The sequence below is a fragment of the Polyodon spathula genome, chromosome 2 (assembly GCF_017654505.1).
Source record: "Polyodon spathula isolate WHYD16114869_AA chromosome 2, ASM1765450v1, whole genome shotgun sequence".
NCBI classification, from domain to species: domain Eukaryota; kingdom Metazoa; phylum Chordata; class Actinopteri; order Acipenseriformes; family Polyodontidae; genus Polyodon; species Polyodon spathula.
The window spans coordinates 101,319,662-101,386,858 of NC_054535.1; the positions used below are offsets into that span (position 1 = coordinate 101,319,662).

Genomic DNA, 67,197 nt, shown 5'->3' on the forward strand with positions numbered 1-67,197 from the left:
ACACAATCTCCTCTGCATTCTCTTGTCTCCCTTGTCCTGCATTGCTCTTTTGTGGAGGTAATTGGGTCTCTCCTCCGTGCCTTGGCTGGTTGACCATGCTCAAGTACTATACCATTGTTCAGGCTCCCCAGAGAGAGATTAGGTCAAACCTAGTGTGCTGTTATGTGCTAAAGATCAGCCTTTCTCATATAAACCCAGACATCACTTTCATCCTTGCATTTCATGAAGAACTGTAATACACCACTAGCACTTATTCACTGTCACTAGGAACGGTGTTTGTGTTGGTGTGTTAAACTGGACTTTTGGTTGCGGGTCAAACCCGTGGGATTTTTACAAACAAAGTGATACACGCCGCCGTATTCACTTCCATCATTTATTATTTACAGGTGTTTGCCATAAGGCTCTGGACATTGCATTTAACGTCAATAAACACCCTTGCACCTGTTCGTAATTGTCTGTGTGATTCTTACCTGCACTGCACTGCCCTCCCCTGTACCCACTCACCACTTTGCCACCCATGCATATCAATATTGCACTGTATAAGTGAAAACTTCAGGGAGATTAGAAAACTAGAGGAAATAATAGTCTTTTGAGTGAATAAAAGAACCAAGGTTTTTATGCAATTGAGGGAGACTGTTGTCTCCAAGTACACTAGATGTGGCCTGTAGCTAGAGCTACTGTATTGTATGACAGTGAGTGCTTTGGTATTTCTGTTTTTGAAGGTCATGCTTTTTATTCAAAAGGTCAGTTTAAGAGCTACTTCTGCTTTGATTACAAATATCTTTAAAAATACAGAGGGCAGTAAAAAGATGATGACAATGCATTGGAAAGCTTCTCGTTAAGCTAAGAAAGGACAGAAGGTACGTCTTTAATTGTTCATTGCTTCTTACATTCCCTCTCCAGCATTGTACGATCCAGGATGGCCTGTTGAATGGGACTGTCCTGTCAGGCTTGGCTCAGGGATAGACAATGTGATTGCATGAATCAACTTCACCCAGGTATTGGTATGACCCTATTGCAGGGCTCTAAAATGCAAATCTAGCACAGGCTCATCTGTTGTATTGGCTTGGCATCTCAGCCCATTAAATTGAATGGAGAGACAAGAGCTGGATGCGAGCTGCTAACCTCATGGTTTAAAGCAAACAAGCAAACTGTCCAGTCGAGAGGTAAGTACTGCTAACACATCCGTTGCTATGAGGAGATCCATTAAACTATGCAACAGCAAAATCAACGTGCTTTTATATAATGTTATAAAAAATACTTGGTAGTTTTCTAACAGTGGCACTTCATAAAGTACAGAATTGACTCAATGTGCCTCCTTGCACCCCTGTATCAGTATTATAATTATACCTGAACACACAATGTAGAGTGACCCTTTTAACAAGAGCTGCACAAGTACAGTCTTAGCCAGAACTGCAAAACTATGTGTAAACTTCAGAAAACAACACACCTCCCAGTCCCATTCCCACTCCTCCAAAGCCAAATCAACGTGTGTTTCTAAGAGAAATCAAGATGTCTATCTGGAGTTTCCTTATTTTTTCACAGGAAGGCAAAGGCTTGTTGACTTCCTCTCCCCTCCCTTCCTTCCTTCTTTCCGAAGGTACTCATCTGAAAAATGAGAACAAAGTGATTGTTCCTGTTCTCTTTCTTAAGTCGCTTGAAACAGTGTCCGTGCCTGTTGCTTTACTGCACTGAGATCTGAACGAGCAGCAGGCTGACAGAGAAGGGGAGCGCAGACACTGAGCAGGGGTGAGTCACGCTGGCGTGGGCTTCACTATGTACTTACACTAGCCTTCAATACAGACTCTTATCTGTCATAGATATCTCTGGCTTATTGGTATCCTTTTAATTCATATTATTTAACAATATAGCTGGTTTAAAATCTGTCAGACAGGAATGTATTTATAAAAGTTTCTCCCTTGTTAGTACAGTATGTGGACTTGCCTAGAACATGAGATAACAATACAGTAGTGACTATCATGTTGGTTTGGTAGATCATAAGCTTGTTCCCACTAAGATTTACTGGGAACAGACCCTTGTAGAAATGATGTGGTACAGCATTGACATGCACATTAAAAATGACAAACCATGGAAAACTGCAGGACAGCTATGGTCAAAGGTTTTGCATTACCCTTATAGAAGTAACACATTTTGCTTCATAAGGTCAAGTGAAACCTGCTGAATAATGTTACGCTAACATATTGAATTACATACCACTTAGTAGTTTTCCATATACTTAGCAAAAACTGACAATTGAAATATGTGACATTTGAAAATCTACATGAAATATTGTATTGCTATTATGGCTTACAGTAGACTTTTTCGATCCCATTTTATAGTTTCTTTGATTACATGAAAAGACCTAAATTATGTTAATATACATATATATCCTAAAATTCTAGGTGATGCAAACTTTTGGCCATAGCTGTAGAAAAACTGTAAAATTATTCTGCAGTTTTAAAGGCTAAAGGGGAGATTGAAGTTGAAACTGCCAGCATTTGTACTTTACACTATTGTAAAGAAACCTACAGCAACTCCAGACTACATACATGTAGACACAGATACTATAGGATTATTACCCATATGGGCGTATGTCATAGGAATTGCATATATATATATGTTTGTATATATATATGTTTATATATATATAAACACATACACACACCTGGAATTTTAGTTTTGGAGAACTGCTATACCAAGGGTCTTGAAACATGCCAGGGAAATCCTTTAGTTATTGAGTGTACAGCATCATAATCAATGTCTGTCTGTCTGTCTGTCTGTCTACTGTAGGTTGTACTTGCATTGTATCATTTATCTAGCAAACCTCATCAAATTCTGTGGAACCTGCTCAGGACATTCTTCGGCACAAGTTATTGAGCGATAATCTGAGGCAACATGAAATTGTCTCTTGTACAAAAAAAAAAAAAAATCATTATGAAATGATTGATTCTTGAGAGTTTTTGCAGCTATAATTAAATTGACAGACATTCATGTGAAACTGAGAGCTGCACTTTGCTCACTGCTGTCTACCAAGAACATTCTTGGAAATGGTTGATGACATCACAATAGGCTTTAAATAACTAAATAATCACATTCAGTATAGACCTCAGACTGTTTCCATTATCAATGAATAACACAAATGACCTGCTTCTTAAAAGCTGGAACCTTATGAACTCAATCAACTATTAGTTTAGAAGTGATCAGTTCAGTTCCATCTTGCTCTGATAAGTGCTTACTGTGTTATACCTAGTACAAGCATGGAAAACATGTCACAAACCATTGCTCAACACAAAGGCTGTGTGGTCCAAGGGTTAAAGAAAGGGGCTTGTAACTAAGAGGTCCCTGGTTCAAATCCCACCTCACTTACTCTCTCACTGCGTGACCCTGACCAAGTTACTTGTGGTCTGTCTTTTGGGTGAGACGTTGTTGTAAGTGACTCTGCAGCGAAGGACAACAAAGTCTAGAATAAGACATTTCTTTATGTTGAAACAAATATACAGTATAAGATATACAGTATATAATTACTGTATGCATTTACCATAAAACATTTATGTATTGTGATAGTTTGGCTCTGGTGCAGGTGTTTAAATGAGCATTGTGGATGACACATGATTGATCTGAAATGGTTCCCAGACAAAACAAAAAAAAAAAAAACAAGTACATCAAATAATAATAACAAAAATAGCATTTTATGATTTTGTATAGTCATTTCATTTTTATAGAAGAAACCATTTATTCTTTTTCCAGCTTAAAAAAAGGCAAATATTACATGCCCTGTATTATTCCTACCATGCAGAACATGCATGAAACCAATTATTCTCACCTGTGAAGTGTTCATATTCATAGATTTCAATTCAAAACAACTCATTAGCAGAACGCACTTGCTAATTACACTTAAATAACTCATAACTTTTGAGAATCCACTTTTTCAGCAGGTATTATTTATGGGACTATTGGTAATTAGATACCATACATTCTAATAGTTAAAGTACTGGCAAACTTATTATTAAACCACTATCTTTTTGCTGCATTTAATCAGTACCGTGTTTAGGGTTCATAAATGTTATAATCCTGTCAGCTCTTATAAACAAGTACTTTGTGCGGTTATTGAGATATAAACCTCACATCTTTTTTTCAAAGTTGGTCCTTCCACTCCTGGTCTTTGTTCCAGCCCTGTTCTAGTTGTTTAACTGAACCAATTAAACCTCCATCCAGGCCCTGAAGGAGTTCATTATATAATGTTCCCTGTTAAACCTGGAGTGGAATGATCCTCCAGGACTGTGATTGGATAGCCCTACTATAACTGATCGAATGGTTGATGTCTTAATACAGTAATTATTATTAGTTATGGTGGTATGAAGCTGATGGCCCAGTAATTTCCTATCAACAAAGGGTATCTTAGGGCCCAAAGTCAAGGTTACAGTGACCAGACGGTAAGGCAATGCTTGATTGACATGTTAAGATGAAGATGCTCCCATGTTATTGTAAAAATTATGTTTCTGTTCTTAATCTAAAATACCCTTTTATTTCTTAAAGCAGTCTCTCTTCCTGTTCTAACAGATTTGAATCTTTAAAAACACGCGCGCACACATCCACACAGGTGAGGCACACAGTGAGAAATCCATGTCTCACAGCAAGGCAGCATTTTACAGAAGTAAAAACACTTCCCTTTTTCTTTTTAAAATAAAAAAACTACAAATGAAAATGATAATTCAAATTTGGGATGAGTGAAACTGGGCTGGGGTCCAGCAGTGCTGCTTCCCTTTTATCTTTCCTTTCTTCCTCAGTAAGACACATATTTTTTGTGCTGAACTTTTTGCTGCCTTTGACTTTTCATTTTAATTTTCTTAAACCGGTGTGTATGTTCTATTTTATTGCTCAGACCTAGCCCACCAGTTATAATGTAGAAGACCAGGCTAACCAGGTTATAATTCATCCAGACTCAGCACTAGTCCTTCAGGACAGGTTACAGCTGTATTTCATTTGACTCCTCATGTTTCCTTCAATGACATTCCTAGGGCTATATTCTCATATATTATCATTTAAATATCCGAAGCAGAAATGCAGTAGAACTCTGTTAGCTGGCCTGCCGAGCTCACAAATCCAAGTACAACGTTTTATTCAACAATGAGTACGCACTGCTGTCATTGTACAGCATATAGTGTTGGTTTTAAGCTTCTCTAGGTAGTTTCACTTGCAACATTAAATAATGATATGAAAGTCGTTGACGTGGAAAGGAGAAGTGTCCATCCTTCTATCCTAGTGAGAAGAAGAGCAGGGTAGTTTCCCAGAGAGAACTGAGAACATATTGTAAACTGACAAAGTGTCTGCAGGGGAGAGAGGCGAGCTTGGAAGTGCTTACTTCCGCATTTACAACAATACACTCTCATACTTTACTGGCAGTGCAGTCAAACCTGAGGGTCTTTGAGGGCTGGCAAGAAAACCCCAAACCTGGAGGCTGAACATTGACTCGACACATTTCAGGGCACTCGTTAGAAACAATTACAAAGGAAAAGGCATCCTTTCTGAAAGGAGCAATGTAAGTGTAACAACCAGCAAGGAATTGCTCCTAGCTGCACTACCTGCTTTCTTGCTGGTTTTATTCATTTTAAATGATTTTATTCCTTTCATTCTTTGTATTCTTTTCTAAACCAGACTGCCAAGTTAGAATAGGGTGGAGAAAAACTACTGTGACTTTATATATTGAGCAGTACTGAACAACATAGCAAATCTAGCGGACATGGGTTCCAAATGTTTCTGAGCAGATCTACACACTGATGTAGGCAATGTGAAGTGGCTTTATTTACACTGTTCATGTTAAACATATGCACTCCAGTTCATTGTTTAAAATCTAACCATGTAATAGACTTTACTTTCTTTAAAAGGGGGTACCAGTTTTTTTTGGTGTATTTTACAGTCTCAAAATAGGCATTATATTTATAGCAACTATAATTTTTGTTTATTATTATTATTATTATTATTATTATTATTATTATTATTATTATTATTACGTCATCTACCACAGTTAGGGCACACTCAGTATTAGAAAACTATGTTTCACATTATATTCTTCAAGACAGCATTTTAAACCTAGATTTACCTTGAAATTGCAATGATTCATCGGGCACCCTTCCTCCTTGGAGTTTAAACTCAAACTTCTACAGTTAAGAATTATCTACCGATTTACTGGTAAAATACTGTACCATGCCAGTAGCATTTCTTTTTGCAAGAGGTCATTACCAGTAAACTGAATATGTTTTAATACTTCCAACTGGTAATACAAGTGGATTTTTTCTTTTTTTTAATCACATCTTTTTTCATGTTTCCCAAAAAATACACACTCATGAAAAGTATACAGGACACACATATGCACTGTGAGGATATACATTACATGGTATAGATTTCTTCTGGAATAATAATAATAATAATACAAAAAATCTAATTAAAGAAATTGTTTTCATTTTGAAAGGGTAAAGCTGTTCAAAAATGGAGATGGACGCAACGCAGATTCAAGCTGAAGCGAGTCACTTGACTGATGGAAGGAAGACACCACCCATCAATTACCATCAGCCCTTTCCCCTCCTAAAGCCTTCCAGATTCCCACATCTGGGGGACACATTTAGCAGAAGCTTTCTAGACTACAGACCTGAGCACCTCATGGGGTTCGAGAGGTTCCACGTAACCTCGGAAGGTTCTCGGAAACGCAAGAGGACTCCTTTCAAAGTGACACAAGCCCTACGAGACGTGGAATCCTCTGACGAGATGGGTGAGGAGAGCAGTAGCAGAAAGACCATGGACATGCCTCACCTGCCCTATCCTGTCCCCCACCCGCCTCCCCCACCGCAACCAATGTACAACCCCCAAATGATAGACCTGAGTAGGTTTCATTTTTATAGAGCGCTGGATCACTTTGATACCAGGCCGGTGAAGCAGGAGCCCATCCAACACGATGTCATGTGGTCCAGCAGTCCGCTCATGATGTACCCTTCCCCTTCTTATTTTTCCAAAATCCATCCCGGAATGATCCCCTTTCCTTTTCTCATGCCGAACCCGGCCATGCATTTCCCACACAGGTTCTATCCCAACGAAACCCTGGTCAATTACAGGGCTGACGAAAACGAGAAAGGGCAGGATAGTGGCGAAAGGGTGGACGTCAACATCCACATCGATGACAGCTACTACGTGGACATGGGAGGCGGCCAGAAGCGCTGGAAGTGCCGCATGTGCGAGAAGTCCTACACCTCCAAGTACAACCTGATCACCCACATCCTGGGCCACAGCGGCATCAAGCCTCACTCCTGCAATCAGTGTGGGAAGCTCTTCAAACAACTCAGCCACCTGCACACCCACATGCTGACACACCAGGGGACCAGGCCTCACAAGTGCCAGGTGTGCCACAAAGCCTTCACCCAAACCAGCCACCTGAAGAGACACATGATGCAACATAGCGACGTCAAGCCCTACACCTGCAGGATCTGTGGCCGGGGCTTCGCCTACCCCAGTGAGCTCAAAGCCCACGAGGTGAAGCATGAGGGAGGCCAGGATAATATCTGTGTGGAGTGTGGCCTGGACTTCCCTACTCTGACCCAGCTGAAAAGACACCTGAACGCCCACAGGGGCCCCGCCCAGTACACCTGCACAGAGTGCGATAAGACTTTCCAGTACCCCAGCCAGCTGCAGAATCACATGATGAAACACAAAGACATTCGGCCCTACATCTGTACTGAGTGTGGCATGGAGTTCGTTCAGCCCCACCATCTCAAACAACACACCTTAATTCATAAGGTAGGACTTCCGTCTCACACTGTGGGGACCAGCAGGGAGGCGCTGTTTATTTTTCAATACTGTGTAGTAAGTGATAGTCTTAGTGTTCCTAAAACAGCAGCTAGCTTTCAGAAATGTGTTTCATTAATTTAGAATGAATCAGCAGCTGTAATATCGTATAAATGATGTGTATCTTACTTTTCTTTTGTAATTTCCTTCAGTCATTTCTTTATTTTTTCATTTATGATCTCATGATCGTGACTTTATTACAATAACAAAATAATCACTTAATATTTTAAGTCAAAGTATTTATTTTCTTTTAAACGACATATTGGATTTGTTTTAATTAAAATATAACCAATTAAAAAAAAAACCTTTCAATTATAATCCTTTCTTCCCAAGTAACTTTACAGTTTTGTAGCAATTTAATTTCAATGGTGCTCTGGAGTATTAATATAGACGTGCTTCTTAAAAATGGAAATAAAGCTGACTATAGTCTAAAATATACATTTTCAGAACACGTATAAAAAAGGTGTTGAAGCTTTCACTTACAGGGCACATACAGTATTATTTATTAGTAAGTCATAATTAAGAAAATCATTATTGTAGCACTGCTTGATAACTAATTACTATAGTACAGCCATTAATATTTTAATTAATAACACTTAATTTAACAAATAATTACATAGTCAGTTTTATGAAGGTGGCCTGTAATTGAAAGTGTTACCCAAAAGTGAAATGTGGTATTGGATGTTTACTGGTAAGAGAAGTTGCTGATGATAGTAACTTAGGTGTCTTTTTGGTAGGTGACAAAACAAAGATGGCCCTTTGATTTGTGCTATTTACTTTACAGTACAATGTATATAAAATAAACAGAGACATAACTCAAGTTGAAATTGCATATACATTTTTAGACTATTTCATATCTTACTTGTTCGATATCCTATTTGTTTATAATCCTCTCCTGCTTTTTCTGATTAGATCATTATTTACCAGGCTAACAAACAAATGGTCCTTTTAAACCACAGGGCCATCTTCTGAAAAGACTCCTTCAAGCTGAACTACTGTAATGAGCCGGACTGAAAAATGAACACTAGGGCTGTGCAGCAACAATCTCTGCTCCTTCTATAGCTGTCATTTTGCATTAAGATTTCCCATGTTTAACTCGGGCCAGACATTACAGGTGCACATTATTAAAACTAAAAACATTACTCATATTCACATTTAGCAGTCTTTTCCGAAGCAGATCTTCTTTATAGGAAAGGGTTTACGTGTAATTTTACTGAATATGTAACAGCTCAGAGGCGGGGCGTGAACTGGCACATGGCCCACCGCCAGCGAACATCTTAACCACAATGGAAAAGAGATGGGCTCATCTGCATTCGTGGTTATACATGTTGAGTGTTTAACCTCATCTCATCTCACCAACGGGACACAATCTGTAATGTTAGTGTATCACACAACACTGCCCACTGCACATATTTGAAACATACATTCAAATACTAAATCATGAAACCTGAATAAAACTAATGAAACTCCAAGGTTGAATCAAGCTATACCCAATCAGTATAATCCACATCTGGATATTATTATACTTTTAACCTCCTATTTTCAGGGGTCCAAGATGGTTGATGCAATCCAGGGAGATTCCCCAAGGCTTTACAATTTTGATTAAGTTGACCCCAAACATATTGATTTGGAGCGCTTGCCCCATTGACTGTGTCTCCCTTTTCTTGCAGGGTGTGAAAGAACACAAGTGTGGGATCTGTGGGCGGGAGTTCACCCTTCTGGCAAACATGAAGCGTCATGTTCTCATTCACACCAACATCCGAGCCTACCAGTGCCACCTCTGCTTCAAGAGCTTTGTGCAGAAACAGACTCTAAAGGCACACATGATCGTGCATTCAGACGTCAAACCCTACAGATGCAAGGTCAGTAAGCCCTTCAAATCACGCTCATGGAAATAGCTCAGGTGAATTCAGTCCCTTGGTGTTCAATGAATCAATTCTATATGTATGTAATGTTTATTTCTGTTTGGGTTTTAAAACACATTTAAACTACAATACATTCAGCTTCTTGGTAAAATAAAATAAGAAGAATAAGTTATACAATTAGTTTGGGGCTTCCCTTGAAATGCTATAAAATAATCTTCACTTACCTTAAAACCTTCCTCAGAGCCAAGTTTAACAGAGTACAATGTAGTTTAACAGAGTACAATGTAGTTATTTGCTAGCACTGTATTATAGAGCGTGCAAGGAATGCATTTACACTGTAATAATTGAGGTATTACAGCGCGTATAAATGGCTTGGGGAGACTAAGGTCTAACAAACATATTTCTCGTTTTCCTACTGTTCAACCGCCAGACCGCTAGGACAGCTGGGATATCAAAATCAACACTGTAGTGTAGATACAGGATTTAGTTGCATTTCAATGTCACTGGAGGAGACAATGGTTGGCTGGTTTAACGTCAATTCTTCCCGCCGAGCTGAGCCCCCCCATACGGTTTTGCAGGAGGCAGTCGACGAAAACTCTGAATCATTTTCGCTCATTCCCTTGCCTGGAACATCCTTTTCACAATTTCTACATTTATTGGAATTGCTGTTATCTATACAAACAGCTTAATCCGAATCTGATTTTACAGAACTTGTGGCAAAATATTTTCGTAGCATACTGTCTGTTTTCACGCACCACTGTTTTGTGAGAATTTGATAACTGTGACACTACAGTCAGAACCTACCTCATTCAACTGTCTGAACAAACGCCACCTTTCAGAACACTGTTTGTGGTGCCAGATTATGAATGTTTCTGAAGTTTTTTCTTTAGATTTTTCCAGTCCTTCACTCCATTTTCAATGAAAGTGAGGTCTTTTGAACTTCTGAAAAAGTGTCTGCAAGGAAAGCAGAAAACCCCATCTGCCTGCTTACTGTACTCTAAATATGAAAACGTATTTTAATAATCTGATGAAAATGAATGGTTTTGCTTACCAGTTTTCAGATACACAGGTAAACAAGGCTATGGGTCCTGTTGCAGTATCACCAGGGTTCAAAATACAGGATTTAGTTGCATTTCAATGTCATTCGAGGATGCAATGCTTGGCTGGTTTAACGTGCATTCTTCCTGTTGATCTAAGCCCCATATAGATATTCGAAAGTTTATGGTAAGAGTGGAGTTATTTTTTTTTGCAAATATACCTTATGAAATACGTTAAATGCCCCTTGATTATAAATAAAATAGTAAGTGTGTGTTTAGAAGATTAATAGTCAGTACTAATAATTGATTTATATTGGTGTGAAGTGATGGGAATGGTGTTCAAAATTGGTGCAGGTACTGCAGGACTGCAGAACAGGTTAACGGATTTAAAGGTTTTAAAAAACAGTGCAGCTTGTTATCCTTACTGTTTTTCTAATTTGCTTAAATAGGCATAACATGTTTTAAAGTACAAGCTAGTGTTATGTTAAACTTCATTTATTTGGCCGCCTTAAAAAAAAAACCAACACAATGAATGAAACTTAATATTCAGACTCACTAGTTACAGAGTATAAAAAAAATAATGCAGGTCAGCTAATAGCTCCTGCTCTACTGTGAAATTACATGCAACGACTTTGTGAACTACATTTGGTTCCCTGATGTAATAACATAGTTATACCATGACATATGTTGCTATTATATAATAACATGCTTATTCCACCAGTAGTTACTATGTAATAACATAAACCATGGGCAGTAATCTGTTTATTGTCGTGTTATTACACATGTATGTATTCCCTGTAATCAAAAGGGCTATGAGTTTTTTTTAGAATATGAAAAGTCTATTTGCATATTGTGCCTGTAACTGGTTTACTGTTCTTATAAAATGTACAGTCTATTTTCTCAGGGCTAAGATTTAGATAGGGAGTAATAATTTACAGTACTAAATATTGTGACATGGTCGTAATTTAAATTAGAATAATTAAAATGATTACATTAAATTAGTGTTTTTCATTATTACAAATCAATAAAAAATATTTTAAGAACCGTACTTCCCCCCCATTGCTTACTGCGCTTCTTCGATCATATACCATTTCATGACTATGCAGACTCTACACCGATCCACCCTATTAGTTTTGTAATGGGCACATCCCTTTATATAAAGCTGGCTCTGTAAAAACATGCCTAGCAGTGGAGTTGAGATCTGCCTGAATGAAAACATTGCATAATGACCTAAAGGTGCGGGTGATGCAGAGAGCACAGCCCCCACCAGGCCTCAGATGGAGCTCACACTGGCACGCTGGGGGTTAAGGCGATGACCAGATAGCTGTGTTTTGGCCCGAGGCTCCTCCTCACTCGAAGGAAGGATATAGCTGCATAAACTGCTTGCTTGACAATGGCTCTTATGTCCCCTGAGAACTGCCTGCAAATAGATTTCATCTTGCTTTCTCTTGTACTTTTTAAAACTTCCTGTTTTCTCACGGTGCGTTTGGACAGTATACAGTCCTTCTCTCTCTTCTACACCCTTCTAAAAAAGAATACAGAGGAAGGACAGCACGGGATTGCCCTCTCAACCTTTCAGTCCGCTCCAGTTATTGTGGGCTTCCTTTCACATGTAATTCCATGTATTATTATTGCTATTATTATTATTACCTTCAGCATCTACAAAGAGACCCCCCCAACACACACACACACCCCACCACCACTGTGAACAGATTTCAATTGTCAAAGAAAAACATACTCCTGCATTTCTTTGTTCTTCTAAAGCAGCAGGATTGTAGAGGGTGAGGCAGTTGAGCAAACTGTGGGACTGAAATAATTCACAGCAGGACAGGGCTGGTGGGAGGGTAGGACCAGGAGTTGGATGAGGGTGTGTCACTAAAGCATCCAACTTCCTTTCAGATAACACATACAGACCTGTTAATGGTGAGCTGTTGTATTAGTGGTGCTGCTTATAACTAGGTGTGGAAACGCAAGGTTTTCTGGAAAGATTTATTGTACTTATCTAATCTAGTCATGTCCCAGAACATGTGAAAAGTGAAGAGCAACCACCCACACTGCAGTATTACTGTTAGCAGCAACAGCCATGTAACTGCACCACAGCAAACACGTTTAAATAATTTATTTAAAAGAGAAAAAACAGAAGTTCTTATTTTGAGTTCCCTTTCGTAGAATTGTTTGAGATTTTAAATTAATTGTGTTGAGGAAAGAGAAGACATACAGCACTTCTGGGTGGTTATTCAGTAAACCCTGTGAGTGACCTTGAGTCTGCACAGCAGCCTGGACTGTTACCATAAACTCAAAATGTTAGCTTCCACGTCTGGAGAAAGGAGCATTTTCAATTGGAAAAGCTTTCCCTAAATTGCAGTTATGGATTTGTGTTTGTATTTAATGTTTACCTCCCACTTTCTGGGGAAAATGCTGCTTCCAAACCTGAAAATACTCTGTCACACTGTGTATTGGAGCACGACAATGAACCTGCTTCTATACCTGCAAACAGTCTGTCACACAGTGTATTGGAGCACTAGAATGAAATGGAGCACATTTAACACAGAGTCTCTGTCATGTTTGCTGTGCTGCAGAGCGCACATTTAACACAGAGTCTCTGTCATGTTTGCTGTACTGCAGAGCGCACAGTTAACACACAGAGTCTCTGACATGTTTGCTGTGCTGCAGAGCTCAGGTCATGCAAGTTGTTTCTTTTTCTTGGCAGCTGTGTGGAAAGGAGTTCAACCGAATGCACAATTTGATGGGCCACATGCACTTGCACTCAGACAGTAAGCCATTCAAGTGTCTTTATTGCGCGAGCAAATTCACTCTGAAAGGAAACCTCACCAGGCACATGAAGGTCAAGCACGGGGTGATGGGTGGAGGACTCACCTCACAAGGTAACGGGTGCTTTTCAGAGGGTAGGTTTTAGGATGTCTTCATGGGATGTTTCTATGCTTACTGGATAATAAGTTGGGTATGTGAATATACCTTGATGCGTGCTGATCCCTTTTTACCCGATGTGATGATGTCATATCAGTTATTTGAAAGGTGTTATTTATATATATATATATATATATATATATATATATATATATATATATATATATATTTCTGTTTAGCTGTTGTTTGAAATACACATGAATAACAAATAAAACAATGTAGTTAATTAAATGCTATGCAAATAATTAGAAACTGCCAACTTTGTCCAAAATCAATAAATCAAATAACTTAGGGGGATGGAGCACGAGTAACTCCAAGATTACCCTTTCAGTTTTTCTTTGCACTGCACAGTAATCATCTTGAGGGGATGTGCATGCACATTAATGCAGCGGTGGCTGTGTGCAAACTGTGAGTTAAAGAGAGTTGCACCTGATATGAATCTTTAAAGCCAGCAGTCTCAAAACACTACTTGGTCTAGCTTTGGAAATTAATATATGTGTGGGCCACAATTTACAATGGTGGTAGTTCATAAGGTGTTGGGAGAAGGCTGTGTGGAATTACATTTGCCACTTTCCGTAAAGTGCAGCTGATATTTGAGTAACAGATGGACTATAAAGGGAAAATGACCCAGTGTTATTATTCTAATCTGTTAAACTCCCTGACAGGCTTCAGAAGGAGAGGAAGATTCCGACTGCCATCCCAAACAGATGTGGGGGCCAGCTTTGAGCAGCAGGAGCCCTTTGACCTTTCCCAGAAGGGCAGACCTAAGCTGCGGGTGTCTCACTCAGACGGAGAAAGTGCCAAGGGCAGCTCGTGTCAGGAAGAAGAGGAAGACAGCTACAGGATGGGCCAGTACAGCCTTGAAGACTATCACCATGGCAACAGAACATTCCTACCTCAGAATCTGGCTTACAAACAGAAGGGCCTGACTGAGGCCTTTACAGAAGCACAGGGAGCCAAGGAGGATGGAGATGTGATGAAGGAGCAAGTGGGAAAAGAGGAAGAGGAAGAGGAAGAGGAAGAGGAGGAAAAACAAAAGTATTACGTGATGAAGGAAAAGTATCCTCGTATACAGTATTTTCCAAACCAGCTGAGTGATTCTTCAGGTCAATTCTACACTCAAAACTTTAGAAGGAACAGGAGATATAGCATTCAAAGTCGAGCGATGATAGAAAACTGAGAAATACACTGTGTTTCAAAAGCATTCCCTTCCAAAACTAATGTGAAGGTCATTACCATTAGAGAAAACATCTATCCATCCTGTAATCATTGCTTGTTAATAATATGTGTTAGAAATACTGTTTGTTATACCATGATATGTGTTCATGGTGTATTAATGTTCCAACACTCATGAATGTTTGACATGTTTACTGAAGTCCTCAGCATATTTTACCTTTGAGACTGCAAACCTGAGCGGTAGTGGTAAATCTGTAATGAGTCAGTATAAAAACTCTCTGACAAACCTCACACCCCAATACCTGTGAGTGCACAAACAGTAATAGATGGTGATTAAGAACACACATCATTGGATAATAAACTGATAACATTGTTTTTTATAACATGCACATTCAGAGTGTATGCAGTACTCATCTGAACTTGTGTTTCATCACATATGATGCTCAGGTATTTATTGTTTTTTTGACACAACACAATGGATTGCTATTGTAAGGACAGAACTGAAGTAAGGGAGCCTATATACCAGCGGACCTCAAAGTAATCTGGGCACGGGCATAAATTGATCTTACTTGGCTGTTTGCGGGCACGCTGACTATTGCATAGGATCTTATCTTACACATTGCCTTCTCACGACATACACAGTGTGTGTGTGTGTGTGTACATATATATATATATATATATATATATATATATATATATATATATATATATATATATATATATATATATATATATATCCTTTAAGAGTTTTAGTGGGGTTATTATACGCAATGCAAATATTTGTAAATAGCATGTTTACACAGATAACCATGAATAAAAGTGTAGCTAGAGTCTCGCTTTGTTTCAATTTGACAGATTTGTCAACACTACTCTGTTTTAAAGATCGCTCATCTCCAGTACAATTATTCAGAGAAAGAGGATTCGTAACTAAATATACTACGGTGTTCCCCTTGTCTGGTGAAAAAGAAATTGCGATAGAAAATTAAATTCTAAACTGAAATGTATTATTTTTTCTCAATAATAGTCAACGAAATTCAGTGCTTACCAGGCATATTAACACCCGCCTCTGCTCACGAATGATTGGGTAGCTGCGTAAAACTTGGCAGATATTTGACTCTCCTATTGGTTAAACTTACAGTCGGTACCTGCACCTGAAACAGACACAGTTTATGTCCCACCCAGCTAACTTATGATTGGGCTACCGCAGAGACAATTAGATATTCAATTGGTTGATCGTATCGCAAAAGCCATTAAAAAAAAAAAAAAGTCGATTACGTACAAGCACAACATAACAGAGCAAGAGCGTCAACACTGCTGTGGCACTTTTGTTGGAAAACGTGTTTAAAGCTTTCTTTATTTTCCCACGCTACAACTCGACAGAAATGTGTTCACGACCCATAACTTAAAAACAGCTGCCGCGGGCACGATGGCCTGGCTTCGCGGGCACGAATTTGCCCGCTGGTAGGACTTTGAGGACCACTGCTATATACAAAGCTCATGCGTCACTTAATGAATGCTGTTTAATTACTTAAGAGAGTTAAAGCTGTGTGAATATGACACACTGATGCTATAGATCCAGACCTATGCTTCTTGCTTCTTAGCACAACAAAATGTATATACTTTACTAAAGCATGGATCTTTATTCATTACAAACAACCATGTTACTTATTAACTGACATGCTTCCTTTTGAATTTATTTGAAGTTAAACATCAAACATTGAACAGTAATTTATGATGATTTAATATTAGGTTTGAGGTTTATTATAAATAACGATTGCTTCATGTGAATGTAAAGTAAATTCTACAAGAAATCGCTTTAACACCGATTATAAAATGCTACCATGATATCTTTACTGTTAATGCAATGAATGTTCTCCATAAACAAGGGCATTACACTTTCAGTACATATTTCCAATTGTTGGCAAATATTTACATTTTTTAAAAACTATTTGTTTGCTTTTGAGTTTCAATCTTTCATTTGTATTGACAGAAGAGGGGAAGAGTGTATCATTCTTGCTGCTCTATGCCGCCATCTAGAGAAAGTCAAGGGAAGAACATTTCATATCTTTTCTATTGTGTTACACATTGCAGTTCATCATTCGAAAAAATCTAAATATGCCATTGTTTTTACATGGCACATAAAGGGTTAATCTGTGAGAAGGCGTACTATTTACATATGGCAACTTTTATTAACTTATCATTTTATTATAGTCAAGCATGTTTATTGTCTGTTATATTATCTACAAAACTATGAAAAAGCAAGCGAGCGATGAAAAGAGGAGCCTGAGAAATGGCTGCCTGACAGCGGGAGGGAGTGACTCTCGTGGTCCCTGGAGAGCCACTATCAGCCACCCTCAATATTTCCTCTTTCCTAAAATGCACAATATGACAAAGATGATTGTATCCTTTTTGTGAACCCTTTTTTTCTTGAAAACAGAACAAAATTCCCTTGATTCTCTGAACAAAGAAAGAGGAAGTGGAAATGAAAAGCTCTCCTGGTGTCCCTGAGGCCCGGTCCAAAAACCCTTTATCAAGCCCTGCGGGAGGCCCTGCCAAACAAACAGAAATATCTGCTGCACACCATTGGGAATCATAGACACAGTTACACAAGCTTACAACATGGCAAAGACTTTCTTTTGTTGATGAACACTGACTGAAGTGATGAATATTTTTTCAAACTGACCCATTAGGAGAAACGAGTGGAATGTGACCATAGTTGGGGGCCTGATTATGAAATGCAAATATCAGCTGATGTCACAACTACTATAAATATTTTGCTGGTGTTAATAGCCAAAGAAGAGAGTTTGAAGGAGACCCTGTCACAGGTGTTAAGCAGAGCTCTGAGTGAGACGAGGAAGAAGACATTTGATGAAAAAAGAATGGGCCTGGGTTATGGGCAAGCCTTGTTTCTGGAATTGTGCAACAAAGTCAGAAAATATGTTTTTATGTTTGTTTGCCTTAATGTAGTTCTGTAGGCTTTTTCTGGTGCTGTCAAAGACAAGGGTCTTTAAAATGGGAATTGTATTGCAAGTTTTAATTTTGTCATTATTTACTACTTTGCATCATTTTTTAAAAATGTGAGCGCCGTGTGTACATAACCATCTTGGTATAGTTGTGACACCGCAGAGTTGTTTTATACTGCAGATAGTGCTCACATCCTGCGATGGGAACTGAGAACTTACTTTAAACCACATATCATGCTTTGACATTAAAATACATGCTTCATATTAAACCAACAAATTCAACACCCCTGTAGCAAACAGGAGATAAGATTTGTGTCATTATTTTGTCAGCTACAATCACTGGAATTCTCCTTATGGTTACACTTGGTTACACTTGGTAACACTGTTTCTAGACACACAGGGTTGCCAAGTCTGTGAGGGGTGCAGAGGTTCCTTGTAGGAAAAGTTGATGAATACATACATAATTCCTCATTGTTGATTAGGCTGAAGAGCCTCGCACTCTGGGTGGAAAACATACTCTACTGAAGAGCCTCTCACTCTGGGTGGAAAAGATATTCCTTGCCATTCAGAGCGAGCGTGTATTTTGAGATACCAATCTAAAAGAGTCACAAACAGAAACATGTTTCCATTCATAATCATGGTTACGGTCTATGCTATTGCTATACAAAGGTGTACCATAAACTGCATTTCTCAACCAGGAATGTGTAAGCAGATGTTTTGAATAGTGAAATGTTCTGTAATCCTTTTTTACTATTGCATATTGAATACACAGCAGTTTATTCAGTATAGGGAGAGAGATGTAATTTGGAGAGAAAATGTGCACAACAATTGGTTCTTTTCTTTTCCACTCCAAAACCACACCCAATCTGCCTGCTTTGTAGTTCGGCGAACTCTGCGCTACTCTTAAGATGAATGGACTTCGGGGAAGTTTAAGGGAAGAGCGGAAAGCTGCAGGACTATGCTGCTGGGAAGTTAGTTTGATCGACTTGTCTCTCCAGCCTTCTAGCTTGTTTGTTTCTGTAATATTTTTTTATCTCACAGAGACCCCTAATGGTCAAGCGCCACACAAAGCCAGATGCTTTGCAACCTTCACTGCTTAGGTTTGACAAAGGTGATTGACTAAACAGAAAGAACGGAGGTCATTCATTAACACGAAGGGCATGTGTGTTGTAGGTTGCAAGTGACACAGGTATTGTGCATTTCAATTAAGATGAAAACAGGGATAAATAAAACCCTTCATAAGCCTATTGCAGTAATACTTGTGACAGACACACACTCTAACACAAGGTGTTATATGACATTAATACTTGTGACAGACACACACGCTAACACATTTTTAAAAATTTCTTCAACATTACTTTCTCCACAGAAGTGGTGTGTGATTATTGAACTGACTTTCATATTTCACTTTGGCACTCAGTCATTTGTCTCTGCTATCTGTAATGACTCATGCATTTACTGAAACACCTTCAGTTCCAAGAGTGTTGCAGAAATCATACTTTAAATGTTTACTTAGTGCAATTTTTTGTTTTTAATTAGTGATGTAAACCAAAACCAATTAAGTTAAAACTTAAGTAAAAAATATGTATTGCTCCCATTGAGGTTAATGAAAATGGTTCTGAAGGAAGCGTTACTTTTCATGGGAAAGTCTAACTAATTTAAAAGTATGCAGTGGCTCTCAAAAGTATTCACCCCCTTGGACTTTTCCACATTTTATTGTGCTACAACATGGAATCAAAATGGATTTAACTAGGAGTTATTGCTACTGATCAACACAAAAAAAATTCCATAATGTCAAAGTGAAAAATAAAATCTACAAATTGTTCTAAATTAATTACAAATATAAAACAGAAAATAATTGATTGCAAAAGTATTCACCCCCTTTGCTATGACACACCTAAATAAGCTCTGGTGCAACCAATTGTCTTTAGAAGTCACATAATTAGTTGAATGGAGTCCACGGTGTTTCACATGATTTCAGGTTAAATATACCTGTCTCTGGAAGGCCCCACAGTTGTTTAGTACATTAGACTAGATAGGCACTAGTCAGGGAGGCTACCAAGAGGCCTATGGCAACTCTAAAGGAGTTACAGTTTTCCACGGCTGACCTGGGAGACACTGCATACGGCAGCAATAGCCTGGGTCCTTCACAAAACTGGCCTTTATGGGAGAGTGGCAGAAAGAAAGCCATTGTTGAAAAAAAACTCACATCAAATCTCGCCTAGAGTTTGCCAGAAGGCATGCGGGAGACTGAGACCAAGTGGAAGAAGATTCTATTGTCTGATTAGACCAAAATAGAGCTTTTTGGCCTCAACGCTAAGCGCTGTGTTTAGCGCAAGCCTAACACCGCACATCATCCTGAGAACACAATCCCTACCGTGAAGCATGGTGGTGGCATGCTAAGGGGGTGCTTCTCTGTGTCAGGGCCTGGAAAACTCATGAAGATAGAAGGCAAAATGGATGCAGCAAAGTACAGAGAAATCCTGGAGGGAAACCTGCTGAAGTCTGCAAGAGACCTGGGACTTGGGAGAGGTTTCATCTTCCAGCAGGACAATGACCCCAAACATACAGCCAAAGCCACACTGGAGTGGCTTAAAAACAAAAAGGTCCATATCCTGGAGTGGGCCAGTCAAAGCCCTGACCTCAATCCAATTGAGAATATGTGGAAAGAGTTGAAAATTGCTGTTCACCAAAGGTCCCCATCCAACTTAATGGAGCTTGAGCAATTTTGCAAAGAGGAATGGGCAAAAATTGCAGTGTCCAGACGTGCAAAGTCGGTAGAGACTTATCCAAATAGGCTCATGGCTGTAATTGCTGCCAAAGGTGCCTCTACCAAATATTGACTCAAGGGGGTGAATACTTATGCAATCAATTATTTTCTGTTTTGTATTTGTAATTAATTTAGAACAATTTGTAGATTTTATTTTTCACTTTGACATAATTTTTTTGGTGTTGATCAGTGGTAAAACCTCTTAAATAAATCCATTTTGATTCCATGTTGTAACACAATAAAATGTGGAAAAGTCCAAGGGGGGTGAATACTTTTGAGAGCCACTATATGTCTAAAAAAAGAGCCTACACACAAAACTAATTTAGTCATTTGACATTTACCAGTCTTTCAACTGATATCAACTGCATTTAATATCACGTTGAGAATTTAATATTTAATTTAATATAGAATTAATATCACCACCAAATGCATACACGTAGAAGTTTACATGTAAACACATTGCTGTACAGTAACTGAAATGTTGTGACTTGTAAAGCAGCACACAGAACACTACAACATGAATGCTGTAAGGTTGGGTTATTCCTTTAAAATAAGGTAGTCTTTTTCAGGTAACCTTCAATCAAAACAGTTTAATTCAGCTCCATAGCAAATCCAAAAGACAGTACAGAACGCAATCACATGCAGAAGCTGCAGGTACAATCTTGAACAACAAATACCGCAGGTCAAAACCTACAGGTAGCAGGGTTCAAAACAACTCCCAGCCCCGTGACGACCCCTTTCGCTGAAGCTGTGTGTGAGCACCAGTTTCAGTTGGGTTGACTGTGGGTCACAACTGTGCTCATAATCCACTTTTAAAGTACAAACAACAATTTGTAAAAGGGGTCATCCACCCGAGATCACAAGGGCTCTTTGACCCAGAAAAGAACCAGTCTGTCATCCTGACTGTTCAGATATGCAGGCGCCTTTTGCTGTGAGGACAGAGCCACAATCATTCCTCACTTCTCTGCCATTTAATGGGGTATAACACTATTACAATTGATATAAAACCTTACACAGCTTTCTTATGGTTTGATTATTACAATGTGTACGGCAGCCGACTGTACTGATTGGCTGTTTGTGTTCCACTGCAGAACAGGCTGCTGCATTAACACTTTTTCTGTTTTAATGATAGTCAACTTATTGCCAGTTTTTCCTCAGTCCCTTTTGAAGTGATATTTGTACATGTGTAGCTCCATATAATACTTGCTGCCAAGTGATCTTTAATGCAGTTGTTTGTTCAAAAAGGATGTCCACAACTCCCAGCCACAAAGCCCTACTGTCTTCCCCTTTTTTGTTTTGAGTTCTCCATCGATCGGTAAAGGTAGCATTAACAGATGAGTGTTCGGTGCTGCCGTTTCTCTTCACACGTGCATCATCTGTTTCTCTGTTTCTGTCACTGGCGTGGAAAGCCAATAACAAGGATGAAACTAAGAACACAAAGAAGAAGTTCTCATTTCCTCCTCTTTCTGTTTGTTGGCCTTGGCAGTAGCCTCAAAACTTCAGAGGATGTCTCCCACACATTTAAAAAACGTACAGCGACATACAGGCTGCTGCCAAATTAGGTAATTGTGTCCTATGTGATAATGAAGTGAAACCTATAACTAACATTGTAAAGGGATGCGTTGATGGGAAAATGCATGCTTGGGTTTTGTGGTCAATAAAGAAATTAACAATAGTTAACCTTGTCTATCCCCCCTATGAGACAACAGGAGATCATTATATATCCAGGTGCAGCAAAGTTTCATTTTTAAACCGTTAAGGGTTAATGGTGAAAATTTTTTCAATGAGGTGCATGAAACAGGTTGGATCTGGTCATCCAACTCGTCAGTTTCCTCCTTGTGATACTGGGGTCACTTTCAAATGTATTTTAAGAAGAAACCAACCTTGTGTCCCTTAAGTGGTTTAGCAATTGACAATAACATCTCACAAGACTGCAACGTCACATTGGGATCAAAACAGGACCGATATGACCAGATAAAGGCTTGTGTTTTTTAAAGCGACCAAACTAATGTTTAGGAGGATGCACATGGCAACAACCTTTACGATTAACAATCGTTATGATGAATCCTCTCAGTTAAATTCGTGCATCTTGCTAGAAGACCCATTTTCCTACCTCAACAAAATACCAGCATTAAAAGCCCCCTCATTGTTTACAGTACATCTGAAAAGTGTAAGTCTGGCTTCAATTTTTCAATTTCAATTTTTCATTGTAGAATTTATCTAGTAAATCCTCTGTAAAACCATTGAAAAGGGTTCCATGAACTCTAAACCTGAACTGAATTGATCAAAAAAGGGCTTTAAAAGTTCTGAACAAAGCCAAACTTCAGCATGACGTAATTAGGACCCAAATTAGGTTTGATTACTAAGTGAAGTTGCTACGAAGTTATGAGAAACGCAGAAGAATTCTTGAAGCTATGTGCAGATATTTACATATGACCAGCACCATAAAGACAACCAGTAAAACACCTGACACTGTAAGCATCCCCAATATGTTAAAAAGCATAAAAACAACAGCTTGCGGTCCTTGAAAAACCTTTTCTGATCTGTATTTTTGCTGAAAATGCATCTTAATGGATGAATACACAAAGATGTTATGTCCTTGGCAGCTGTATGACATTAATTTAGCATAATAAAAGGAAAGCAACTAGACACGATAACCAGACCCACTACTGTGAAAAGAACAGATGACACACACTCGATATTCCTTCTAAACAAATGCAGTCATCGTGTTTGCCATGTAGATTTGTAGTGTTAACTATTATTTTATAAGACTCATCAGCCATTTCCAGAGGGATTCCTCTGCATTCCCAGACGGAACCCTTAAGACACGCCACTTCCATAATCCTACCTGAACGTGGCATTATTACTGCTTCGCTCCGGGATGAAAGCAAACAAACAAACAAAAACAACAAAATAAACAACCCAAGAACATTGAGGGCTCTTGAAACACATTCCTACAAAGTTTATTCCTGAGTTTCTACTTTAAAGCAGTTTGGCGAGTCTGGTCTCACTTGTGAAATGGATTAAAACGCGTGGTCAGCGCAGGGTCTCAGGGTGGGGGCTTCATGCAGCTACTCAATCAGCAGTGCTGACTGCAGGGGTCTGAATGTTCTTCGGCTGATTCTCCTCTGATCCAGCAAAGCTGCATGTTTCTTCTTTGCATTAGGAGTATGACACAGCATTATATCCAGAGTCACATCAGTGACCTGACCGGACAGATGCAGCTTAGCAAAGATGTCCTCGAATCGACTGCGCAGCTGAGTGCTGTCCTCCATCTTCTCTCGGACTGTCTCAAGCTTCAGGGAAAAACAAAACAAAGAATTGCCATTGTTTTAGCTACTGTCTTTAAAGCCTTGTCTTTGTTCTTAGAACACTTTTTTGTAAGGGGATAATGGAATGCGCACTTGGTGCTCTAGAATCTATTTAGAAAATTCAGAGTGGGCAACTTATTAATACTACAGATATTGTTCATCAGCACGCTCCCTTTCTACTGCAGCAAGAATTGAACCAGCACTTTATTTATAACGTGAGATTTGTTCAGGTTGCTGTAACTAGGGAGAGGGAATCAGCAGTTCAATGAAAACATCAGAAAATCATTACAGAAAAGGGTAAAACATTGTTTGGTTAACTTGAAATATGTTTTAGAGGAATAGATTCAACACTAACTTTTGCATTGTTTTGAGAAAATGGAATTCTTTCTGGATAGTTCAAACAAACCAAGAGCTGACACCCTTTCGGTCACAATCACTGCTTTTTCAGAACAGATTCAAATGCAGACCCCTATAAAGGTCTTTTCACACTGAGTGCGTCTTGTCAAAGCGTCCAGCGTATTTTGACGACGTCAAGCTGCTTTCACACCAAAGGCATTCAAGTAATTAGAACGCAAGAAACTGCAAGCCTGTCATGCTCAAAAAATTGCTGAAAGAGTTTTCTTGTTTTCTTTGCTGTAGCTATATTTGTTTCCATTATCTTTAAGGAAACTTTTCATTTCAGCAATATTGACTGTTTTAAATCGCTCACTTTCATTAGGCCGATATCTCTGCTTGTGTTAATGAAACACAGTAGGGGCTACCTGTTGATGTTTGTTGTCATGCCGACAAGGGAGCGAGAGCTGGAGTGTCGCGCTCAGTGTGAAAGGACCTTTACTCAGCAAGGAGACAAATCAAGCTGTGGTGAAGGGATCAATATTGACAACTGTGCATGTACATTTTTATCATAATCACATATTCATATGAAAATATCCAATGGCTGGTACAGTGTAGTACAGACACACAGCTGTATTTGTGGGAACCGTTTACTCACCACCTCTTGAGAAAAGGCTGGCTTCTTGACGAATGCAGGAGCGTCTGCCACTATCGACGACTCCAGAAAGGACAGAAGGTCCTTCATAGCTCCTGACAAGCCCAGTAGTAAAACCTGTACAAAAGGTAGAGTAATGGATCCCTCTGAAGAGCCAGGCATTACATACAGCGCTGAGAAATCATCATATGCTCTTCATCCATTAAAAGCACCCGACTAACCACCATTCCACTTCATCAATTTGAATGCTTACTTGTGTAGGATAAAATTCAGCAAGCATTCTGTGGGCATAAACTGCTGATGAATACCATCAACTAAAAACAAAATATGTCCTTTTGACAACAGAGAATTTGTTAAAATGTCTATTTTAATGATCTAATCAGTGGTAGATTTTAATACTGTCTCCCCTTAAACTTATAACCCTTGTATTCTGTGATCCTCACTTTACTGTATTTGCATTGCATGTCTTAATGTTAATTAGATCCACACATTCAGCTTACTCTTAAGGGATTAAAACCATTTTCTCACTCATACTTTTGAGGTCAGAGCTGCACAGCTGATGTTTTGCGGTCCACTGATAAAGACAAAGACAGCCTGTGACAGAGATCGAATGATTCTTGGTGTTCGATCTCCCTCCCGACCTGTGACGGCACTATGTGAAAGGAACAGCATACCTAGGGGTCATGAGCGAGGGTATAATAGGGGACGTAGTGTAAGTGATCTGTTCCTTGGTAAATGGTTAGTGTTTTAACCTACAAGGAGTCAGTGTTGCTGTATTGTGAACCATGAGTTCTGTCTTGTGTCTGTTAACTGTTGTCTGTTTTTAAATAGACTACCAGTTGCACGATCTGGAGCTGTAGCGAAAGCCAGCCTAAACCCGGACATCACTTTCACCCCTGCATTTCACAGAGAACTGTATTTACACCACTAGCACTTATTCACTGTCACTAAGAACTGTAATACACCACAAGCACTTACTCACTATCACTAAGACTGTAATACACCACAAGCACTTAATCACTGTCACTGAGAACTGTGTTTGTGTTTGTGTTTAGTGTTTGTGTGTTAAACTGAACTTTTTGGTTGTGGGTCAAACCCGTGGGATTTTTACAAACAAAGTGATACACGCCGCTGTATTCACTTCCATCATTTATTATTTACAGGTGTTCGCCATAAGGCTCTGGACATTGCTAATTAATTCAATAAACACCCTTGTACCTGGAAATCATTGCCTGTTTTTGTATCCGTTCTGCACTGCACACACCTGTAACCACTCACCACTTTGCCACACAGCCCTATACCCTAACACACAGGGTCGTTCGTGCCTGTCTGTATTCAGGAAATCACAAGCTTCAACTGCAGTTGACTGCACAACAGGAAGCATTGAGTAGTTCTTTTGCTGTGATACTTGAGCCACAGAACTAATGTACGGTTTGAAGAAAATCTCTTGAAAAATAACAATTGTTTTAAAGTCAGCCGTTTTCAGCACTACAGGAATTTAAGGAAGTACAAAAAACCACAAAAAACGAAGAATGCACAATTTTCTCTGAAATAACTTGAAACTGACAAAAGAAATTGGCATCCACCATTGTTTATTCCATATTTAATAGAAATCAGACTTTGCTTTTGATTTTTTATTCAACATAATATTGCAAATAATAAAACAAATTAAAATGGAATGGACAAAAATGATGGGACCGCTAACCTAATATTTTGTTGCACAACCTTTAGGAGGCATTCACTGCAATCAAACGTTTACTGTAGCTCTCAATGAGACTTCTGCACCTGTTATCAGGTAGTCTGGTCCACTCTTCCTGACCTGCACAGATTCAAGGCACCCTGTGCCAGGCGCTGCAAAGCAGCCCCAAAACATAACCGAGCCTCCTCCATGTTTCATTGTAGGTATGGTGTTGTTTCCTTTGAAAGCTTCATTTTTTCGTCTGTGAACATAGAGCTGATGTGACTTGCCAAAAAGCTCCAGTTTTGACTCATCTGTCCAAAGGACATTCTCCCAGAAGGATTGTGGCCTGTCAATATGCATTTAAGCAAATTCCAGTCTGCCTTTTTTATGTTTTTCTTTCAAAAGTGGAGTCCTCCTGGGTCTTCTTCCATGGAGCCCACTTTCACTCAAAAAGCGACGGATGGTGTGATCAGAAACTGACGTACCTTCACCTGGCAGTTCAGCTTGTATCTCTTTGGCTGTTATCCTTGGTTCTTTTTCTACCATTCGCACTATCCTTCTGTTCAATCTGGGGTCGATTTTCCTCTTGCTGCCACGCCCAGGGAGGTTGCCTACAGTTCCATAACTTCTTAATAATATTTGCAACTGTTGTCACAGGAACATCAAGCTGCTTGGAGATGGTCTTGTAGCCTTTATCTTTACCATGCTTGTCTATTATTTTCTTTCTGATCTCCTCAGACAACTCTCTCCTTTGCTTTCTTTGGCCCATGTTCAGTGTGCTGCACACAATGATACCAAACATCACAGTGACTACTTTTCTCCATTTAAATAGGCTGAATGACTGATTACAAGATTGGAGACATGTGTGATACTAATTAAAGAAACTAATTAGTTTGAAATATCACTATAATCCAATTATTTATTACCTTTTCTAAGGGGTACCAACACATTATTTATGGGAAATAAATTATTTATGGGAAATCAAGGGAAGTAATGTTAAAACTGTACAATGCACTAGTAAGACCTCATCTTGAATATTGTGTGCAGTTCTGGTCACCTCGCTATAAAAAAGATATTGCTGCTCTAGAAAGAGTGCAAAGAAGAGCGACCAGAATTATTCCGGGCTTAAAAGGCATGTCATATGCAGACAGGCTAAAAGAATTGAATCTGTTCAGTCTTGAACAAAGAAGACTACGTGGCGACCTAATTCAAGCATTCAAAATTCTAAAAGGTATTGACAGTGTCGACCCAAGGGACTTTTTCAGCCTGAAAAAAGAAACAAGGACCAGGGGTCACAAATGGAGTTTAGACAAAGGGGCATTCAGAACAGAAAATAGGAGGCACTTTTTTACACAGAGAATTGTGAGGGTCTGGAATCAACTCCCCAGTAATGTTGTTGAAGCTGACACCCTGGGATCCTTCAAGAAGCTGCTTGATGAGATTTTGGGATCAATAAGCTACTAACAACCAAACGAGCAAGATGGGCCGAATGGCCTCCTCTTGTTTGTAAACTTTCTTATGTTCTTATGTGTCCAGGCCATTTTAGAATATCTTTGTAGAATAAGCAATAATTCATCTCTTTTCACCACTTCTTTACTTTATTCTATGACATACCAAAGGCATGCAAGTATACATGATAAAATAGCTTTTAATTTCATCACTTTTCAGGAGGAATGAAGCATTATTTCAATGAGCTGTAAGGGTACCAACAAATTTGTGCACGTCTGTAAATTATGTTTAAAAAAAACTGCTGCTGAAAGGCATTATTTAAGCATTAAAAAATGTGTGTATATATATATATATATATATATATATATATATATATATATATATATATATATATATGTGTGTGTGTGTGTGTGTGTGTGAACTACAGCCCAACAACACTCTGATAATATGTTCCATGTGCAGAGCTTGTTTTGTGAAGTGGTATTTCAAACACGCCGGCCCAGATTACATACATGTAAAACCTAAACTTTACCCAAATCTGAATATGTTTGGTAATATGAAGACCAATCTGCAGTGCCCTGTGGGTTTCAAACTGTATCACCATTGCAGTTAAATATCCTTCAAATGGAATCTGAAGCCATTCCAATGACAGCATGAGCACAGCAACATGTCCACAGCACAACAGGATGAGCGCAGCAACGTGTCCACTGCACAACAGCACCGTTGACCTTATAGTGAGTGCTCTGTCCCTATAAGGCTCTCAGTTATAACACGCCTCGGACATAATGCATTACATCCCCCAATTCCCTATACTAGTGATTAATGCAATATTTCTACAGTAAATACAGTACCAGTGTTCAAACTACAAACAACTTCTCAGCCTAACTTCCACTTCTGTCTCTCCCTTTTATATACAGTATCTGAACTGAAGAAAAGATGTGCTGACACTTTATAACAGAGATCTTATTCAGCGCTCGTTTTATAAACAAATAATTATTAGGCCTATTACGTGGTTACCTTTCCTAATAAATTTAATTTTTTGCTGCGAGTGGAGCTGCTGATTTCTCCGGGAGACGAGACGCTTCAGCCCTTCTCTGATTCTGTTAGCCTGTCACAGAGCACACCAAACCCACTATATTAAAATCCCTCAGTGCAGTACAACCCTTGTGATTCTGTTAGCCTGTCACAGAGCACACCAAAGCAGACTATATTAAAACCCCTCAGTTGGGGAAAATGGTGTGCTGGGAAGGAACAAGACACTAGGGGAACGAGCCACGTGGGTCCAATTGCCTCTGCTCATTCCCAACCTCCTAATGGTTAAGAATATAAAGTGGACTTACTTTAAGGTTTAGGCAAACTTTGCTTTCGGTGTTCAGAATCTGCAAGTAGAGTGAGCGGGCTCTCTCAATGTCCTCCTATAAAGAAAACAAGCTCCTTAATGACCAGATTGCAGCATGGCATTATACATGTATACTAGACTTTCACTGAAATCAATGGAAACATTCTCATACATAGCAGGGCTGCATTTTTCTCATGGTAAAAAGTGGTCTATTTCACTCAAAATAGGCATTTCAAGAGATTCCACAATTAAACAGAATTATTAAAAGTAGAAAAAAAAACAGCATTGTGACATTCAAAATGGGTTATTATTACAACAAATGTTCCTAAATATTTAACCTGAAAAGCAGTAAATGCTAAATTTATAGACTATTTCTGAGTTTTTTTTGTCCCCCCTTTTAAAGACATTCTATTTTCACCATCAGTGAAAAAAAGACACAAATAAATATAAAAATAACAACAGATACATGAAATGTCCCTTGTACAAGAGTGCCGTAAGGGTGCTCTTACGGCAATGGGTAAATTTCACAGAAATAGTGAAATCAGTGAAACAAAACCCAGCCTTGCTCATATATTAAAGAGGTGGTACTCTGCTGTATAGCATATTCAATGAACTCACTTCACTGAAACAAAGACCGGAGGCTCAGAGCTCACTACTGTAACTATCAAGGCGTGATTCCCAGGCTATGGACTCCCATCCCTATACTGCCTTCAACGTGCAGCTTTCAAGCAAACACACGATAGCAGACTTTGACTTTATTTTACTTTTTAAATCTGGTAAAACAAGGTTAAAGAAAGAGTTACTTTCAGGTAGTCCTGAATTTCCTTGGACATTTCACCATGAGAATGATATGTTCCCCAACCCTTCAAAATGTATTTCCTGTCATTACCTAGCCAGCTGCCTCCCTACTGAGTGACATGCTTCACAGCCAGTAAAACACTTTGTCCCTCAGGGGAAAGAACCTGGGAAATGACCAAGGTGTTTATTGACTCTTCAAGATCACAATGCCAGGACATGAAAAGGAAAAAAACATGCAAACTTGTCCCAGTTATCCATAACCAGGGTTGGGGTCAATTCCTGTTTTTCAATTCCAATTCATTCAAAGGAATTGATATTTTAGAAACATAATAACTCTTGTGATTGCGCCACTGCTTTCATTTGAAGCCAATTTAATTGACAGCGGCTCCAACTGAAGTCATTTGTTGCCCCCGTGAGAAGCTCATTTTAACCAAATACTACTAATTGCAATTTTGATCAATGGTGTGTTGGAATTCATTCAAAGGGAATGGGAATTGGGAATATATTTTAAAAAGGAATTGGAATTCAAAAACAGGAACTGACCCATAACAGCTTAAAAAGGTGAGATGCTGTTTTCCATACCTGTTTAAGTGCAAGAGCAATTGCAAAGAAGAAGGCATGTCGAGGAACGTGCTTTCCTTTACTCTGGGTCTCCTCCAGTATTAGAGTGCAGATTCTGTACGACTCTGCAGTGTTCTGTTAGAAAGAAGCAGAGTGCATGAACCGTCTGCAGCTATAGTGTGTCAGCAATGCATTTTATAGATATCATTTCATGCTGTTTGTGCGGAACGCTGCTTTCGGAACACACACCAGTTTGTAGCAGATGGCAGATGCCAGGGTGCATGTGTCCTTGTTGAATGTGACTCCTTGGGTCTTCATGTCTAACAGCACCTCCAAAGCACCTATCATTAAGAAACAGATCAAGAGAGCATTGATTATATTGGTATCACATCTCTTCGAGGCCTGACAAGAGGTCTGTTCCCTGGATGACACTCCTGCTGTAATTAAGCGGAGGTGTGGCTTGTGTAATTGAGATCACAGTTGCAACAGCCTGCAGGACACAGCTACCGAGGCTAATTAACATCACAGCTACACCACCATGGCAGTCTTACAGGAGCTCAATAATGATAATATATTTTCACTTGAATACAGTGGTTCACAGCGAGGGCCATTCTAGCCATACTCTTAATTACTAAATTGAAGCAATTGCACCTCTATTCAGTCAATTGATAACCACTAAACCCTGATGTGGAATGGTAGTTTGCTTTAATGTAATACCTCCAAACTAGACTACACAGGCAATAGGGAATAATCAAGCTCCTAGTGAAACCTGGAATGGGTAAAACTGCTATTCAATAGTCTTATTTCCATCTCTGGGCAGGCTAGTGTTGAGCCCTACATTTGCAAATGAAAATGCATCTTTTTGATCGTCATAAACATTAACATAATAAGCTGGGAATCTGTTGTGTCATTTTCTAAGCATACATTTCACTGTGTAAGCCAGGAGCCTTCTCACATTTACTGGAAACCCTACCTTTTAACAGTATATCTTGAATAGTCTGGCAAAGGGAATGATCTGATTCTGTGGTGGTAAATAAATACAATAAAACTTCAAAAGCTTGCTTACTGTCATAATATCCCTTTATGAACAACATATCCATAACAATGTTGAAAGAAGTTGAATCTGAAAAGAATCCTTTCAGAGCCTGAAATACAAAATGCATTTGTACAACAGACTTCAGAAATAAACAAGCAGCGAGTAACATACATGCACTAGTCTGTCCTACAAACAGCACATACATGTTCATGAACAAGGTTTTCCTTTGAAACATTAGAATACAGCAGTGTTACAGACACTAACTGAAGATGTATGCAGATACATCACTTCATGGTTTATTTTTCTATGCAAACATATACTGAACCAGCTACAGTGGCTCCCATAGTATCCTATGTAAGGGCTGCTAGCTGGTTATCTACTGCAAGCACTGCTCTGCCATCTAGAGTCCACAACAATAATTACATATCTTAAGCTCACAGCACTGTCAAAGCAAAGCCAAAACAGTGTAGCACAATATGGAATGAAAACCACACGGCGAGAACATGTGAACTACATACCTGTCATCAATAAATGACTCATTCATAAAAGCTATATTTTGTATTCACTTGTCACAGAAGCTCTCTTTATTAAAAAGGTCACCTTATCTTTCACCAGCTCTGCTGCAGTCTCTTCCAGTCCTAACTCGTAACACAACCTCATAAAGAGGGGTCCGAACTTAAACTCTCCAAACGCCACATTTCCATTTTCCTCATGGTACCTAATAGCAACACAGAAACAAAACGAAACACACGATTATGCAAACCCCATTGTACCCTTACACTCTAACTATAGAAATCATTCAACATTAGCAACCACTGCACTACTAATCATTACCAATAATAATAATTCATGATCTATTCTACATTACCAAAGCCCATCATTTGTATGTATGTATTTAGTATTTCTGTTTTTTTTTTTTTACCAATCTTACGAAATGGTTTTAAAAATGTATTTTAATTATTTTACCCCAACTGCGAAGGCTGCCTGAGTTTTTCCTGCTTGCACAGGTAAATCAAACCCATCTCAGATGCTGGTGTCGAGGATCACTCACTGTGCCCAACTGAATCACTATCTGACCCTTGTCCTCAAGCTTTTACCTGTAAATGGCATTCTTGGCTACTTCCACATCTTCTGGGGTCTGGCACAAATGCAAGACCAGTTTTAATTCATCTTTAAGGACAAGCTCATTCCTCTGCAGCCTTTTATTCAAGGTCTGAAAATAGTGATCTGGGGAAGACAGTGATAGTAGGGAACAGGGTTGGTAAGTTAACAAAAAATAATCAGATAATGCAATTGGTATTATTGCATTCATTGCAAATACATCATGAAAAAATCTAAAATAAAAGAAAAACAGCATTTAAGCGTGAGTGAACCACTGTCCCTGATTTTTAACAAGTTGTAACATTTTATAGTTTGTTTGAGTGTTAATTAACAATGAATCATGTGTGCGAGTGAGTGTTCACATCATTACAGCTGTACTTGAACTGCGCTGTTGCTACTCTACTGTGCAGGCTCACTAAAGGCAGTTAATACAGTATAGCCAATCTGCAGTCTAACTACACTCAGCAGCTAGCTGCACTAAAGTAACCCTCAGCCTGCAGCTCCGAGTTCACATGAATGACGACTCTTTGTTTAATTGCATGGTGGCAATGCTGTAATTGCTGTTACCTTTGTCTCCATATATCTGATGAGCAACAGCTACTTTTCTTTGCTGGAATTCATGTAGCCGAATCACATCCTCTGAAAGCAGATGCCTTTTTGCTGCAAATATAAACATATTCCTATTATTATACCGTATTGTCAATATTAATGCCTAACAGTGTTGGTACAGACAGTACAGTATAGAAGCTGAACAAGACGATTCTGGATGATGGCAGCTCGCAAACTATTTTTTTTATTTCAGAACCGCTAACATTCCGTTCTATATTCTGAGGCAAGGTGATCTATACTGCTGATGATGATGGTATCGTACTGCTTTTTGTCAAAGATCTCTTCTTTGCAAGACACACTTGGGGTCAGACATGAAACTCAGTGGTACCACTTGCAGGACATCCCTTGAATGTTTGCTTTTTATAACACAGTAAATGATAATAGAAATCCATTACAGTTTTACGACAAAAGGATTGTTTCTGTTGATACCCCTTTAATTGGACCAGCAGGGATTTGTACACTATAGTTTTCTGAACACCGTTATGGGTAATGGGCTGTCTCCAACAGTTCTAGAACTTAGCCCACAGTTCTGCAGCAATCTAAACATATTCACACAGGAATACAGTATTTCACCTATCTCAGGGACGGACATAAGACTCACATACAGTCATAGCGGTCTGAACCACTCCAGACTTTACTATTAGTGTAACGCCAGAACTCCAATCAACTACCAATAACTTAAGCCAGAACGAATGCAAATGCAGTGTAGTGTTCTGCAATGCGTGTTTTGTTTTTAAATCAAAAGCTTCCAAGGTCAATAGTACTCTCCCTGCACACCGTGCTGGTGCGGGGGGTACAAATCAGTATTTTTCTTTTATATTTATGAGTATTGTTATCCAACAGCCTGTACATGATTTTGTTATGCCATACAGTTTAACATTACAAAATGCTGTGCTGTGTGTCTGTCGGGGCTGAAACGTGCATCTATACTGACTAATAATAGTGAGGCACGGGGTAGCAGGCTACCCCCTTGCTCATTACTGATAAACTAATAGCAAAACATAAACAAACACACAAACAAACGTATGTTTCATCCTATTTCAGAATGTTATATTCCAGGAAAATATCCACAGACAGTGAGCTTTCGAGACTGCTGTTGTGTGAACATCTTACATTGCTCCTTGCATCGCAACTAAAGAGTTCTAAACCCCATTGTTTAATGGTTGCATGGTTTGGCTTGTATGCCCGAATAAAATACGTACCCCCTAATCTGCATGTCCAACACTGTGACGGTTTGAAAGCGGTGATAATTCCGCTTTGTTTAACGGTATTTGTTATGACTCTGAAATTGCCCGTCGTTAACCTGACCGCCATTCTGTCCCCTGGACATACCAAAACCAACTCCAAACAGGGTAAGTGTCTGTCCGGTAAAGAACAACAGGAATAAAGTATTCAAATCTTTGTTTAAGTTGTGCATATTTCAAGGGTGTGCAAATTTATTTTAAATGTAATATAATACCTTTGTTTTCTTACAATAACCTTGTAATATAGCGTATGCAATAACACTGTATAATATTGTCCCCTTTACGTCATTAAATGGTGTGGCATTCCAAGATGGCTGCATCCATGGTTCAGCGGTGTGTGTTCTCAGCGAGACGAGTGTCAAAATTTGCAACACAAACTATTACAGGTATTACATTGATGTGCTACAAACGAGGTTTAAGAATGAAAACAGATGCACCGGGTGTGGTTTAGGAATATGTTTGTACAGGGGTTCCACGTTTTTAAATAGATGTCACACTTGTCTTTATCTAGGGGTGACGTGAGAAATCCGACTAGCGGTAGCAGTGTGCAGCTTCATGATATAACGACATGTTCTTCGTTTTGAATGGTATTGTGTGATACGTATATGCATTAAGTCAGCATCCAACAAATGGGCTTTTTTCAGTTGTTTGTTTTTTTAAATTGAAGTAAACCAGTGGATGGTAGAGAAATGAACCAGACGCTATAATGTATTTTTTTGTGTGTTTTGCTGTATTGTACGATATTACAATCCCCTTTATTTGGCGATAAATTTGACCAGTTTTCCTGTAACTCTCTGGCACGAAGCAGTCTTTACCTGTGGATTTTAAATGTATTAATCACTGTAGCTTCCAAACTGAAGTAAAGTGTCACTCCTAGTGGCTTTCTGACCTTGGCATCCATTAAATATTATGTAGCCTGTTAACATTTGCATATTTAAGTTCTAGTTTTCCTAACACGTCATGCAAACAGCTGCATTAATCCTGACAGGTATACTCCACTGTTTCAGATGAGTTGCTGTTGGGTATTGCCATGTCTAGGTGGTGTACACTGCAGTGGTTCAGGTGTAAATCATTATTGCATACTGCCAGTTGTTAGTGGAAGTGTTTATCAGAATGCTATCCTTGCATTTTAACCTTCAGAGCAAACGTGTGTGTGTGTGTGTGTGTTTTTTTTTTAGCTAGAAGATGTATTCTTTCAGCTGCATACATAGACACAAAAAAATGGGATCAAAGGCCAAAAGATCCTCAAAACCTAGGTAAGTTCTAAATCATTTAATGACATTTTAAATCTCTGGTTCGATTGCATGGAAAATGTTCTTCCTAACAATAAGAAAGTTCTACTATAACTGAAGCAGTGGGTACCGGTGATTACCTTAAAATCTGCACAGTCTGCTCTACACCATACACTTAGAGGCAGTGGTGCATTAATAATGCATGTACACTGACTGTAGACTGACTGTCTACAGCAGCCGAAATGTCTGCATACGTTTTACCCTTTATTAAGAAGTCATGTATTAAATACATTTACATAGTTTACTTTAGAGATCAGATTTGTTGTAATCTATATAACCTGTAGCTTCGAGTACTGAAATGCACTTTTAAATAGGATCAATCTTATAAATTTGTTTCACCTAGACTGCAGCCTTAGAAATGGAGGTCTTCTTAAAGATGGTATTTTTGTGATGACGGTAGGTGGCACTGTTACACAGACAGCTAAGGGGAAAAGACCACATTTTTACAAATACAGCTTGCTCGGTCTGTGTTATTGACGTGATTTGCATGTGGACACCATCGTTTTTAGCATTACTATATCTATCTATCTATCTATCTATCTATCTATATATATATATATATATATATATATATATATATATATATATATATATATATATATATATATATATATATACATACATACATACATACACACACACACTGTAACTAAGGACCAGTCTAATATGTGCATTCACTAAAACACGCATTTATAATGGTTACTCAGTACAACATTAAATAACAATATTCTGCTAAAAAGACTTAAGACTTAAAAGGAACAAGACTGACTGCCATTAGAAAATTAATTAAATAAAATTGCTTGTGCATTGTGGCACTACTGTGTTAAAGAGTAAATGTAAAGATGGCTCAAACCCCTTCTTTCCAAGGATGTAACCATTTTTTTAATGTATTTCAAAATGTGTTCATGTTAATCTGTCATAAATATTTGTACTAACCACTCGACCCAGCAACTCAATTTTTTCTCTGTTTCCTCAATTTCGTATTTCTTTTATTTTGATACACTGTTTAGTAAACTATACTCCTCTTAAACTGTCAGTTTTATGCAGCTGTCCACAATAATAATAAAAAGCTAACCAAATGCGATTGTATATCATAGCTGCGCGGGTGTCGGTTGTGTTACAGCACTATGATTAATGTACATACTCTCTATCTTCCTGTAGGCTTAATTATACTCTGCATTGTAAAATGCTGCTGCCAGTATAGCACGCTTAGCACTTTCTAATGCTTACATTAAAGCACTTTGCATTTCTAGCCTACGTAATGCTGTACATAATGATAGAAAGAACTCTACATTAGACTACGCAACAGTAAGGACTTGCAGTAGAAGTTGTTGATAGGACAAATTACTTGTATAGAGTAGGTTAAGCTTCATGTTATATTGGTGTGTAAGGGCAACCAAGAATCCTATTGTACTTAACAAGAAAATAGTCACAGTTTGCTACAGAAAATGTAGTAATGTTTCTGAAAGCTATGCTAGATGTCAAGGGGCTGATGTGTAATTTCCTTTGGTACAGTAAGAAGTCCATCTGTACCACAGCAGTCTTGCATCTCAATTTAAACATTCAACTACCAGGAACATAGCTAAAGGTTATGTTCAAATTGATGGTGAACAAAAACAGAAGAAGTCAGAAACACAGTCAGTGTTTGTCAGTGCTGCAATTATCAAGAGCAGAGAGGCAGTGCAAGAGCAAGGTTGCTGTATAGTAGAATGTTTAAAAGTCTGCACAAATGCATTGAATGTGTCAAAAATATACTCGACTAACTTCATAAGTTGTGCACCGTTCAAACCCATTCACGGAAGACGGTGGCAGTGGGACGCCTGGCACACCTTGCCATGAACCAGATCTTCAAATATCCAGCCAAGCATAGAAGAGTACAGTACGGTCTGTTTGCTTGTAAATTAATACCTTGTCATTATAAATGAGTCCACTTCATTAATTCCATGAGTTTGATCAGAAAAGAATCTGTGTCAGGTTTGCCTCAAAGTCACTCCAATAAACAGAGTAGGCATGACATAGTGTTAGAAGGTTATTTGATATAGTTTTGTTTATGTTATAACATTTATACGAAAGTCATTTCCCCAGGCATTTTCTTTGCTCCTAATGGCCACTATTTATAAGCGTATCGGTATTCCTGGCTCCTTAATGATAAGTTGGTGCTTTCTTTGCTTCAACTTCAATTTTATTTTTAAGTCCACCAGAAGTTGATTTCTTCATCAAAAGGCACGTGAACCCAGAACATGAAATACAATATCAAAGTAGAGATTACCAGAACCTTTAATAGCCCTCCTCCCAACAGGAGGCCTTTTCTGCCAGCGTCTGCTCTCCTGCAGATAAATTCCCCAGTTCCAGTTCTGTTGGATTCTGGTGATTTTTCAGATTCAATTACAAGAGATGGCCAGAGAGTGGGAGGATGTGGGCAGTGCGGTGCTCAGCACTAACTCATGAGGGTCCTGTAGGAGTTCCACATGTCTTCCGTCTTTGTAGTTATTTTTTTAAATCAGTTTTCACTCCTGTAACAGTCTATATAAAATTCTCCTTGGGTAAAAATGCAATAGAAAATAAATATCTTTGTCTATCGATCTATCTGTCTATCTCTGTACCTCTCTAGATCTCACCTGTATCTATTGATATCTGTCTATATATAGCTTTGAACAGGGCTTGTTTAAGGATAAGCCCTCTTCCACACGAATAAAGATGCATTTAATAGCCTCAGGGTGAAAGTTATAGCTGACAGGTTGAACTTAAAAAGTGTTGGGAATTTCTCCTTTATAAACCACAAATACTAACAATATGTCTTTGGTTTTACAAAAAAAAGTTAAGCCAATTGGTAATGTGCTTATTATCAAGCGACTTCTTCTTACCTGTATGTTATTTTTTCCACAGCTGAGTTAGCGACTCTAATGGACATGACTTACGAGAAGAAGCTTCCTGTCAGCTCCTTAACAATAGCCCGGGTAAGAGGAGTAAAAGCTCAGAGATTGTATTATTAATGGAATGAGGATGCTTGGGAAACAGGCTGTTCAGAAAACCACACCATGCCTTCTTTTAATGGACAAGAACAATAGATCACTGAGGTTTAACAATTTTTTTATCACGTTTTTTGTTTAATTTGCAGAGTAAGTATCAGTCTGGAGTTAGATACGCAAGTATGAACTTACTGTAAACAAATATATTTATTCCAAGCAAGAACTTTGCCATGCAGGATTTTCACATAAAAATCCAGGTTTTAAATTGGCCAGTCTGTAGCTGAGAGTATTACTTTTAATCTGTGTCACCAAGGTAAAGGGTGATCTGCCCTGACTTCTACTTAAAACACAAAGGCCTAAATTTATAAAGGGGAAAAACCGACCACAAAGAGCCATGTAATGTGCGTGACCAGTACGGCCGCACTCATCGACAAAATAACAACCTGCTTTATAAGACTAATTAGGTAAAGCAGGCGATTTCGCAATCAACCAATTTAAATACCACTCATCGCAATTAGCGGTGGAGAATTACACACCTCTCACAATAAATAGTGGGTTTAGGTCAACCAGCATGTGTAGGCTACATATTCCAAAGAAAATGAATGGCACACAAATACCTCAGCCTGGTACTAGCCATGGTGATGAGGATGCTTAGAAGCAAAAACTGAAATGTACCAATATGGAATTGGAGATTGTGGTACAAGCAGTACCTCGAATACATCACCAGGAGAAATGAATAAAAAATGGAATGTGCAGTGGCTTCTTAATAAACAAATGTACCACTTCAGAGTCTATAGTAGGTTGTTTATACATCACAACGCATCATCCAGTTACTGTGCTTTGCATATTAGTTCAACTTCTTATCTCATGTAGAATAATTCCAGGCATATAGACTTTTCAAACTTCAGAAACAGTAAGTTTTATTTACTTACATCCATGGCAGTCAAAGGGGTGGATAATCCTTCCATTGTTGTACAGCAATATGTTCAGCAACAATAACCCCATACAGCTGCATACGAACAATCTTCAGTTTAACTACGACTTATATCTTCTTAAAGTCTTATGCAGTTACAACTATCCTATTTCTTATGTTTGTCTGTATTTCTTACTCTCTGTATGATTTTAAAGCATATATGTATGGTATATATGGTCGAGAAACTACTTGCTGTAGATACAAACTAATTGTGTCATCTGTCCCTCTGTCCTTTTTTTTTTTTTTTTTATCGTTTTCTTTCCAACTTGATTTTAACACTACTGCCTGAACCAGTATTGTTAAATACCAGAATGCCATATTACAAAATATACATTTTGTAGGCATTTCTAAAATAATGGTGGAGGATGAGCCCTCATTGAATATGAGACTTTTCCTTTCATGTGCCTCGGAATATCGATCCATCTTTTCTTAATCTCCTCCAGCTTTCTTTTAATTATGCCTACACTCGAAGAAGTAAAGGCTCTCATTAGAACCTTGCTTTGCCACTGTGGGGAGACAGTTTTAGGTGCTTCTAAGAACCTTTTTTACATGGATTCTATGTTCTCTATTTGCAGACTTTCTATTTTGTCATGTAAGCTATGAAACGTATTGAAAATTGGAGTTTGCAAAACAATACGGTTCCGGTATTATAAACCGTCACTTGCAAACTGACTTGATCAGAAAGGATAAAAAAATGAGCTCTTTGCAAAATGTTATTAAATGTTTCTTTGTCCTTGAAAACGATGTCTCCTTCTTGCTGCAGACAAGTCTCCCACATCACCTTGCCTTGTATACAGCCTACTGTCTGACTGCTGCAAATTAACACCTGCTTTTCAAAGTTCTTAAAATAATCACACAAATATGAGGCCTGCAATTACCAGCAGCTTTTACAAATTCTACAGAATATTTAATAGACCTCATTTGCAAAATCCCCTCCCAGTTTTAGCAGTTTAGTTGAGAAATACATGCTTATTATTTTTATGTGACTCGGTGTTCTGCACAGCATGGCACTGCACAAGTCAAGTCTTTTCTACGTTGCTGCTGCAACAAAACAGCCTCTCCTGACATTTATAAAGTCAGGGTAGTTCAAGCTATAGAGAAGGGAATGTGATGCTGTATAGAAAGTGAATACTGGACAGTCCATAAGTAAACTACAGAAGAGGCTACTTAAGAGTTGAAAATAATATCCACCAAACTGAGTTTCATTTCGAACAGATAGTGCCACACCCAGATGATGATGGCTGTCAGATTGATGACACCATGGAATTTTGAAGTGCCTGTGTGAAGCGAGGTTATGTGGTAATCCATTCACAAACTGGATGTTTTAGTATCAGAAGCCGGCAGAGGGGGAGGGTTGGGGTTGTGGGTTTGCAGAAGCGTTGTGAAGTGTGGGCGAGGTTGCGGAGGCTGAAAGTCATTACAAACTGACAGCTGCTAGGGACTAATTGTAAACCAGTTTGACAGTCTTAGCTCAGAGAGGCTGAAAGGTCAGAGATTGCGGAAAATGAGAATGTGAAGTGGACAGAACAGATAATGCAAGTCATAAGAGCAACTCTGTAACGCACAGTGTCTGATCAGATCTCAATAAGGCTTTTTCTATTCGTTTAAAGTAAAAACAGAAGGTTTGATTATTATATATATTTTTTCTCTGAACAAAAAAAGAACAGTATAAATGTAGGAAGTGTTTTTCAGTTTTTTTCATCTTTCAGATTGCCATCTTTCGAACGTTAGCCACGCCCTTTAAGATCACTAAATACAACAAGATTGAGATGTACTGCTGTTCAGATCATTGTTCTGGAAAATCCAACAGTACGACAGATTGGACTAGCACCCTGTGATATTGATATTGGGTTTTATTCTCTTCCCTGCCACTAATTCACCATACACCACAAAGCTTGTCAACAGAAGTACAGTATGAAAGGTCAATATTAAAATGTTCTCCCTTTTTAGATGCAAGGCTTCAGTTTGTTATTTTACGTGGAGGCGTCATAAAAGCTTCTAAAGGGCAATATTTGCAGAATTAACAGTTACATTTTAGACTTACTGTTTGCAGTTAACACAGTAGGAGTAAGTTATCATAACAATATAGTTAAAAAAAATTAAAATAACAGGTATATGGCAATTAAAAATGCTCCAAAAATCTCAAAGTAGCCTGTCCTCATATAAGGGAAATGGCACTTAATGGGTTAAGCAACCCTGTAAAACTACTATAAAACTTTTTGGAGGGCCAACTGCATATTTAACTTATGAAAACTCTGGGAAGCAGCTGGCTGACAAAGCAGTAATGTAATGTGCCTTCAGGTTTCCCGATGTAAAGAGGCGGCACTCTTTTTAGATAGTGTCTTCACATTTGGTATACAGTACAGCTGTTTAACCTCCGTCCCTGTATCATGACCCTTACCGATATGTCTTTCTTCCACTTTACAACCACTCCTAATTTCAAACCATCGGAGGTGACCATCTCTCTGCCCGAGTTGCATTGTTTCCTTTAACAAAAATGACACTTCCCATTGACAGTTGCAGTAACTAGACCTCAAATGTCATTTAATATTAAGAAGCCTTCCTCCCTGAGACAGCATGTAACTTTGTTTGACAAATGATTTTTATGATGAGAGACGGTCCTCTGTGTGCTCCTGGCTGCTGCATCGTGTCAGACGAGTCAGTCTGTGTCTTTAGAGGCAAAATCCATCATATGGGCCTCTCTCAGCCTTCCTGCATCTCTTCCAAACACATACACTTTCTGTTTGCTGGTTCAGAAATGGAAAGGTCTGTCAAATCAAGATATGTCATTGTAAATAATAAAATGCGAGACACAGTTTCTGATATGTTTGTGAAATGTATGAAACACATCTTTAATCATTTTTTTCATATTGCTTAGACATATTTTGTTTTCAGTGCTTATTAGAGCTGCTTTAGCGTGTATGACATTGGTTTCCCATTTAAGTTTGTTCTTTATTGACTAATTACTAATGTTTTTTTTTTCTCCAGTTTGTTGACAATATTTCATCAAGAGAAGAAATTGATCAAGCTGAGTACTATCTTTATAAGTGAGTTTTTTTTAAATTTTTTTATTAAGACATTATTTTTTCACTTACACTATTGTAAATGAAGAAAACATTAATGTGGAGAGTGTTGAATGCTATATTGTTGTTTTAAATTCTTTAAATATGGGTATGAGTTATTGTAATTTTTATAGTCAATTCTCATTAAGAGGAACACATGTCCTGATAGTATGAATAGTCTACATGGCCCCTGCCCAATTTAACAGCTGCTTATTGTAAATTGCTTCTCATAATAAGAATGTATACTTTTTAAAAGTTCACTTACAACTGTGTTTTCAATAAAATGCACAGTGCTTTTAAATGTATAATAATGTATTGTATTGGAATGAAATTTGATTTCAGTGTTACTGTAACTTCAGTTTAATAAATAAATAAACAAATAAATAAATAAAAATCCATTCCACGGGGAATCTGAACAGAAGACTGAGAAATGAAGGCATTGCGGTTCACTGAAATGAAGGCATTGCGGTTCACTGAAATGAAACTTCATTCTGATGATTTGTTTATTGGGACACTGAATCACAACTCATGCCCAGTTTTCTGACAGTCATGGAAAACAACTGCAGTTCAGAGATTCATTCCAGGCTTAGCTTGTTTTGTCTTTAAAAAAAGGGTCTTCTACTTGCGCAGTCATTTTGGTATGTGTGTCAGTCTATTCTAGGTGTTTAGACTTCCTACCTGTCCTGTTATCTGTTGCCTATATGCAATACCAAGAGATGTGGGAGTCAGCCTCTTCCCAGCAGTGCTGATGTCTGTATAGATCAGTTTCAGGATACATTAAAACCATAATACACACATACTGCGTGTTGAGGTGAGCCATTTTTTATAAAACCCGGAGCACTGCTTGGTTATATAATATATAGACTTATGTTTTGTTTGATTAAAAATGTATTTTTTTTTTAAAAAACATTTTGTAATCACTACTCATTTTTTGATCTTTACTCATGAAAGCTGTAGAATAATGTTCCCCGGGCTAAACAATACTGCAGATTTCTACAGCGGACCATTCTTAATTAATAATAAATAATAATAATAATAATAATAATAATAATAATGATTTGAAAGTTCAGAGGCTTAGTCTGAAGCAGAATCCATAAAGAGTATTTCAAATACACAATTCCAAGTAGTTTTGGTAAAGGAGTGAGGATTGAGGGATAAGGATGGGGTTCAATGAACTGCATTGCATTCATGCGAATCTGTACTGGAGCGGGACTCGGCTCAAAAAGCATATTCTGTCTGGGGGGGGTGCATTTGCACCCCTTTTCCTCATTATGGTGTACTAGGGTTATTGTTTTATTGTTTCTTTAGGTATGTGCTGTACTAGGGCTCTAAATTGTCAATATCCCAGGGTCGTCTTTGGCTTTTAGGACTATAGGATTATATTTTGGAGACCTTTTCAGTGATTTCCCTGAGGTCTGTTCTGTGTTTACTACTTTTGTTATACATTATCTGAATGGTGTCAGCAATGATTTCTTCAGTTGTATAAAACACACTTTTATATAGATTATATGGTTGCTTGCTCAAGTGATAAATTGCTGGATATAATGCAAATATGTCAGAAAACAGATCTACTGTAAGTACTGTCCAAGGTGCATGTGTGCTTAGTGTTAGAGCTATGCAGTATGGTACAATGTGGAAATCACATTGTTAAACTATATTCAATTTTTAACTGTTTGGAAAGTCAAGTAGAAAAAAGTTTTGTCAAACGTATTCATCAGTGTTACGATGGTATTACCTTTAGAATGTGGAGTTTTATGATTGTTGGTTTTTTATAAGTATAATTGAGTGCATATTACAGTGCTGAACTAGGATTGATGATATACAATGCTTAAACCAGTGTTTTGCATAATTAGAAGATTATGACCATTTTGGTTTTAAACACCAATAATGAGGTACACCCTAAAATTAAATGAACCAACCATGAAGCCACAGGAAACAGCCAGAGGTCAGCTATGTCAGAACCATGAAGCCGTTTAGGAATTTATTCTAATTACACTGTATATCAGTGCAGATTAATATAGAGTAAAACCGCTGCTAGTTAGTTGCTGTAAACTTCAACTTCAAATGAGAAAGGGGGCAGATGCTATGACCTGATACTCTCTCAACAGACCTCAAGCAGAACATTGAGCCTCTGTCTGTTATAGTGGACTTGTCTTTCCACAGTTCACGAGGCAACGTGATTTCAGGTCCGTTGTCAGCCCGGGTGTTGGCTGTTTGATCAACATAGTCCAAAGGTTCTAAGGAATATAAATGACATTGAAAGCACACAACTGAGTAGCATTGTTTCAGACTTTCTTAAACATGCTCCAGGTGTTTATTTCTCATTTTGCATTTTTTTTTTAATAAAATACATTAAAAAAGGATCTTATTAGTCTGGAGTAAATGCTTTGAAAGTATGGCCCTCTGTTTTTCGATCTATTGCACTAAATGGGCAGGCACATCACAAACACCCGAGTGTGAAGGTTTGGTATGTGTTTATAAAAGCAAGGAGCAAATATTCCCTTCCGATCAATAGGGTTACTGAAGCAGCCACTAAGTTGTGAATAAAGTTTAATGTCTGGGTTTTAAATCAAGAGTGCATCACAAGGCTCTGGAGGAAATCACAGGCCTGTGTTGCTATAGGAACAGCAGCTCACCCCATCAGTCTGTTCACTTCTCTCGGCCTATCAGGGGCTGAATTAAGACACTGGATTATTGATGACATTCCGTGGGTTTAAACTACTGTAGTCTTCCCATGTTTTGAAAGTTTGATTGCAGTGTGAATAGTCTTTAGATTAAACGTAGGGGTCTTAAATACAGTAATACAGAATTTTACAGAAACTTAATAAAGTGCTTTCGTACTTCTACTTGGCTATTTCTACCATGCAATGTGAAGGGGGAAACTGAAATGTTGTAGCTAATTATTTAAATAATGACTTATCAGTTTGTCAATTACTTTTCTTCCTTAAGTATTTCTAGTGATTGACGAGTGTCCTGTTGGGTCCTGATTCTCCTTGGATATAAAGTCGTGTGTGTGTGTGTGTGTGTGTGTGTGTGTATATATATATATATATATATATATATATATATATATATATATATATATATATATATATATTTATTATAACAGTGGGGACTTAATGACATGTACTTGTACATGAAGCATCAGAGGAAATCACCTACTATATTGCAGATGGGAGACGCAAATATGTGCAGTGCGGTACTTAAAGTATTGAACGACAGTCCTTACAGTTTACGGTAGCTGGAAAGGGTTAATTAGCTTTAACTTTATTTCAGTCCCTTTTACTGTTCTCCTTTTTATAATTTTATCAGTGTTGTCATGTTTGCAAGCAAAAACAGCCTTTCGATTGCATCTCCATTTTCTGACACATCTCTCAGACGCCCCAAATTCATATTCTGCTGCATGGTTTCCCTTTTCTTGTGCAAGCAAGATGACATTTCTTTTAAAAGCTGCATCATAAAATGTGCGTGAAGTTTGTTGCATAGCCATTTCAATATTCCAGTACTGTATCAAGAGAATTACTGTAGAGGGCATTGCCGTGTGCAATAGCTCTCGTTCAAGCATGCCAAAATAACCGACACGGGCAAATGTGAACTGGTCCCCTAACTGAAAAACACCAAATCCTAGCTGAATCCAAATCACTTCCCCAAAATCTTAACTGTTATATGTAACCCCAGAGAGGCAGCCAATACATCAGTCATTGATCAGAAAGAAACTTTTGTTATCCCAATGCTTTTTTCTATTGGTTGTCCTAGGTAGTGGGGGTGTGGCCCGTCTACTATAGACATAAATTTAGTCTACTTGAATTTACGATTGAGTGGCTGATATTATTAAAGATATTTCTAGAAGATCCATTACTAAGGTCTGTTGTCACAAGCTGCTCGAGAGGTCAAGTAGTCAGACGTTTCAGTAGACCACTCGCCCTGTTGGCAGTGCATGTAGTTGTGTATTGGAGAAGACTAGGACACAGTGAACACATGGATACGGGAAATGTCGAAGAGATCCTCTAGGAAGGCCAGAAGAAGATCCTAATACAGTAGCCAGGCAGTTTGTATACACTAATACTAAAGAAAAATGAATAAATATATATAACAAGTAGTCTTGTAAAAAGGTTTAATGTATGTGTGTTGCTGTTGCCTCAACCATATAAAACTAATCTTAAACTACTTTGTATATTGCATACTTCTTTCTGTTTTAACAGGAGCTCTACTGGTGCCGTAATTAAAATATAATCTGGCCTGTGATTTGTATTATCCTTGGATTTATTCAACCTTGATAACACAGTTTGGGTGCATACATGTTATATGTGGTACTAGAAACTATATACAACACCACAGTGCAGATGTCCCGGGAGAGAATGGGCCAATAAAAGTGCTATACATGGAGTAAGGTCTAGCTTCTCCCTGAACCTTTCTGTTTTAACAGCATGTCCTTCAGCCACAGTTAGCTGCATATTGTGCACTGTACCCAGCAAAGTGAGGGTTATGACCTTCTCTAATCTGGTAAATGCATTGGAAAGCTTGCTTGTCTCTGAAAGGTAACACGCGGTTGCTGAAGGCTGGGATGTCTACTCTGCTTTTCACACAAAAAAACACTCTTAAATATTAACTTGGAGGCACATCATTTATTTGCCTGCCAAATGGCTGTGGCGATTTTCCTAGTGCTTTATGAGTTACAGATTGCACCCAATGAGCAATGAGGAGGAGAGGGAGCGGGACGTCAGTTAGTTAGCCTGGTACATACTGACCTAAGCAGAAACCATAATAGATAGTCATAGAGAACACACATAATAGGATCTTAAACTGGTAAGAAATTTATATTAAGATAATAGAGAAAGTAAAAGGCATCCCTTTAAATAAGAATGTATACCGGGCCAGATTTCTTATGGCCTTTCCAGCAAAGTGCAATTTGCATTATTATCAATATTTATTGATTTTTTTTTTTCGACAAAGGTAAATAAATAAAAATCAACCTGGTAAAATGCAACACAGGAGGTCATTTAGGGGACACAGAAGTATGTATAAGCTATTTGTTACTATTTCTGGTGCCTTATCATAAACTAGGAAGAGTTTATTTCCCTAAACATGCCCCCAAACCTGAACACGAGCAGGGGTCTGTACTTGCCAAGCTAAAATAAACCAAACCACCTCAGAATTATTTTGATCTGTTTTAGAGCATTTGCTAATACGAGTGCCATCAATATAAAAGGAATACACTCTAAGAACTGTGAGCACACTTCCTATCCACTATTCTTAAAGCAGAAGTCAGTGGGTGATGCATGTTTCTTTCCTCTTGATCTTTATAGGTTTCGTCACAGTCCAAACTGCTGGTATATCAGGGAGTGGACCATCCACAGCTGGATTAGACAGTGTCTTAAATATGGTGCCAGGGACAAGGCTGTGCATACCCTGAACAATAAGGTAAGTGTTCTTGTCATGGGCACCACACAGTATTTCAGACATGTTTATTATAAATAGAAAAATATATGTCAGCGTGCATTAACATGCAGTACTATGTTGTTTTTGTGCAATATTTGGTCCCTATGTTATTTTTTATAACAGTATTATATTCTTCTTAAAATAGACAAACACACATTTTCTCTTCCACCTGCTCTTTTAACGAAAAAAAAGATAAAGAAATTTGCAGGTAGGAATGCGTTATGATGTAGGAATTTTTTTGCCTTTTGCCTTGTTATTGTTGCCACCCCATCCTTACTGTTCTTTTGATCAAAATCCCATTCATGCCTGGTGGCCATAGTGAATCCGGTATAACATTTTAAAATAGCCCAGAGAGCTTTGTTTTGCAGACCCTGGTTTTATAAGCTTCCTGTTGAATTGCCTCTCTTCAGTGTCCGGGTCTGGTATTGGTTCCCCAGTGCTTGTTATTTAATATCTAATCCCTATGGGCCTAACTCCCAGCTCTGAGACAGTATTGCTGATCTATGCAAAGGCTTGTTGACATTCTCTAGAGAAAACAGTTCCTCACCTCGCCCAGTAAATGGACAGTATTTGAATACCTCAACCATGATAACACCGTGTAACAATTTTTTTTTTTTTTTGTTCCTGGGTAGTAAGTGTTATTTCCTAATTGCTTATGCCTCAAAAGTATAGAAAATGGCTATTATTCCCCACAAACTTTGCTTTTGTGACCAGGACAGTGATATTTTGAAATATCACTATTTCCAATGAGAAAACGGGAGCTTTTGTGTCTTTTCGTTCACATAAAGTTAGAAAAAAACAACATATGAATCCAAATTAACACTACTCACTTCTAAATTTTTTGTAGTCATTTTTGTATTACTTTCGTATAAATACATGTTAATTTGGATTCATATGTTGTTTTTTTCTGACTATGTGAACGAAAAGACACAAAAGCTCCCGTTTTCTCATTGGAAATGGTGATATTTCAAAATATCACTGTCCTGGTCACAAAAGCAAAGTTTGTGGGGAATAATAGCCATTTTCTATACTTTTGAGGCATAAGCAATTAGGAAATAACACTTACTACCCAGGAACAAAAATTGTGTTACATAGTGTAATTATATTTAAGCAAAAGCAAGTCAGGTTGCCTTTCTCTACATTACCACTCGATCTGTATTGACTCCTTTCTAGTTGTTTTACAAAAAACATAATGTTTTTTTTAAAAATGAATCTGGCTAAAATGTATTTGTTGCTGAGTCCTGTAATTACATTGATATACATATTAGACTTCACGTGACAGTATGTAAACTGACCTCATGATAAATACTAGTACATGTTATTCAGAACTAGGGTTAGTTTGGCAGCAAATCATTTAAACTCCAGACTCTGGCCACTTTACACAGCCACACGAAGAGTTTGATTTCTTGTAATTAAATCAGCGCTTATAGGGAAAAAGAAATACAGCTGTTAATCCCGTAAATATCAATCAGTGCTACTCAAAGCTGTCATACAGTTCTACCAGAGTTTGAGCTGTGAAAGATTTAATTTCACTGAATGTTGTATCCATCGTATTACAATGTTTATTGGCTTGTTTACATTGTTAAAGAGGTGCTGTGCATTTTCAGATTATTGAATTTCATTCATGTTTAATAGACTGTTAGGTGGTTGTCTTATCACTCTATTATTATTTCTGCTTAGTTTAGTTATTCTAACTAGTTTAGTTATATTATAAAAGCAGGATTTTATGCTGCCTGTACACTCGGCAATGATTACCAGTTTTCTGTTCCAGATAATGACAGGGACTGGGGTCAGGGGACAGGGGGTAAGGTAGTAAGCATTCAGTCACTTTCAATGTTAGTCTTTTTTTTTATTATTTTATTTAGGTGCAGTATGGAATATTTCCAGATGACTTCACATTTAATTTGCTGATGGATTCTTTTATAAAAGATAAAGATTATAAAGGTAAGACTTAATGGAGGCACACAAGTGTACTGGTGATGCTTTACACACTGCCTCCCTAGGGATACCCTGTGCTAACATTTCACTGTACATTACAGGCAGGCTTACAGCTTGCAGTGTTTTCCCTTGCAGTTAACCCTGGAGCACACGAGGAGACCTTCTTGTCAGATTTCAATTACATGAAAGTCATTCTTTATAGGACTGCCAGCAGCTGCTGCATCTTTGCTTGTTTCCAGGATAGTTTGTAATATTCCTGCTACAGCTCATAGGCAATCTCACATACTGCATGATGCCGATTAGGATGTTCGCTGTTATATCAGGCAGCTGCACCAGCTCCTTGTTGCTTAAAGACATTTCTCACCTGAAAGAAATCGAGAGAGAACCCACATTATTAATTCCTTTGATGCATGACTTATTGAACACCCTGTAGATTCAAAATAATTCAATCCACAATGATCAAAAGTACATACTGCTGTAAATGATGTGCTGTAGGCGAATTTCTTCAGAGGGTGTCCGCTTCTGGTATTTTGTTGTGTGTCTGATACACTGATTCTGCAGTATGCATTAGGTTGGGTAAAAATGAATGAATGAATCCAGGTAAATTGATTTACTGTACATTCTTTTCTAACCTAATATTTATTTAAGTCCATTGTATTTCTTAAATGTCTCTTTACTTGAACGCCGGTTTAGAGGAAAGTATGGCAATTTTTCAGCATTGCATATAGATCAGTACAATTTATGTGCTTTACTGGAAGAGCTTTCCTTATTAGTTGGATGGCACAGCAGTTGTCTCAAAAAGGGCTGTTGGCTTCATCTGATCGTGTTTCTTCTACTATAAAATTTAATTTAATGTCTTTATTTTTTAAAATGTAGTCGTCAGCCAATGGTTTTTACCCCGGTTTTCTCCGCAATTTGGAATGCCCAATTATTATTTTTATCCCGGGTTTCCGCTGCAACCCCCCTGGCATCTCGGGAAACGGAGGGCATCTCCTCCGAAACGTGCTCCTGCCAATCTGTCATTTTTCACACTGCGGATCCACAGCTAAGCCACCAGACCTATAGTGCTGGATGACAACACAGATCTGAATGGCTCCACTGCAGACCTGCAGGTGCCCTGTCAGCCACGGGGGGCGCTGGTGCGCGCTGAACCGTGGATTGCCCTGCTGACCTAATCCCTCCCTACCCTGGCGACGCTCGGCCAATTGTGCGCTGGCCCCTAGGAACCCCTGGTCACGGTCGGCAATGACATAGCCTGGATTCGAACCTGCGATCTCCAGGCTATGTGGCACATCCTGCAGTCCACGCGGAGAACCTTTACCGGATGCACCACTCGGGAGCCCCTTAACGTTTTGTAAAGCCCACACGTTCTCTTTCCAGGTGCATTCTCGGTTGTTGTTGAAGTGATGTTGCAAGAAGCTTTTGATTTGACTTCAACTCAGCTGTTATCACTCCATGTGCTGAGCCAGTACTTGAATACCAAGCCGGATCTCAAAGTAAGTGCGTTATTTAATACTGCGCATGACTGTGTATAACACCAACTGATAATTAACTGAGGAACCCTGTGTGTGTAGTCAAAAAAGTAATTTTTTGTTTTTCAATCTTTTTGACACAAATTCCTATAATTTTAGTCAGGCGTGTCGCAGCATGTCAAGACGATAGTTAAGACTGAATTATTTTGTTAACTACTGCATTGTATGCGATAGCTTTTAAATATGGGTATTATGAAGGGGCGGTGGGCGGTGTAATGTTTGCCATTGTACCACAAGCAAGCGAGAGAATGTCTTGCTGCTGTAGGTGTTTGTTCCAAATTAAGTTTTAGAAACTGTAGGCTGCTGGGAATTGTGATCTTAGTGTGATTTGACTATTGAACTTTAGCTAGGAGTTGTTGCATTCAGTTTCTCCCTTTTGTTATCAATCTACGTTCCTGCTAATGCACTGCTTCAGACAAAGAAGAGAAATAGCGCATTGGCTGCATTGATGAATTGAACAGAGTTGTGTTTGGCATATTGAATCAGATTGTTTTAATCAGTCTAATTCATTATGAAATTAGTGTATTACCAACTCCTTTTTTTTTTCTTTTCTCTTTCAAATCCCACCAGTGGGAAGAGGAGAGGAACCTCGGGGCGGCTCTGTTGATCTCCGGACTGAAACAGGAGAATACAGTCGGCTTTAGTGCTCAACTTCTTGGCTATTCCCTTCTTGGTGTGGTTTTAATCTTTCTTTCTTTTTAATCACACTTGATAACATCTTAGTTTTTTTTTTTAATGAAATGGCCCCAGCTGTCTTTCAAAGCAAATCAAAGTGAAAGTAGTCTTCCTCTACATCAGCAGACAGCAGCTGCTGAAAAGATGACGCAGTATGGCTGAGTGACATTAGCATGCATGTGGGTGTATGTGCCAGGGGAGTCTTGTCCTCCATTTTAGATCCTCCTATTACTTGTGACTGGTGTGACAGCGTTTTTGGAACATACTGGGAAATTGATATTCAAATATTATGGAATGCTCTGCCTTCGTTGGTCAGGGAAGCTGAGACCGTTACAGTTTTCAAGTCAAGACTAAAACGCACTTTTATAAAATGGCTTTCTTGTCTTAGAGTTTTAAAGCTATTTTAAAATGGCTGCTCTTGTATTATGTGTATGCTGTTATTTAAATGGTCTGACTTTGGCAGTTGTATGTGTGACATCATCATAGCTGCTAGTTTATATTTGGTTAAAAATCCTATTACCTTACAGGTAATCCATAAATGAAATAAAGCATTCACATGTAGTTTAAAAATACATTATATAGAACAGTAATCATGTTTTTATAATTTAAATAAAAATACACATATAATATGAATTTACGCTTGACAAGTGATCCGGAGATTGGATGTGCCTCCATGATACATCAAAGAGTCACTTGCACAGTTTGCATTCAGTTTTTTTTTCATCATCTGGTGATCTAATAACAAGCAGCAGAGGGTTTTCGAGACATTTCTTTCAATGCAGCTTCCGCTATACAACGCTTTGCTGCCGTGCTCCCCACAGACTCGGCCTGCTTTAAAGGGAGTTACTTTCTGGATTGATGTAAGTCAGTTCTTCATTGCAGGTGATCGCACTGATGCCCTGTTTTGCTGTTTTAAACAGGGAAAGTTGAACTTTGCCAGGGGATCCGTGCCGTGTACCATCAGATGCCGCTGATGTGGACCCCTGGGTATCTGAACAAGGCCTTGACTGTGATGGAGAGGGTGTCTGCACTGCCTGCCCACATGAAGCTCTCCAAGGAGGCAGTAAGGCCTACCATTTTCATTTAATTTTTATTTTTTCTTTATTAAATGCAAATGTGTTTCTGACTGAAGACTGAAGCCAGAAATAAATAATTTCATGCAGATCAATGTTAGATATGGAGTAGACCATATGTTTTTTTTATGACCGGTCTTTAATAAGAATGACATTGTCTTTTTCAAAGTCCTGGCTGTACTCCCAGGCTGGTTGAGTGTTATTATTGCGTTCGTGTTAAAGGGTAATCAATCAGAGCTACGGTTCAGGGTCGTACGAGGTCTCTTTTTATTCTCGTCTTGCTTTTACTGCTGCTTTATTGCATTTTTAAATGCTGGCAGACTGGCTAATGTGTAGAGCTTGAGGAACTGTTTTTAAATATCTCCATACAAGTGTTTTTTACTTATTTTTTATATATGGTGAGTCTAATTATAATAATAATTAGTCATTTAGCAGGCGCTTTTATCCAAAACGACTTAGAGACTAGGTGGTGAACTATGCATCACAACTGCTGTTGCAGAGTCACTGGAAATAGGACCTTGGTTTTACGCCTCATCCGAAGGCACAAGGAGGTTAAGTGACTTGCTCAGGGTCACCCCCCCACAGTGAGTCAGTGGCTGATTTGAACCAAGAACCTCTTGTTGTCGAGCACCTTTCTTTAGCCACTTGACCACCAAGCCTCCTTACATATGCAGAACTTGCATTGACAAAATTGCAACGGCAGTGACTTAGTGATTTACAGTAAGTAAATAAACATGCTTGTGATTGAAAGATTGCAGTTGAAGTTTTAGCAACCTCGCCCTGTCCCGTTTTCTTTTTTGCAGTAATTGCACCTCTGATGACTTGGAGGTGACACTTTATAAAAAATGACATTTACTATAATAACAAAAAACACTTAAAACAAAGATATTCTCACAATCTCTGATACTATATTCTGCAATTCAGATTGGGATGTTTGGAAGTACAAAAAAACCCCACAGACCATCATTGCTAAAAAATATCTTAGCTTTATGTTATTGTATTCATTTAAATACACCCCAGAACTCATTTTAATTATTTCCTGTGACCTTCTTACATCTCCATGGCAGAATGGAACAATGGAATGGAAAGCTAAGGAAGCTGCTATATGGAGTAACAGTGTGCAAGAACAGTGCTGTGTTTAAGTGTGGTGAAGTCCCTGACTTCTGATCAACAACTTCGTAATACTTTGTCAGTTATTACAATTCCAAATGTAATTACATGGTGTGCCAGAGTGAGACCCCTTGAGACCACTGCCATTGACCAGTGAAATGAAAGGAAATGTTCTGAAGCTACAGTGACGCACATACAATGTGCACTCCACAACTGTAGAAAAAAGAGATCTCAACATTAGGGGAGGGGGCATTGTTAATGTTGTCATTGGGATAAAAACCTATTCTAGAGGATGGAATAACTGGGAATACAGGTAAGCTTGGAATAGGAAAATAAGAATGCTGGATAATTTTTTTTTGTTTAAATAGGTTTCCTCCAGAAGTTGCAAAGAATTTGTCCTATCTCCTTTTCACCTAGGCTGCTGTTAATTGGTTTGATTTCTCTCAGCACTCAACAGCAACTGACGTCAACCTTTAATGTGTAGAAGACCAGGGGGCTTAGTGTGTTTGCATATAGATTACCTTCCCTTTTATTATTAAGAGTTTCAGTCACCAGTGCCTAAAGCTACAGCAGTATTGCTCTACTCAGCATAATAAAAGTGGAAGAAGACTTCCTTGCTGTTCCAAGGTTAACAGATGCTATGACCACGACACACAGGTGCACTAGGAGTTCTCTTTTGTAGTGCATGCACGTTTTCAATTTACTGAGTGTTCAGTGGCTCTAAAGGGGCTGGCGTTCGTACAGTTATGGGATTGCATTTAGAGAGCACCTTACAGTCCGCACGTTATGGAGCATTTGCCATTCTGCCAGTGTGTCTCCTGAACAATGATGGATATGCCAGAGATATAATCATTCTTTCAACGGCAGTCCACAGTTTGACAGGCTGTTGTCCCTGGAATCAAGCTCTACCCTGCAAACACTGAATAGCAATAGGCGGATGCTTGTCCTTGACCGGCATAGTGATGATGTCCTGAAGCCGTATTGCTGCTTGTGGATCCTTCAAAGTGTCAGTAATGTGTTGTGTATTTACAGATTCTGCAAGCAGTACTTACCCTAGTTCCTGGCCATGAAGCATTCACTCACACATTCCAAGACATTGAACCCAAGTGTTTTATTCGAGCAGTGCTATTAAAACGTAAAGGCTAGACCCTATCCACAGTCACTGTGTGTTTAATTAGGAATTTATTGTCACTTGAAGCACTATTTTGGTTCTTGATCAGAGAACCCTGGGAGGCTAACAGATATATAGATGGTTCTAACCCTAAAGTTCATAGTTTGCGTACTGGCTTACAGTGTGATACCATAGACAACCTTTTATCAAGAGTAATCACACAGACCCATTCACTTTGAAGTTTCATTGATTCAGAGCATTAGTAGCACTACTTCGGTTTATTAAATGCTTAAAAAAGGATTGAGTGGTTACAGACTATGTTGGATCCCAGCTGATAGGCAATCTGGGTGGTCCAGTGCCTGTTCAGTCTTAACCACATTAATACTTAAAACAATTATAGTTATAACATATTTTACCCTTGGGCTTGACATGCGAAACGCTAATAAACACCCACTGCTAAAAATCCTAAATCATTTAATATGTCACTCTAAAGCTAATATAATATAATCCCTAGCCCTACGGCCATGCTTCAATATAAGTGAGATATAAATTCAAGATTATGCTTACCTCCCAGCTTTTCCGAGATCTTCAGAGAATGGACCAAACCGCCTGTGTTACCAAGCTGAATGATGATTTACTGTAGTCTTGCCTTGGCTTTTATAGAACTTTTCCTCCTCTTCGTGCGTCAGAAGACTTCACTAAATCTAAACATTTGGTCTGTTTTGGCAGCTCTTATCTTTAAATGAATAATATATTTAAAAAGTCTCAGCAACTCCTTTAAAATGAATCGTATATGATCTCATGTCCTCTAGTTTCCTAATCTCTAAAATATGTGAGGTAATCCTCAGACTGATAACATGTTTTCCGGGACCACAGAGTTCTTTATTGCTTAATAAGATACAAATATATATAGAGAGATGTTTTTGTTAATGTATAACACCAGCTGTGTTTAATTATTCTAGCCTTGGTCAAAAACATATTTCCTTCTTAACCGTAAATACATACTTTTCAGTGTATTCTCAGTAGGCTGGTAAATGTATTTTAACAAACTTTGCTTCTCTAGTTAAAAATCCCATTTCAGCAGTCCTTTGCAGCTTCTAGATAAGGATTCTAGAGGCCTTTTTTCTAGTTAGCACTCTTCAAACCATTTGTTAATATCCTCAGTTAAAACTGTATACATGCTACTAGAGCATATCCTTATGAAGATTATCCAGCAAGTTGATTAGAGCTTGAATTGAATTGAATTTCCAGTTCAAATGCTTTCAGAAACAACTTGGATTGTTTGCAAACTGCTTAGAACAGGAACTCACAGATTGAAAAGTTAGGAAACGAAAAGGCTGTGCATTAATAAATATTTTTTCCATTTGCTGTTTCAGTTGTTACAGCAGAACAGACTTGTTTCTACCAATTGCAGCTGTAGGATAAAGTAAATAACTGCACACAAGTTTAACAAGCATTGGGTGTTTGCTGTCTATTCCTCGCAGTAATTGAATTTCATTTTTTGTATTGTTTGCTTGCCAGATGGATGCCCTAGAGACCGTACTGCAGACTCAGTCTTCGACAGCCCCAGAGTCCAGTGAAACTGAAGGGGCCGGCGATTCACAGGACTCCAGTCCAGACACCAAAAACCTAGAGAAGGAAATGGAGAGGACAAAACTCCCCGACTATATGAACAGATTTCAGGTAGATAGTTGTGGTGTTGTGTTTATTTTACACCCCCTGGTTTGCATAATGTTTTATTTCTAACCTGTTCATTACCCTTGGATTTGAGTATTGTTTTATTACTGTTTCTGCACTTGGTATGTATTTGGCATGCCTAATAAAGTAATTAGCATATTTTACATTTTTGGACAATCTGAGCAAACCTGAGCAAGGTGGCTTTTCTATACTGAGGCCATAGAAATATGCAATCTCTTCCCCTTGAAAAATGTGCAATGGTCAGGAAGGGATATTCGTGTCCTGAGTGGCTTTCCTATTTGGAGTCCTGAGGAAGGTAAGGTGGCTGAAACATCAGGTTCTGTATGTGTTAAATACAGTGTCTGGTCAGGCTAAAACAAAGTATTGTAAATAAACCCAGGAGATTAACATGGGTACTTTGATTTGGAAGCTAACAGAGTTATGCAGCCTTACACAAGGACTGTAAGAGTACTTATGGAGAAGGCTAGCTGCCCTGAAGATGGGAGCATTGTATTGACTGAGGAAATACATTCAGAGACTTTCTGCTTAGTGCCGTGGCTCCCCAGGTTTAGTGAAGCTGATTAGAATTTTTTCTAGACAATGTAATGCTATGAAGCCTGGAGATGGAATTAATGCTGAGCTCCAGAGCTATCAAGCAGAACTAAAACACTTTTTTTTTTAATACAGTAGAACCTTTATGAACAATGAAACAAAATTAAGTCAGTAGAGCTGTGTTTAACTAGTACAATTCTCACACCATCTTCGTATTTTTTATAATAGCCAGGAGTCTTGTTTAGTCAAATGTAGCTTCAGAGTTCTACAGTATTTATTAAAATGCTCTTTGCTGTATGTCATTATCTTCTTACACTAATATGTTATTCTAATATATGTTATATGCACAATAACACATTTGGTTGTGTGTAGGAGCGAGTCAGTACAACCACACACCGTCTTGTTACTTACATGTTTGCTGAATTTGTATAATTTGTAAACTGTTACTGCCATATATTATACAGTTTTTAATATGCTTTCAGAAAATCCCAACCCACAGAGCTGTGCAAGATGCATGTTAACTGCATTTAGTTTTTTTTAACAGACATTGGCTGTTCTAATGCTGTTAAGTTAATGACTTGGAAGTCATAAACAATATAAGGTATATGTTGGTACTGTGTGATAGGGTATAAAGGGCTCATACAGCATTGATAGATAAAGCTTTCAGCCACAATCAATGGAGCAGTTATCAAGTTACTGGTCTTCTGGACCCAATATGAGATATTCATCTAACTGTCAAGAACAACTGGGACCCCTCAATAGCCCTCTTATTCACGGTCAGGGAGTCTGGCTTTCTGTCAAGTCAGTCCTGTTCTTTGTGACCTGGATTGTACAGTGTGAACACATGTCCTTTCAGTTATCGTGTCTGGAGCTGTCCTCCGCTGTCGATTTTTTTTTTTTTTTTTTCATTTTATCTAGCCTGTGGTTATGTGGCACCTGTAAGCTGCAAATACAGTGATGTATTAGTTACTCTATCAATCCTATTTGGATAATTGCATCATGCAGAAACATCCCTAATCAGAAAGTGCGTGTGTGTGTGAGAGAGTACAGTAATTAAAGGATGTTAGGTGGGCTAAAGGAAAAACATTTATGATATAATAAGTTGAATGAAACTACATTTAAACGTGACGCAGTGGATATGTAGTGTAACTATAACCTGGCTGTTTACAAACTTTTGGATAAACTTGTGTAAAACAGCAACGCATACTACTTTTCTGAATCATTTAATCTATTTTACAGAAGGAAGTGATATAAGCATAGTGTATGAGTGCCTATGTTTAGATCACTGTGTTGAATTTTAAATTGATATTGATTGCTGCAAATGGATTTTTGGTTGCAAATTAATTATTTTTTTGCTGCTTGTTTGTTTGTTTGATTGATTGGCAGGAGCTGCAAAGTAAGTTGCGGTTCCATGGCAAGGTTGAATCTGAAAGCATGCTGACCCTGACTGGCAGCCTCATTGAAGAGAAGCTGGCCGGTGCCGAAGCCACTGACATTGCCGGCTATGAAAAGAAGCTGCAGGAGTGGGAGGAGGAGCGAGTCCATCTTGCAAAGAGGGAGAAAGAGATGAGAGAAAAGGCCCGACTGGAGCGAGAGGCCAGGCTGGCAGCCAAAGCCTCCTCTTAGTGCAGTAGTGTCAGGACACCAACACTTTCCATTGGGACATCTCTGCTGCATTGCAAATAATAATGTAATAATGTTCTGTTACATAACATATATATATATATATATATATATATATATATATATATATATATATATATATATATATATACACACACCACGATGTAGTTTGTAAATCTCAATACAGAGCTTGACATGGATTCTTCTCTTGACAAGCCAGCAGAGAAAAGCCCCAGGTGATTATAATGTCTAGGCTGAGTCAAAGTGATGGGATTGGTTTGGGCAGAGTTGGGTTTTTAATTTGCTAGATACCCATTTGTTAAAGTCAGATTTCTTGTCATGTCTCCTCTGCACCTGTTCACCCAGAATCATTCCAGACATATTGGTCCCAAAGGATGTTGACATGAACAGGTCCACTTAAAATTCTGCTTTTTGCGTTATCAGTGCAAGTTATGTATTGCTCAAATAGTCACCTGTTCATGCAATTTTGTTGTATTAAAAAAAAAAGTTAAGATAATGTCATTGTGTTTTCTTTTTTCTCTAAAAATATTAACATTACATTGTTTAAAATTCGTTAAGTATCCTCATTAGGGGAGATAATATGTTTCTGAAAATCTGCCACCATTGATTCCTCAACAGTAAAAAATGCTTGGGAAATTACAAAGTAGCCTGTTTTTGGTCTATACTTTCACCACTTTGTCAAAGCTGTTTATTACTGAGACCTTTGATGTACTGGAACTATGATCACCTGTGACAGGATGGCTCTTGTGGTGACATCAGGCCAGGAAATAGACAGACAGCAGTTTTGGCGAGTGAAATGTGCTGTTGCACTGGTTTATTATAAATAGATTCAAACACAAAACACTTAACAAAACAAAAGGCATGATGGCCAAAACAAACAGACTAATTAACACTTACCTTTAACAAGCAGCGGGCTGGTGTAGGACCAGCATGCGTAGCAGTTGTTTTTGTTATTTGTTTTTAATTCTCCTCTCTCCTGTTCCTGAACACAACAACCCCGAGTGAAAGATGTGTGCCTCTTTTATACAGTCTGGCTCGATTTGCTTGTTAAATCATTGTCTGAGCAGGCAGTAATTGTGCACTCCTCATGCCCCCACACAAATACCCACTTTAATCTGCACGTGAAGTGATTGTGCAATCCCCGTGCCTAGAAACAGATATACACTAAATCACCTGTGCTTCATAACCCACACTCCATGCACCTCTACACACACACACATAAACATAAAATACGCACAGGGGCGGCACCCCGCCATACTCCTTATTGACGTTAACTGACAAAGATAATTGATTCATATTTGGTAATAACTCTGCCTCTGTTATTTCAGCCTCCTTTGGTAATGATACATAGTTCCTGTTTACTTCTACTTTTAATCACTATTTTTTTCATATCCCACTTCATGTTTACAAACCATTTTTTGTATTAGACCCCCTAGGATTATTTGTTTCTGATCACAAGCAGCACCTATTCTTAGAGTTAAATGTCATTGATATGCAGGTATTATTATTATTATTATTTTTATTTTTTTTTTGCTTGTAAAAACTGGTGTTCTAGAGAGAAAATCAATAATAGTTTGCATGCAGAATAAATCACGTTATACGAGACAAGTAAAGGGCCTGGCCATGCACAAACAGCGAAGCTCTTATCCTTGTTAATTAGATGATTGTGTACAGGACTTTCCTGTCCCGAAGTGAAATTACTGCCCTGACTTCACTCAAGGGCTCTCCTGTCACAGTTCTTATGGAGATTTTATGAATGCTCGTTGCTGCGTTTGTAACAGCGTTTGTTTCCATGGCACCCTTGAGAGTCAAATCGCTTCAACAGCACACGTTTCTCCTTTCAAAATAATTGCTAATAAAGGAGCCTGGTGCTGGTATTGTGTGCTGTATATCCATGTCATGGAGTGCTTTCATCAGTTTACCAGGAAAAGAAAAAACAGTTTTAGTATTTTGGTTGTGAGTTTTGGTTGCCTTCAATTGAAATGAAGGACTGAAAGACTTCTACTTAAGGGGCCCTATTTATAAAATGTGTGCGCTAGGGCAAAAATGACTGTGTGGGCTAATGCAGATCAAATACAAATCATGCGCCCAGCCAATCACAGCACAGTGGGTGAAGTAAGGTTACAACCAATAAGGATTCAACATTCCCTTTAAGATGACCGGTGCATCTGTGATAGCGAATGGAGGGTATTTTGAAAAATAAACAAGGAAGACAGTGTCTCAAGCAAGGCTACATTTTTTCTTAGCAGTTCGGGGGGGGGGGGGGGGGGGGCAGTGAATACTTACGAAATAAAAAAAGTAATGTATACACAAAATGAAGTTACATAAATAACTTTTTCACTTGTTGAGCGAGCAATCAGGAGTTTTCCTTAAGTTAGGCAAGTATAGCTCACCTTTGAATCGTGAGCACCAGAGCCTCTTTTATTATCAATGCTTTCCTGTTACAAATATACTGATGGCATGCATTTGCATCTTATACACCGATAACAAAGTCTGCATTTTTTCATTGGTTCGTATGCGTCCCTGTGAATCCCTGTATAAAACGCTTTGTCTGACCTGCCTGGCCCTTGCAGCATCTGTAACCTCCAACACTGGTGCTTCTTCCAGTGCAGCATCTGCTTCCAAATGTGTGCTTAATTACAGTACAAGCACATTTAAAGGTACAATTATACCTTCGGCAGGGGTCGTGGGGTTGAGCAGTGGTGTCAGTAGCCACTGCTTCAATGAATACCCATTGTCCCATATCAACCAGCCCCTCAGACTGTCATACCACTGAAACACAGCTGACACCTGAGAATTGGAGAGGTTAAACAAGTCATGAGCAGAGCAATGATAGTTTGCGTAGACATTTGTGATGTAGTTGTTGCATCACAGATCACACACTACTTGCACGTTGACAGAATAGGTACCCTTACGATTTGCTTAGAAGTGCCTGTCCTGTGTTGGTGCGTGTACTTTACTGCTACAGGCAAACCGTGTGCTCTCCGCACGTTTCCTTCCAGGTCAGTCTGAGGCACTTTGCAGATGTCAGTGATTGCAGCATACACTGTGTGTCAGACAGGCTCAGAAAAGACAGGTGACTTTTAAATATTTGGGAACATCGTCTCATCATTATTTATTTATTTATTTATTTATTAGCAGATGTCCTTATCCAGGGCAACTTACAATTGTTACAAAATATCCCAGTACAAAGTATCACATTAATCCAGTGCACACTCCATATTTTTTATTTCTCTCTTCTCTCTCTCTTTTCTTTACCTGCTTCCCTGGTAGTTCCCTGGTATTTATAGTCAACCATGTAATTTGCGCACAGTTTAGACTTTCACCTGTCTACTGAAATGCAAACGCTAACGCTGTTGATGTTTGCTAACCCGCTACATTTGTATTAAAATGAGGACAATCCCCAAGTTCAACCCATGCCAAGCACTGACACTAACTTGCCGAGTGGGCACAAAAACACATGTTGCTAAATCACATAGGTGGGCAAAGTCTGCAAAAGTGTTCTGCGATTGCCTTAGGGGTTTGCGAACATTGCTAAATAGGGCCCATGGTCTGTAATTGGTACAAACTCAGTAAAATGTTCTGATGTTGTCAAGTATAATTTTGATGTACAGCTCTGGAGCTCATTTTTGGTATTCGAGGTCTGGCATGGTTGGAATTTTTATCAGAACTGATTCTTTTCCTTGTGTGACCCACTTTATGAAACTCAGTTTAGATCAGTTTCTGTTTTAATGCCATGCATGCCGAAAGGATGTTGGCAATGGACACTAGTAGAATGTCTTAAGCAGTGACTGTCAAAGCCAAGTCCTGCTCAGCCTGCCATCGCATGAGTTTTATACAGAAGTATTATTTGTTGTACTGCCAAATGAAATGCCAAAAGCATGTGGTGTTTGTTGGCATTTCTGGGGTTCAATGAGGTTGACCAGTGAGCATTTTTGCTCATTATTGAACGAACAATAACTTTAATAAAACAAATACAAAGCTGCAAAAGCAAAGAAATCTAGACCATTAGATAGAAATATAAAGAAGGTAGATATTCTGTTTGAACACTTCATCTAATGACCAGCGCTCTGAGCTGCCTCAATATGAACTTCTACACCATCTGCAGTACAGCATTCCTGATGCTGGATTCATTTCCCAGTGTCATTCTTAGCACTTGATACTTAGTGATGTTAATTATTTTGCCAGACAATAAACATGAAAAGTAGGATTGAATCCAGATTATCATAATAACCCAAAGGGATTAATTAAGGCTAATTAAATGCAAATTAGACCAAATTTAACCATTTGTAAGTTTGTTAGGTTATTGGCGGAAGTCATGAAGGCCTGAAACCAGTGCTGTTAAGTTCTGAAGTGCTGCTAGTATATGAAATGCATTATTTAGCATTCCATGTGAAGGGGTGCTTATATAGCTTGCTGCTGGTTCGGTGGCACTGCTAAATGAATTCCTTAAATGTCTGGATTATCTGTGGTGTTAACCTGAAACACTGAGGTCACTTTCACCTCATTACAGAGATTACTATAAAAAAAAAACGGAATGGATTTCTTTAAAAATGTAATGCCTTACTTACCTGGATAGTGGGGGCACATGGGTGTTGGTTTTAGCTATGGCACAGGTAAAGGAATGCTAAAGTGTACGTGATTCCTGAACTGAACAACTTCCAAATAGATTATTAATCACATAGATACAGAGAATTCAATTATTTTAATTGATAATGTTTTAACTAATCCTGTGTTATTTTATAAAGCCTGTGATTACATCAATGTTTCAGCTTTCACTGAATACTGAAAACTAATCAAGCCAGGCCTGGCTTAGAGAAGTGGACTGCGGCCAGAACTTCTGAACAGACTGCGGTCTGGATAGAAAAGATATCCCCACCAGAGAGCCGTCCTCTGTGGAGGAGAGGGCTTGGTCATGAAGGCTGCGGCCTCGGGGATCTGAAAAACAAGAGAAAAATTCTGACACGGCAGAGTCGCCTTGCGGGGTGAGAATAGGTCTTGCGGAGACCTGAAAGGAAATAGTAAAAGGTTCCCTGACTGATGTGGTGCTCCCCTCGAATGAGGAGACTGCGTTCTCTGAAGCCGGGAGCAGAGAGGCTCCTGCAGGGAACCTGTAAAGAACAAGAATAGATGGGTTAGTTTGGACTCGAGCACTGAGATATTAAAGTGGGCCACGTTAAATATGTTAAATATAGAGCCTCAGTGCGATGAGGTAAGAGCATGAGCTGCTAAAGGATAGTGTGACAGGGGGTCTCCTCCGACCCATGTGATGAGAACCTCCCTTAAATAAGGTTGTCAGGGAAGTGAGGCTCACTTACCCCCCGAAGAATGGACTCCCGGCTCCCCGCAGAACCTCACCGTGAGACAAACGACAGCGCATGTGCAAATGCATAACGCAGACTCAAGGATGAAATATAAGCGACAAACAGAGAGGGGTTAGAAGGGTTAGTGTGTAATGGTTTATGTGTTTACCTGCTGCTCAGTGGAGAGGAAAACAACCCCTTCTAAAAGGGGAAAAGCCTCTGCTACAACCGGTGGTCAGGTAGCCCCTACTCCGGGCATGCTAACAATTTTCTGATGGGCTGTGGCAATGTCAGTGGGAATGGGTGAATGTATGTATCTTCTGCTGATGAAGTCCAGTGCCTCATACTCTTGATTAGGTGGAGATTGATGTTAGCGCTGGCTGCTGAGGTTTCTGCTCCTATCCTAAAGGAATGAGGGGTATCAAATTGAGGTGAAAGGAAACGAGAGTAGATGAATGTGATGACCTATCTTGCCGCTGGGAAGGTGGAAACTGATGGGATATTAAACTCTGAGCATCTGAGGAATCCATTTAAACAGTTAGACATAATACTTCCACTGTCAGGTCATTGTATGGACAGGAGGGTAGAGCTTAAAGAGTGAAGGATATGTATTGATATAGGGAGCCGGCTGGGGGGGAGCTCTTGAGGATCCCTCCGAGTGTCAAGTGAACTGATGGATGGATAGGAGTGTTGGGGAAGGGACGGAGTTGAGGCGGTAGAAATACTGAATTATGGAGTTGTAGGCTTTAATGGTAGTGGGGGCTAAGTGAAGAGAATCCCTTGCATGGGCAATGGAGGCTAGAATCCATTGCTCATTCAAGCAGGATGATTTGTTTGCTGGGGCTAAGGCTGTAGCCATGTAGTGGTGAGTAGAATGCAGAAGGTTGCAGAGTGTTGTATTTAGTTGAAAAGCAAATGTCGGTGTTGCAGAGTTTGATGAGGGCTGAGGTGGCAGCTGGAGCTGAACGAATATATGAAATCGACTGCTGAGGAAGCTCAGCGCGCTTTGCGCCTGATTCTGGAAACAAGGGCAGAGACATGAGATGCCGACCATCCTATGTTTTAGTCAATACAGGATCAATCAACGATTTGCTACCATCATGTCTGCTTGGAATGGAAAAGATTAACTCACATTCAGAGATTTGGGTTTCATAACTTGTGTCATTCTCCTAATAGTGGAACTCTTTAACTCATAATCAAGACAGATTTCTGGTCTCGTATCACGTCTGCATAGATCTGAGGCCGATGCAGAACAGGAGAGGATGAAGAATGTATTACTGTGATGCTGCTGCGAAACCTGATTTCATCAGGAGCAGTCTATGAGTGTATTGTCCATTACGGGGTAGGCGGACAGTTTGACCGAAACATTGATGATTGTAGGACATGGTTTCCGTATCTGACTGACGGCTCAGTTGAATGAAGTGATGACTTTAAAAGATGAATGAAGTGCCTTGATAAAGTTTGTCAGTTTGGAGGAGCGGAGCCAGTTGAGGAAGTGTGAATCCAGGAACAGGAAGAGATAGCAGGAATGGATGCTTGATGCAGGGAAGCTGGAAGTTAATGTGATGGTGGATTCTGAGCATCTCGGAAAACCGATAAGCGTGTGGATTCATGACCAGGTTCTCGAAGGGTGGGAAGAGTTGAAATTGAAGAATGTCAGTTGATATAAGTAGGCAAAAGGTTGTGGCAGGAGGGGACTCCTGAGAATCCCTCGGAGTGACAATAAACTGCAGTAATGGATAGAAAAGTTGGAGTGTGCAAGATTTGCAGCGATAGCAAACCAGCTTAGAATATGCATAATTGCAGTGTTATACTGCCGACTTGAGGTTGCGCTTGGAATTAAAACCTCTGGCTTCAGTAAAGCAGGGTAGACTAAATGTGGGTATTGTGATTAAAATCCTTGTCTATGTATAAAACATTGCTTTTTAGATTTGAATAATAAATACATTCGATGCATGTTTTTTTTTTTTAAGTTAGTCATGTATATAAATTTGTTAACGTAGGTCTTGTCGACAGAGCTTTAGAAGTTTAACAGAGGGCCAGTCTTCCAATGAAGACGTGGACAAAGTTTAGTAATGGAGCTCTGCTTTGAACGGTGCTGTAGCTGGGCTGGAGACTGGATGGAGCAGGAAAGACTAATGTTGGAGCTCCTGCAACC

The 67,197-nt window shown here is 38.8% G+C and overlaps 3 protein-coding genes across 6 annotated transcripts; 2 read left to right on the top strand and 1 right to left on the bottom strand.

Annotated features, from left to right (window-relative positions):
* The first annotated feature begins 1,625 nt into the window (after positions 1-1,625).
* LOC121305562 (zinc finger protein 366-like) lies at positions 1,626-15,474 on the top strand. 3 transcript variants are annotated; one of them, XM_041237227.1, is made up of 5 exons: positions 1,626-1,749; positions 6,470-7,785; positions 9,504-9,695; positions 13,446-13,641; positions 14,329-15,474. In XM_041237227.1, the coding sequence occupies exons 2-5, from the start codon at positions 6,487-6,489 to the stop codon at positions 14,841-14,843; spliced, it is 2,202 nt and encodes a 733-aa protein (XP_041093161.1). In that variant the 5' UTR covers positions 1,626-1,749; positions 6,470-6,486; the 3' UTR covers positions 14,844-15,474. The 3 variants fall into 3 exon arrangements, with proteins under 3 accessions (XP_041093161.1, XP_041093177.1, XP_041093169.1); XM_041237243.1 differs by having other exon boundaries at positions 13,446-13,620; XM_041237235.1 differs by lacking the exon at positions 1,626-1,749 and adding an exon at positions 5,437-5,539.
* A 7,622-nt stretch (positions 15,475-23,096) lies between these two features.
* Positions 23,097-34,767, bottom strand: ptcd2 (pentatricopeptide repeat domain 2). The gene is made up of 10 exons (XM_041237255.1): positions 34,648-34,767; positions 33,404-33,496; positions 32,833-32,962; positions 32,336-32,453; positions 31,766-31,844; positions 30,949-31,040; positions 30,721-30,834; positions 29,342-29,416; positions 24,875-24,988; positions 23,097-23,868 (listed from the first exon to the last, which is right to left on the bottom strand). Exons 1-10 carry the CDS (start codon positions 34,757-34,759, stop codon positions 23,644-23,646), a joined length of 1,152 nt encoding a protein of 383 aa, XP_041093189.1. The 5' UTR covers positions 34,760-34,767; the 3' UTR covers positions 23,097-23,643.
* A 206-nt stretch (positions 34,768-34,973) lies between these two features.
* On the top strand, positions 34,974-59,778 carry mrps27 (mitochondrial ribosomal protein S27). 2 transcript variants are annotated; one of them, XM_041237269.1, is made up of 11 exons: positions 34,974-35,075; positions 35,868-35,945; positions 38,868-38,938; positions 42,912-42,970; positions 48,292-48,406; positions 50,290-50,368; positions 51,743-51,858; positions 52,465-52,567; positions 53,490-53,632; positions 57,385-57,546; positions 59,479-59,778. In XM_041237269.1, exons 1-11 carry the CDS (start codon positions 34,982-34,984, stop codon positions 59,716-59,718), a joined length of 1,260 nt encoding a protein of 419 aa, XP_041093203.1. In that variant the 5' UTR covers positions 34,974-34,981; the 3' UTR covers positions 59,719-59,778. The 2 variants fall into 2 exon arrangements, with proteins under 2 accessions (XP_041093203.1, XP_041093214.1); XM_041237280.1 differs by lacking the exon at positions 35,868-35,945 and having other exon boundaries at positions 34,980-35,075.
* The last annotated feature ends 7,419 nt before the right edge of the window (positions 59,779-67,197 follow it).

Excerpts from the sequence above, each read along its gene's own strand:
- LOC121305562 (XM_041237227.1), top strand. The coding sequence starts at position 6,487 with ATGGAGATGGACGCAACGCAGATTCAAGCTGAAGCGAGTCACTTGACT. Across the intron at positions 7,786-9,503 it reads AACACACCTTAATTCATAAG|GGTGTGAAAGAACACAAGTG; the intron begins GTAGGACTTCCG and ends CTTTTCTTGCAG. Across the intron at positions 13,642-14,328 it reads TAACGGGTGCTTTTCAGAGG|GCTTCAGAAGGAGAGGAAGA; the intron begins GTAGGTTTTAGG and ends ACTCCCTGACAG.
- ptcd2 (XM_041237255.1), bottom strand. The coding sequence starts at position 34,759 with ATGGCGGTCAGGTTAACGACGGGCAATTTCAGAGTCATAACAAATACC. Across the intron at positions 33,497-34,647 it reads TTGGACATGCAGATTAGGGG|CAAAAAGGCATCTGCTTTCA; the intron begins GTACGTATTTTA and ends TTATATTTGCAG. Across the intron at positions 31,845-32,335 it reads CAGAGCTGGTGAAAGATAAG|GCTCTGAAAGGATTCTTTTC; the intron begins GTGACCTTTTTA and ends TTTGTATTTCAG.
- mrps27 (XM_041237269.1), top strand. The coding sequence starts at position 34,982 with ATGGTGTGGCATTCCAAGATGGCTGCATCCATGGTTCAGCGGTGTGTG. Across the intron at positions 38,939-42,911 it reads GCTCCTTAACAATAGCCCGG|TTTGTTGACAATATTTCATC; the intron begins GTAAGAGGAGTA and ends TTTTTTCTCCAG. Across the intron at positions 48,407-50,289 it reads TGCATACCCTGAACAATAAG|GTGCAGTATGGAATATTTCC; the intron begins GTAAGTGTTCTT and ends TATTTTATTTAG.